The sequence below is a fragment of the Carcharodon carcharias genome, chromosome 17 (genome assembly GCF_017639515.1).
Source record: "Carcharodon carcharias isolate sCarCar2 chromosome 17, sCarCar2.pri, whole genome shotgun sequence".
Lineage (NCBI taxonomy): Eukaryota > Metazoa > Chordata > Chondrichthyes > Lamniformes > Lamnidae > Carcharodon > Carcharodon carcharias.
The window spans coordinates 29,832,059-29,892,210 of NC_054483.1; the positions used below are offsets into that span (position 1 = coordinate 29,832,059).

Consider the following 60,152-nt stretch of genomic DNA (forward strand, 5'->3'; position numbering starts at 1 on the left):
AGAGCCAGTTCCTGGCCTATAAAGAGGTGAAAAGCGGACCAACTGGGCATGTGCAGCTGTTTCCTGGCCGGAGCATGTGCAGAGGTCCCGGGGCCCCATCGGGAACTGGAGTTCCCCAATTGTGACTTCCGTTTAAACCTGAGGTGAGTGTTGGGAGTTTCATAACACACCTGGCCTGCCTTTTGTGCCACGTGCCCTCCCTTTGCTGATGTGCAGACGCACCGAGCCATTTTCCCAACCTGGAGAAGGTAAACTAAACGGACTGTGCGTGTGCGTGAGAGCGCGCGGGCGGCTCGAGGTCCAAGGTTTCTGTGCTTCTTCGGGCACAGGAATGCAGATAAGAGCCCAGGCTTTGGATCGGAAAGGCCAAATTTGTGAGGGGTTCGAACGAGGCTGGAAGATTTGTCCACCTTTAGCTAGCGAGAGAGAGAGAGAGAGAAGACTCCAGGAAAACTCACACCGTGAGAAACAGTTCCGGAGTTAAAAGTTCTCAGCTTGGGAAAGGACCTGTCAACTCGATTGGGGATCGTTCTGGGCTGATTCTGGAGGAACTGAGTGTCTGATTAAAGGACAGAGTAATGTATACCTGATCGTGAGCTATCTCACTTGTGTTAAAAGTTCTGTTCTGTAGCTTAAAGTATAAATTGCGTACAAAAATAGTGGTTAGTCAATAGTGCATTTAGTCTACTCCAGTAAACGCCTTAAAACCTGAAATCTTCTTGTGTCGCCCATTCAGATATTGACTGGAAGTCCAAATTTCTCTTTCTAAAGTTCAGTCTCTACAAGGATCATAACAGGAGTTTTAAACAGCACTCAGATCAGATATTCATATTTCAACTCTAAATTTGGAACTTAATAAAAACATTCAAATTGATTGTTGACTGTGATAAGTAAAAGTTAACTGAGGTATAAACCAGGAACAAATCCCATTTAGATAATAGCAAAATACTGCAGAAGCTGGAAATCTGAAATAAAAACAGAAAATACTGGAAAAACTCAGCAGTTCTAACAGCGTCTGTGGAGAGAGAAAGACAGGATTAACATTTCGAGTCCGTATGACTCTTCTTCAGAGCTAAAGAGAAGTGGAAATGTGTTGAAATTTATACTGTTTAAAGATCTTTGGCATCTTTGTCAATCTCTCCTTAGTTCCCACCTATCGCTGGCCTTCTATCCAGCTTCACCTGCTCCACCCCGCTCAAACAGTATAAATTTCACCACATTTTTACTTCTCTTTAACTCTGAAGAAGGCTCACACGGAGTCGAAACGTTAACTCTGTTTCTCTCTCCACAGATGCTGCCAGACCTGCTGAGCTCTTCCAGCATTTTCTAGACTTCGGTAATGCCTTTCACATAATAAAACATCCCAAAGTGCTTCGCAAAGGGTGTTATAAAACACAACTGGACACCAAGCCACACGAAGTGGCATTCGAGCCAAAAGTTTGGTCGAAAAGAGAGGCTTTAAGGAGAGTCCGAAAGAAGGAAAGAGGAATGAAGAGTCCGAGGTTTAGGGAGGGAATTCCAGAGCTGGGGTTCAGGCACCTGAAGGCACGGCTGCCAATTGTGGAGTGATTAAAATCAGAGATGCTGAAGACGTCAGACATGAAGGACCATGGATTTCTCAGGAGGTTGGTGGAGTTGCAGGAGATCACAGAGGTAGGGAGGAGCAAGGCCGTGGAGGGAGTTGAAAACAAGGATATGAATTCTATAGTTGAGGCATTTTTCCAGCCAGGAGCCAATGTAGGTCAGCGAGCACAGGGCTGATGGGTGAATTGGACTTGTGAGTTTGGACACACGCAGCGGCGTTTTGGAACTTCGAGCTCGCAAAGGAATGTGGGAGAGCGGACAGGAATGCACTGAGGTAGCGATGACTAAAGGTAACAAAAGGCCTGCACGAGGGCTTCAGCAGTAATTGAGCTGGGGCACGGGTGGAGATAAGGCATGTTATGAAGGTGGAAACAGGTCTTTTTTTTTTTTTTTTTTTTGTCCATTCTTGTGAGGTGGAGCATTGCTGGCAAGACCAGCCTTTAGTGTCCGTTCCTAGCTGCCCTTGGGTGTGCGTGGCTGAGCTGCCTGTATGAGCGGCTTGTTTGGCCATTTCAGAGGGCAGTTAAGAGTCAGCCACATTGCTGTGGGTCTGTGAGTCACAGGCAGGCCAGACCAGGTAAGGATGGCAGATTTCCATCCCTGAAGGACGTTGGTGAATCAGGTGGGCTTTTACGACAATCTTGAAGTCTTCCGAATGTTATTAATGAGACTAGCATTTTATTCCAGGTTTATTAAGCAAATTGAAATTTCTCAGGCACGGTGGGATTTGAACACATTTCTCTGGAGCATTAGCCCAGGCCTCTACGTTACTGTGGATTACTAGTCCAATAACATTACCACTATGCCACCATCCTGGGTCTGTGGTACATACCTGGAATCCTGCTTCTGGGAGGCTGAAGCTGCCTGATTGCTTAAGTTGGGAGCTTTGGGCGCTGTGCAATCGGCTGTCCTCACTCAAGGCTTAGTGACTGTGTGAATATGTGGTCAGAAGAATATCTTGGAGTCAAACGTGACAACAGGTTGCAAACAGTCTGGCTTCAGACAGTTGCCAGGAAGAAAGATGGTGTCGGTAGCTAGGGAATGGAGTTTGTAGCAGCGACTGAAGACAAATGGCTTTGGTATTTCCAACATTTAACTGGAGGAGATTTCTGCTCATCCAAGACTAGATATCGGATGAGCATTCTCATCATTTAGCAACAGCGGCGGAGTTGAGAGAGCTGGTGGTGAAGGTAGAATTGGGTGTCGTCACTGTACATGTGATAACGAACACTGTGCTTTTGGATAATGGTGCCAAGGGGCAACTTGCAGATGGGAAACAGGAGAGAGCCAAGGATGGATCCTTGAGGGACACCACAGATAACGTTGTGGGAGCAGGAAGAGAAACCATTGCAAGTAATTCTCTGGCTATGATTAGATAGCTCAGAATGGAACCAGGTGAGAGCAGTCCCACCCAGCTGGGCGACAGTGGAGAGGCATTGGAGGAGGACATGTCAAAGGCTGCAGACAGGTCGAGAAGGATGAGGAGGGAAGTATACCTTTGTTACAATGACACAGGACATTATTTGTGTCTTTGATAAGAGTTGTTCCAATACGCTGGCAAAAGTGGAAACCTGATTGGGGGGATTCAAACATGGAGTTCCCAGGAAGGTGATCAAGGATTTGGGAGGCAATAACATGTTCAGGAACGTTGCACAGGGAAATGGGGCAGTAGTTTGCAAAGGGTGAAGGACTGATTTTTTTGAGAGAACTGATGATGGCAGATTTGAAGGAGAGAGGGACAGTAACTGAAGAGAGAGTTAACGATATTGCCTGGCATGGAGACCAGAAGGGAACATTGGGTGGTCAACAGTTTAGTGGGAATAGAGTGAAGGGAGCAGGAGGTGGGTCTTATGGACAAGAAAGGCTCCACGAGGGCATGAGGGGAGACAGGAGAGGAGTTAGGGAAAGCTGCAAGTTCAGGGCTAGTGCAGGAGGGTGGGGCCGGAGGAAGATTAGCCCGGTAGACTGGGGCAGGGAAGGAAGCTTGGTCAAACGATCTCAATCCTCATGATAAAGAAGACCATGAGCTCCTCTCACTTTTTGGAGGTGAGGGTGTAGGAAACAGGGGAGAGAGGTTTAAGAAGACAGTTTGCAGCACAGAAATGAGCCAGGGATTACCTTTGTATCATGAGAAGCTTTAGCAGATGAAAGCTGGAACTGATGATGTTTTATATGTTCCAGCAGATCTCGAGATGAATGGAGGAACCAGTTGTCTGCCATAACTATTCAAGTCAACGTCCCTTGGGCTTAAGGGAACCGAGATGAGTGCTGTATTAGGGGAACAGCCAAGCTGAGAGAGTGTCATGGTTTTTGTGGGGATCTTGGCATCAAAGATGGAGGTGAGGGTGTGGATGAAACCTGATAAATGATCAAATCGTACAAAAATAAGAGGGTGACTGAGAATTTTCATTGACCTTGGAGAGTTTGGAAAAGAACTGTAAGAAGCTTCGGTTTCACCTGTTGGAAGATTGGAGTCCAAAGCCTTCAGTTTCTGGCTGGTTTTAATCAACAATGTCCGGCTGAGACTTGACGAAGGAAGATGGTCTGTTGGTGATGTGGTTCCTCTTTATTTCATGTCTGCTGGTGTCCCGTGCCACTGCTCCCACATTCTTCTTCCCTCCTGAAGTAGTTAAACCATGCCTTGCTCAGCTAACTTCCCCTCCTCCTGGTAATGTGGCCCAAATGGGCACACCCTCAGGGTCACTTAGAGCCTAATTGCCACGGGTAGGCATGAGGTCCACATGCTTGGCTGGACTTCTTGAGATATTTCTATTAGAAGTTTGATCTCATGTCCATTCCCCATGATGGTTGGTTGATGAAGTGAATCTGTGTTAAACCTGTGGCCTCCTCCAGGTCTAAATGGGCACATTCTGTCAGTTAGAGGCTAATTGCCATGAGGAGAGTGAAGCAATGCCAGCACTCGATGGGCTAGGCAGGTTGCCCCCCCTCCCCACCGCACCGCCCCCCCCCCAACCCCCCTTGTGCCCAGGGATTGAGGCCATGTGATGAGCCTTGTCTGCCATGTTCTAGGCAACTGCCTGCACCAGTGAGTGACCCATCCACAGAGGAAAGAAAGGACTCTGGAGGTATGTCTGAGCAGTGCCAGGGAGTCGCAGCAGCACTGGTACGGTCTGGGATTGGGTTGCCAACCCTCCAGGATTCCCCTGGACTCTCCAAGAACGATAGACAAATCAGGACACTCCTGCGAGCAACCCCCTAGGAAAAAAAATTATTGGGGGTGTTTAAAACATTGTGATTTTTAAATTTTTCTTGGGCAGGGAAAAACTTCAGGAATACCCCCGGCCAAAGCTGGCAACCCTAAACCTGCGGGAATGGGGCCAAGGAGGAAGCAGGAAAGGGATGGGTGGTTTCCAAATCCTGACAAATGAAATCTATGAACATCTGCAGTTTCTGTCCATTGAATCTATTGTTTTTTCCTGTGTGCGTTTTACTTTTGTCTCTCAACCCCTGACTTATTCCCAGGCCTCTGGGAACTGCTTGGCCTCCAAGTGGATGTCAGTCACTGTAGGTGGCAGAGTATTCATGGAGGAAATCCACCGTCCTACTTGATCCTGGCCTCACTTTCTGCCGAGCAGCAGAGGCTGCCCTCACTGACAGTCCTATACCACCAACTTTCCCTTCCCACAGGCAAACGACTCGTTTATCAACCCCTGAACCACCCTCTCACTGGACATTTCCACCAATGCTCCCCCATCCCCAACCCCTCTCTCTCTCTCTCTCCGATTCAGGAAATGCAGCCACCTTGTTACCTCTTGAAGGCTTCGAAAAACTTGTCCAAATCGGTAAAGTAAGGGGCACAGTTACATCGATATTTCTGATGGTGTAAGGTCCATGGAAAGAGGCTCCTCCCACGATGCTAATTGTGTGCAGACCAGGGGAGGTCATCACTGCAGTGGTCCTCAACCGTCAACCACACGTTGAGGAGGAAGGAGGTCACCTCGGTCAGAAGGTGAGAGGGTAGGAGCCAGGGAGTGGAGGCTGCCAGGAGCTGCAGGAATAGGATCTCCCAGGCACTGGCATATCGTGCAGAAAGCGAGAAGGTGCCACCATGCTGGTGGTGGAGGCTGTGAAGTCAGCGGTAAAGCAAGGGTGCCCAGCGGTGCAGGAGATGCCAGAAGAAGAAGAGCAGATCAAAGAGCAGCAGGCACAGGATTAGGTCAGTCACCAGCTGGGGTATGGATGGAGCCTGTGAGATCCGATGCTCCCATCTCATGCCTCAGCACAGCAAGGTGACTGGGGAGATGAAGGGTCTGTGATTGTAGCAGATCCTAGACAGGTGCCTCACCACAGTGTCCAGCCAAATGCTATATGGGATGGCTTCAACTTGTAACTGTGGAAGAATGGCCAGCAGCGTCTCATCATGCTCGGTGGTAGGTAAGGGGCAAAGGTGAGCAGGTTGGCAGTGAAAGAAAATACCACTGGGATGAATGGTGAGAATGCAGCTTGTCCCAAACGGGCTGAAGGAGCAGGTCCTCACCACATTGACAGCTCCCGTTCATAGTCCTTACACTCGGCACTATGATCAGCCTCTTATTATCCTTCCCCACTTTCCCAGGAGGACAATATAAATCTCAAACAACACTCCCCTCCAGACACAGAATCATGACAACTCACTGGTTGTTGACAACTGCAATTGAAATATCCTGAAAATGTACAAACACTTGGGGCCCTGAGTATTGCCAGTGGGGAACTGACAATTAAAAAGGCAGCCTCGCTATGAAAGACGAGAACAGAATTTGCATTTCTGTAAGAACCTCTCACCCCCAAAGCTGAAGTTCCCAGCAGATCAGGCACAGAAATTATTAACCACTTGTTAAGCTTGATTTATATCGTTTAAAGATAAAAAAAGTCAATTGTTATTCTGCCAATTGCGTTTACAGGGATTTGTTTATTTGTTTTTGAAATTATATAGTATGTGCACCTGAAACTAGTTCATTAATCTTTTTAATGTGCTCCTGTTTTGAGCATGCTCAGTGCATGGTGATGTCATATCTTGTGATCTGGTGTTGGTCTCTCTTTTACAAGGTCCTCTCAATATACAACAGATTTTGGTGATAAGATTGGGATTAATGTGCAAGATATTTGCACCAAGTGGCAGAGACTGTGCTGAACAAATAATCTCGTTCCCGGTAAACTAGCTGCTGGGGTGGTAAAGATTTTGGCTGGGTTTATTTATGCAGAACCTGAGCTTCAAACTGTCTGCTCAGGGAATGGGATGCTGAGTGATCCTATTGCCCATAATATTCAACTGCTGACCACATTGTCTTTGACAAACACATCACTCCAACCACCGCCCCCCCCCCCTCAGGATGGGTGCAACACTTCTATATAATGCCTTTCTCAACTTCAGGACATCACAAAACAATTTACAGCCAATTGTGGACTTAGTGCAGTCACTGTTGTAATGTAGGAAATACAGCAGCCAATTTGTGCACAGTAAGCTCCCACAAACAGCAAGGCAATAATGATTAGAGAATTGATTTTTTTAGTGATTGGTTGAGGAATAAATATCGGCTCCAGGATGCCAGGGGGAAAAAAAACTCCCCTGCTCTCTTTCAAATCACGCTGTAAGCTCTTTCACACACTGAAGAGAGCAGACGGAACCTTGTTTTAATGTCACATCCGAAAGATAACAGCTGAGATGGTGCAGCACTCCCTCAGCACTGGAGAGTTAATCTGGAGCAAAACCTCAACCCCAGAGGTGAGAGTCCAACCATTGAGCCATGATGGACATCTCAGAAAGTGCCAGGCCAGTTTGTGTTCAATCAGCCTTTGAGGGAATACCTACAGATCTGAGGTAAGTGCTGGAATTAGTATTCACTCATGAAAGATCTTTGACCCCATATCTGCTCTCACAACATCCAGAGTAAAATGAATAAATGAAGCAGTGAGTGAACTACCATGATTGGCCAGATTTCCTGAGAAGTAACTTCAAAAACTTGTCCATTTCCACCTACACCTCACAAAGCTGCTGCTGCATCCTACATCCATGCTTCTCTTAGCTCTAGACACAATGGCTGGAATCTTCCAACATCCTCGTGGCAGGTTCCTCTGCGATGGGGCCGGCAAGCCAATGAAATCTCTGTTCCCATCCTGTCTGCATGAGGGGCTGAAAAATTCCAGCCAATGTTTCAATGCTTCCCTAACCAGCCTCCCACTTTTCACTGTCTTCCAAAACACTGCTGCCCACATACAACTCACCCCAAGTCCCATTCATCTACCAAGCCTGTGCTCGCAGACCTATATTAACTTCAGTCCGGCAATGCCTCAATTGTAAAATCCTCAGCCTTGTTTTCAAATCCCCCCATGTCTTCACCCTTTCCTATCTCCGTAATCTTCACCAGCTCCACATTAACCCTGCAAGATCTTCTCTCCTCTAATTCCTTGTGTATCACCAGTTTTAATTACTCCACCATTGGTAGCTGTGTTTTCAGCAGCCAAGGCCCCAAGCTCTGAAATTCTCTCCCTGAATCTCTTCACCTCACTTACCTCCTTTAAAAACGCTCTTTAAAATTTACCTTGTTGTCCAAGCTTCTGGTCATCTGTCCTAATATCTCCTTATATGGTTTTGTGTCATACTTTTGTGTTCAATAATGATCCTGTGAAGCACCTTGCGACGGTCAAATATAAGTTGTTCTTGTACAAATCTTTGAGCTTGGGAAATGATATCAAAGGAGCCTCAGTGATTTGCTGCAGTGCTACATTGTAGCTTAATGTTAATTATATATTTTTGTCAAAGCTTTTCATCTTGCACTCATCAGGACAATTCGCAAGAAAATCCCAATGTCAGAGGAAACAACACCTTTGTACTGTGTGAGAAGAGAGTGCTGATTGGTTGGCAAGTGGACTCTGTTTGGTAGAGGTATTGCCATGGAGAATACACCAGTGGATGGTGATTGACAGTTAGCTGCCAAGTATTGTTTGAAATTTAAACCAGGCAGCTTGACCCTGATTGCCAAGACATTGCCCTGGGGAATGAGTCAGCAAATGGCTGTCACTTATTTTGTTTTGCAGAAACAGGCGCAATGTTCTTTCTGTCTGCAAAGAACAGGGCCCTTTGTGTTGATATATTTAGCTTCCAGTACACGCAAACATGTCACACTTTGAGCCTGACTGACAATCTTAATTGGTTGTCAGCGTAATTCTTAGCACACTGAAGATTATTTAGCAAATGTCGTCCAATCGTGGAATTCCATCTAATGTTGGAAATGTGTTTCGAGTTTTGCAAATGGGCTGTAGCTTGCCCATTGCAAACAGCGGCTGGGACATGAAGTGTGATATGATCTGCCAGACTTTGGGACGTATGGGCCTCTGTACTTAGCATCACACTGGCACTGAAAACACTGGCACTGAAATTCATATGCCACGTTACTCATTGGTGTGATAGGTAGAATGTCTTCTTGGCTTGACAGCAGCACCCTGTTAGTGACGAATACCACTCGTGTTGCTGCTGCATAGTAGCAGCGTGAAACAGCAAGCTTCACCTACATGAGGATTTTCCTGCAAATTGTCCTGATGAGTGCAAGACAAAAAGCTTCGACAAAAAGTCAGAAAAAGCTTGTGCAGAGGCTAGAAAGCTGATCAACCAGGCCCAAGGCCTATGTCTAGATAGAGAATTGCTGGGCCCATAACTAGATAGAATGGGGGCTGGGGAGTATGGAAGATACATGATTGAATGGAATTTTCCCCAGTTCCAGTTTTTTGGGGGAAATCCCGAGTATTTGGGTCATTCTCAGTGTAGAAGGGCCAAAGACGGCACCAGACAGGTGTAATGCGCAGTCGCCGCGTGGAATGGGTTACATCACCTATGCCAGGGAGTAAAGTCATTCTCAATGAAACTTGAAAACTGATGCTAAAATACCGTGTGTATTAAGTCTCACTTATGTTTAAATACCATAACTGCTACCAAGATGTGGGCAGCTTTGATTTATTGAACAGAGAGTCTAAAGGGGCTTTAAATTTATTGAGGAGTCAAGAGGTGATTCACTCGCCATAGAATACCCAACCTCTGACCTGCTCTTGTAGTATTTGTGTGGCTGCTCTAGTTCAGTTTTCCACCAATGGTCGACCTCCAGGATGTTGAAGGTGTGGAATTTGACTATGCCAATGCCTTTGAATGTCAAGGGTAGATGACTAGTGTCCATCCCCAAAGCCTAGTATGCAGGAACGGCAAGTAATTAGGAAAGCTACTAGAATGTTCTCGTTCATTGTGAGGGGAATTGAATAAAAAAACAGGGAGGTTATGCTTCAGTGGTACAGGGCACTGTTGAGACCACACTTGGAGTAGTGTGTACAGTATTGGTCACCTTATTTAAGGAAGCAGTTCAGGGAAGGTCTACTAGACTGATACCAGGGATGGGCGGTTTGTCTTATGAGGAAAGGTTGGACATGCTAGGCCTATGTCTGCTGGAGTTTAAAAGAATAAGAGGTAACTTGATTGAAATCTTTAAGATCCTGAGGGGTCTTGACAGGGTGGATGTGGAGAGGATGTTTCCTCTTGTGGGAGAATCTAGAACTAGGGGTCACTGCTTAAAAATAAGGGGCCGCTCTGTTCAGACAGAGCTGGGGAGAATTTTTTTCTCTCAGAGGGTTGTGAGTCTTTGGAACTCTCTTCCTCAAAAGGTGGTGGAAGCAGAGTCTTTGAATATTTTTAAGGCAGAGGTGGATAGATTCTTAATTAACAAGGGGATGAAAGTTTATCGGGGGTAGGTGGAAGATTACAATCAGATCTGCCATGATCTTACTGAATGGTGAAGCAAGCTTGAGGGGCCGAGTGGCCTACTCCTGCTCTTAATTCATATGTTCATGGACCTTACATCTGATCCGTTGGTTCTGGGATTGCTTAGCTCTGTCTATCACATGCTGCTTCCGCTGTTTGGCACACAACTTCACCAGGTTGACACCTCATTTTTAGGTGTGCCCGGTGCTGCTCCTGGTATGTGCTTCTGCACTCTTCATTGAACCAGAGTTAATCCCCTGGCTTGATGGTAATGGTAAAGTGGGGGAATATGCGGGGCCATGAGGTTACAGATTGTGTTCGAGTACAATTCTGCTGCTGCTGATGGCCCACAGCGCCTCATGGATGCCTAGTTTTGAGTTGCGAGGTCTGTTTGAAATCTATCCCATTTAGCACGGCGGTTGTGCTGCACAACACGATGGAGGGTATCCTCATGTGGAGACAGGACTTTGACTCCAATGGGGACTGTGCGGTGGTCACTCCTACCGATACTGTCATGGACAGATGCATCTGCAGCAGGCAGGTTGGTAAGGATGACGTTAAGTAGGTTTTTCCCTCTTGTTGGTTCCCTCACCACCTGCCGCAGACCCAGTCTAGCAGCTATGTCTTTTCGGACTCAGCCAGCTCGGTCAGCAATGGTGCTACCGAGCCACTCTTGGTGATGGACATTGAAATCCACCACCCAGAGTACATTCTGCGCCCTTGGCACCCTTTAGTGCTTCCTCCAAGTGATGTTCAACATGGAGGAGCACTGATTCATCAGGTGAGAGAAGGCGGTACGTGGTAACCAGCAGGAGGTTTCCTTGTCCATGTTTGACCTGATGCCTTGAGACTTAATGGGGTCCGGAGTCTATGTTGAGAACTCCCAGGGCAACTCCGTCCTGACTGTATACAACTGTGTCAGCACCTCTGCTGGATCTGTCCTCTTGGTGGGACAGGACATAGTCAGAGATGGTGATGGTGGTGTCTGGGACATTGTCTGTAAGGTATGATTCCGTGAGTATAATAATGTCAGGCTGTTGCTTGACTAGTCTGTGAGACAGTTTTCCCAACTGTGGTACAAACACCCAGATGTTAGTAAGGAGGACTTTGCAGGGTCGACAGGGCTGGGTGTACAGTTGTCATTTCCGGTGCCTAGATCGATGCTGGATGGTCCATCTAGTTTCATTCCTTTTCAACTTCAATAGTGGTTTGATAGAGCTGAGTGGCTTGCTCGGCCATTTCAGAGGGTATTTACGAGTCAACCACATTGCTGTGGGTCACATCTAAGCCAGACCAGGTAAGGACGGCAGATTTCCTTCCCTAAGGAAATTAGTGAACCAGATGGGATTTTACAACAATTGACAATAGTTTTACGGTCACCATTAGGCTAGTTTTTAATTCCAGATTTATTGAGTACAAATTCCTCCAGCAGCCATGCTGGGATTTGAATCAGTATGCCCAGCGTATTAGCCTGGACCCCTGGATTACTAGTCCAGTGACATTACCACTACACTACCACATTGAAGATCATTACAAACACGTCAGCCTTGTCTTTTACATTCATATGCTGAGTTGTGCCATTATTGAGGATGGGAATGTTCAAGGAGCATCCTCCATTAAGTATTAGTTGCTTAATTGAGCACCATCATTCATGACTACAGGACTTTGGCCTGATCTGATGGTTGTGGAATCTTTTAGCTCCTGCCATTTAGCATGCATGTCGTTCCACCAGGTTGGCACCTCATTTTTTTAGTTATGCCTGGTGCTGCTCCTTGCATCCTGTCCTACGCTCCTCAGTGAAAAGAGTTTGTTGTCTGGATGATAATAATGGTCGAATGAGGATACGTTGAGCCATGAAGTTTCGGATTGTGGTAGAATATAATTCTGCTACTCTCAGTTTTGTGTGGCTCATCTGTTCTTAATGTTTCCCATTATCACAATGCTATTGCCACAGAACACGAAGGGATGTGTCCTCAAAAGTGAAGAGAGGACATGGTCTCCAAAGAAACATTACCCTGGTCACTCATAACAAAAATGTTACGGATAGTTGTGACTGCAACAGGTAGATTGGTGAGAAGTGGGTTATTACCTCATGTTGGTTCTCTACCATCTGCATCTTCAGAACCCAGCCAGCTCGACGAGTAGTGGTACTACCAAGGCACTCCTGGTGATGGGCATTGATGTCCTCCCCCAAGAGTACATTGTGTACGCCTGCTCCCCTCAGGTATTCACTCTTAAAGTAAAAAACAAGTATAAATTTCTTAGCACTGAGGAAACAGAACAAACAGCACTCAGAACCAGAAAATGAATCATCTCATTAAACGGATCTTGAAAATTATAATAGAAAGAAATAACATATTTGAAACAGAAATTGGTGAAAATCAGTCTGGATTTAGACCTGGAGTAGGAACGAGAGGGAACATTTAACCTTAGAACAATCTTCGATAAATATGTGGAAGTAAACAAGAATATGCTTCATAGACTATGCAAAACTGTTCAATTGTGTTTATCACCAAAAGACGTGCTGCTGAAATGTGACATTGACAGCAAAGATATGAGGTTTATCCAGAGCCAAAATTAGTCAAAATAGTGAGCATCAGGACAGAAGAGGGACAGTCAGGCATTTCAAGTGAAGAGAAGATTACAAAAGGCTGTGTACTGTCGCCAGAATTATTCAATCTGTACACAGAACAAATATTCAGAGAGTTAGATGTCCTTCCAGGGGTAAATATTGGAGGCAAGAACATAACCTGCGGTACGCTGACAATACAGCACAACTTACAGAATCAGAAGAGGCCCTACAAAATATCGTAGATCAAATAAAATCTACAAGTTTAGAATATGGATTGAGTATGAACACCAAAAAGACAAACACAATGGTTGTCAGAAGAAATGCATTGAAAGAAACTAGAGTGAAGGTTGAAGTGGACGATGTCCCACTGGAACAAGTGGATAAGTTTGTCTATTTAGGACAGATGATAACAGAAGATGGTAGATGCGATGTCAAAATTAGAAGAAGGATAGAGAGAGCCAGAAGTAATTTTGTGAAGATGATGGATGTGTTAACAACAAAAAAAATTCAAGACTGTAACAAGGAAAAAATTGCTACATTCCATCCACTTTCCTGTTTGCCTCAGAAACCGGACAATAAGTAAAAATTTGTGGAAGGTAGTCGGGGTCTTTACAATGTGGATGCTAAGACATCCACTAACAATTCCATAGACAGACCAGAAGGCAAATGAAGAGGTGCTTAAAATTACAAGAACAAAAAGAACTCTTAAAAAGTGATACCCAGGGAAGAAGATGTCAGTGTTTCAGCCATTTGATCGAGCTGAAAAGCTACAGAGGGCTCTTCTAGAGGACAAGGTTGAGGGCAGCATAACTTCCCACATACCACAGGATGTACATTCCACTCGGCTGATCTGGCCTGCCACCCCATAACTTTAAAAACTATTTATTACAATTAGAGTAAGTAGAATAACTTAGCAGTTACTCACCAAACAGCTTCTTCCCCTGTGCCAAAGTAAGAGCCAACAACTGGAAGCTGAAAAAGGTGGAAAAAGAAAGCAGCACCTCCCTCACCAAGCTCCCAGCTTGACACACTGTGCACTCAAAGCAGCACTCAGTGCAGACCTAGCAGCACTAGCAAACAATTCCTACCAATGTCTGCTGCCCTTCCTGTTTCTCAGCTCCACCCAAACAGATTCTACATTTTGTTTTTGCGATTGGAGATCCTCCCTTACTAATGTATGGATCCTATCCCTTAGTATCAGCGCAACACCACCTCCTTTTCCTTTTTGCCTGTCCTTCCTAAATGTCAAATATCCTTAAATATTCAGTTCCCAGTCTTGGTCACCCTGCAGCCATGTTTCCATAATGGCAATTAGATCATACCCGTTTACCTCTATTTGTGCCTTCTTGTTGCGAATGCTGCGTGCATTCAGGTAGAGTGCCCTTATTCCGCGTTCTAAGCCTAACTAATGCTTGCCTTCATTTCACCCGCCTTCTCATTTCGCTTGCCACTTTTCTACGTCCCATTGCCAGTTTTACTTCCTTCCAATTTGAGCTACCCCTCAGGTTCCCACCCACCCACCCAGCCGCCCCCACACCCCCACCCACCCCGACAAGCTAGTCTAAACCCTCCCTAACAGCACTAGTAAATCTCCCCTTTTAAAAAAAGGGAGAATAAAATATGAATGTAAACTAGCAAAAAGCATAACAGACTGGAAAAGCTTCTATAGGTATGTAAAAAGGAAAATTTTGGCTCAGGCAAATGTAGGCCCATTACAGGCAAAGTCAGGAGAATTTATAATGGGAATAGAGAAATGGCAGAGAATTACTTTGTGCCTGCCTTCACTGAGGAAGGTAGAAGAAATCTCCCAGAATTAGAGATCCAAGGGGTAAGGGAGAAGGAAATAAGTATTAGTAAGCAGGTTATACTGGTGAAATTAATAGGATGGAAGGTTGACTAGCATGGATTAAGGATTGGTTAACAGGTGGAAAACAGAGAGTAGGAATAAACAGGTCATTCTCACACTGGCTGGCAGTGACTAGTGGGGTACCATATGGATCAGTACTTGGGGCCCCAGCTTTTCACAATATATATCAATGATTTGGATGTGGGGACCAAATGTAATATTTCCAAATTAGTGAATGACACAAAGTTAGGCGGGAATGTGTGTTGTGCGGAAGATACAAAGCAGTTTCAAGGGGATTTTGACAGGCTTAGTGAGTGGGCAAGAACATGGCAGATGGAATATAATGAGGAAAAATGTGAGGTTATCCACTTTGGTAGGAGGAATGGATGTGCAGCGCATTTCTTAAATGGTAAGAGATTAGAAAGTGTAGATATACAAAGGGACCTGGGTGTCCCTGTCAAAATGGACAAGGACAGCAGACAGATGGGAACACCACCACCTCGAAGTTCCCTTCCAAGCCACTCACCATCCTGACTTGGAAATATATCACCGTTCCTTCACTGTCACTGGGTCAAAATCTTGGAACGTCCTCTCTAACAGCACAGTGGGTGCACCTACACTATAGCGATTGCAGCGGTTCAAGAAGGCAGCTCACCACCACCTTCTGAAGGGTAATTAGGGATGGGTGTCATGAAGAGATTAATGTCTACAATGTTATTGGAAATTATTTTTTAAAATAGAGTTTAGTGGTTAATGTGTCTATATGTGTGTGTGTCTTAATTGGATTAAAGCCAGCTAGTCTGAGTGCTTTGATGTATAGAAAGGAGGTTTAAAATGGTAATTAGATAAACATGGGAAAGTTTAGAAACATAGGTGTCAAGGGGGCAATTTGCATTTTTTAAATAAAGCATTCAAAAGAATGGGTGAAATCTTGCACCTAGCTAGAAGGCGCCAAGCAATGTGTTTATTTTTATCTTACTAATAAAATTGGTGGAATCAAAGGATGTTATTGTTAGAAGGAATAAAAATTAAAAATCTAGCTATACAATGAGAAATTTACATTCAAAGGACAAGCCAGGCATAAACAGAGTTTGTGTGTGTAAGGCAGGGGCATTTAAGATCTAACCAGCCTGTACGCCTGCAACTGTGTCTGCAAGGAACCTCATTTTGCATTTGTAAGGTCAAATGTACTTTGCCTGGGATCTTTTTAAAATCTATGAGGTTTTACTGTTGCCTTAAAGAGGGTGTAACTGAGAGGGATTTTTGTAGTTATTATCGTAGTAATTTTGTAGATATGTGTATGTGCTTACATTTTTTCTTGTATTAATAAATGTTTAATTTAGTTTTATAAAAAACCTCGAGACTTGGTGGTCTTATTGCTACTGAATACAACGCCTGCATCTCAATACAAATTGCAAAAATGGGTTATGACAGTTGTTTCAAGTTTCCCCCTGGGATTTGAACAGCTCAGCCTTTACCATCGGTTGTGTCATAATAATGGGCAATAAATGGTGGCCTAGCCAGTGACACCCACATTCCATAAATAAATTAAGTCACTGAGGACAGGTGCAGCAAGCAATTAGGAAGGCTAATGTTATGTTAGCCTTTATCGGGAGCGGTTTTGAGTACAGGAGTAGCAAAGTCGTGTTTCAATTGTATAGAACGTTGGTTAGGCCGCACCTTGAGTACTGGGTGCAGTTTTGGTCCCCTTACCTTAGGAAGGGTATTATGGCCATAGAGGGAGTGCAAGCAAGGTTCACCAGATTTGTTCTCAGATGGCGGGACTGTCCTATGAAGAGAAATTGGGGAAACTGGGCCTGTATTCTCTAGCGTTTCGAAGAATGAGATATGATCTCATTGAAACTTACAAAATACTTAAAGGGGCAGACAGGCTAGATGCAGGTAAGATGTTTCCCCTAGTTGGGGAGTCTAGGACCAGGGGACACAACTTCAAAATGAGAAGTCACTTAGAACTGAGATGAGAAAAAAGTTTATTTTTACTCAGAGAGTGTGAATCTTTGAAATTTTCTACTCCAGAGGGCAGTGCAAGCTCAAGTTATTGAGTATGTTTAGAGACTGACAGATTTCTAAATGCAAATGACTTAAAGGGATGTGGGGATAGCGTGGCAAAAAAGCATTGAAGTGGATGATCAGCATGATAGTATTCAATGCACGGGGCAGGCTTAATGGGCCAAATGGCCAAATCCTGCCCTTATCTTCCTAACATGGAACAGTGTTAATCCATCAGCTGAGAGGGGGCAGTAGGTATGAATCAGCAGGAGGTTTCCTTGCCCATGTTTGACCTGAAGCCATGAGACTTGATGGGTCCAGAGTGAAGGTTGAGACTTCCTTGAGCCATTCTGTCCCACTGTGACAACACCTCTGTTGGGGGTGACCTGCCTGTGAGCAATAGTATGTCAATTTTCTGTTTGGCTAGTCTGTGGGACACTCCTCACAGCTTTGACTTCACATGTTGGTGAGGAGAACTTTGCATCATCAACTAGGCTGTGTGCCTGCCTCATGTGACACTCATTCTTAGCAGGAACAGGCGGTGATGAAAAATGATGAGTGGCTAGCTTGGCAACTTCAGAGGGCTGCCATCACAAAAAAGTGCAATCAGATTCAACTTTTCTACATAGACCATGAGGTCCTTCAATACAATCCTTGGACATTGCAGACTGTTGATCATATTGATGTGGGACTGAGGGTGCAATCAAACTCAGACTAGGTAAAGACAGCAGGTTTCCTTCCCAAAAGGACATGAAGGAACCACATTTAATGCAGCATAGATTCACTGGGAGGCTGCCTGGTTCGAGGAAATGGAAATATGAAGAGACTCGGAAGTCTGGGGCTATTTTCATGTGAACAGATATTAACGGGTACCTGTGTGTGTGAAATCGTGAAGGAAAGGTAGGTAGGAACAGCTGGTATTCAGTGATTGAGGTGTCAAGAACAACAGAACAATAGATATTTACTTAAATCTGAGAGATTTAGGAGAGAGAACAAGAGGAAGAGCTTTGAAATGAAGATTTTCCACATTGTTCCCTCCATATTCTGTCTGCTGGGCACAGCCAGCTTGTTGCGCTGCACAGTTCCTCTAAGACTGATGTGCGGCCATGCAAGGGGGCATCATAAAGGAAACATTGAATGTGGGCAGCCTGTTTGTTCCCTGCTAGGCACATTGTTGATTGCTACATGGTTGCGCACCAGCACAGTTCAGAGAGAACATTGGTCGTGAGGCTGTGGAATTCACTTCCTGAGTTAGTGATTAAACGCGAGACCCCAGGGCAACACTTAAGAGCAGGTTAGATAGGTGGCTGAAGGATATGGGGCCTGGGTGGGTATACAGGGTTAGAATACTGTGTTTTTGGGAATAGGATAAACAACAACGCATATTGGATGGAGCAAAGGACCTGTTTCTGTGTTGTAATTATTGTGTAATTCAACACTCCACAGCTCCCACGAACTAGAGCTATTTCTCTTAGCTTTTCCTTTGACTGAATCCTTCTGAAACCAATGCAGCTTTCTAACCACTGAAAAGCAAGGACCAGTCCCTGAAATGATGAAAAGATTTGTTCATTTCATAAAGGAGAAAAGGCCAACACAGTGAGTCAGAGCAGTATTCATTGTCTTATCTGGAATTCCCCAAGGTTCTCACCTGTATTATGAAGCATCCAGAAGTCACGAAAGACACCGTCTAGAACGCAAGTTCTTTTTTTATGTCATCATTTTATCTGTAAGGCGCTTTCTTATTTTAATGACAGACAAATCCCCAGACACTGTAATGCCAAAGCAAACTTGAGATGTTTGCTAGGGTGAATGCCAAAACAGTCACTGTTATAATATAGCAAAACACAACAGCTAATATGCACACAGCAAACTCCCACAAAGAGCAATGAAGCAAATGAACAGAGGACCTGTTTTTCCTTCAGTGCTAGAAGGAGGATAAATATTGGTTAGAACATCGGGAATAACTCTCTGCCCTTCTTCAAAAGATATCCATCCAAGGGGTTTTAGTTTGATGTCTGACCTGAAACACAGCACCTGAGTCTCTGGAAAGGGGCTTGAACTCACAACCTTCTGACTCACGAGGCAAGTCATGATCAACACCCCCAAGCAAGGTTCCAAACTTCTCCTTTTGAAGTCCACATGTATTTGGAAAAAATAACCTCCAGCAGAATCACACAATTGTTACAGCACAAGGGGGCTTTTGGGAGGCAGTGTGAGAGGAAACAGCCTCTTCTTAGTACTTAATTTACATTTTAAAGGATATTCCCCTGGAGAATGCCAGTCGGGTGCGTTTCAAAAGAGAGATAGTTATTGTATATTAAACTCCGTACAAAAACCGGCTGGGTGATGGACGCACCCTGGCTGCAGTGTGTCGTATTCACAAGATGCACTGCAGCAACTTACCAAGGCTTCTTCAAAAGCACCTCAAAAACCAGTGACCCCGACCATGGAGAAGGACAAGGGCTGGGAACACCACACCTCAGCCACATTCCTTGCCGATTTGAAAAGTTATCAGCAGCTGCTGAACAGCAGCATCAGTACCTTCACCACACAGACAGCAGCAGTTCACGTCGGCAGCTCACCACCGCTCCCTCAAGAGGCATCTAGGGAAGGTCCATAAATGTCCGCCTTGCCACATTCCAATCGTTACTTGTCTCTTCTTTAAAAGTTTTGTGTCTTAACATCTTTGTCTGTGATTTCAGCCAGAGAGACTGTTAAAGAGCTTCATTCTCAGCCGAGAAACAAAGAATCATCTTTTAATCTAGGCAATTAGAATCTTTTAATCTAGGCAATTAGAGCACTTGGGAGGTAGGTCACAGTGAAGAAAACAGCCTGGGGTCTTTTTTCTGGAAAAATATCAGCTGGGGGAGGATTTTATTGAGGTTTTGAAAATTAGTCCACTTCAGTCCAAGATCAAAATGAGGGACTATACATCTAGGCTAGTCACTAATAAATCCAATTGGGATTCAGGAGAAGCTTCTTCACGCAGAGAATGTGGTACTCAATCCCACACAGAGCAACATAGAAACACCGTTCCTTCACCGTCGCTGAGTCAAAATCCTGGAACTCCCTTCCTAACAGCACGGTGGGTGCACCTACACCACAGGAAATGCAGCGGTTCAAGAAGGCAGCTCACCACCACCTTCTCAAGGGGCAACTAGGGATGGGCAATAAATGTTGCCCTCACCGATGATGCCCACATCCGGTAAAAGATTCAAGTAGGAACTAGATGATCACATGATGAAAAAAAGAAGAGAAGGCTCAGTACCTTTGGGACATCGATGTAGTGGAAAAGCGAATTTTGGGGATGGGGAGGACTAGAAAAAAACCATCAGTGCGACAACCCAGTGAAATAGAATACAGGCTTCACTCAGTGGGGGGGGGGGGGGGGGGGGGGGGTGGAGGAGTGCCCACCAATCAGACCCCAAAGCCTGAAGTCAATTCCCCTTGCATATCCCGGAGATAAATTTGCTCACTCACAAGCATCAACACATCGACTGTTTTATTGTAAGGTACCAGGACACTGAAAAATCAACAGATCAGGTTTCATGAAAAAAAATTCCCAAAAGAATTCAACATTTCAAATGCAAAGAAGGAACAGTCAAGAAACAAAATTACAGTTGGAATGAAACGGGACAAGACCACCACCTGGAAAGAATTTCAATCATTCAAAATTCAGACACACATCTCGGATTGCGTTCAATCATCTTCTCAGAGCAAGTAACCACGAAGCTCCAAAAATCACACCCTCCTGCAATTAACTCATCTACCCGTCCTGCTCAAAGAATCATCCACAACGTCATGATCTGGTTTTCTTTGTGTGGGGGGGGGGGGGGGGGGGGGTGAAAAAGAAACTGAATTAGGAAAATGACATCCAGTCAGGCTTTTGTGAATTTCAATCCCAATGCTTGTTCACCCAGAGGTTGATAAGCAGCAGCACCATAAAGTGGGATTAATTTTTGCGCAACGGCCGCCACTCTGAAATAGAGGGGACAGCATTAGGTTCCCACTCCCTCATCCCATAGGCAGTCCCCCCAGAGCAGCGCTCGTCGGTGGGCTGTAACCTTGCAGGCTAACAGAAATGCAAGTCAGCTTCACTTAGCATTCCGTGGTCATCTTGAATCAAGTTGAGAGACAACCCGATTATTATATATTATTATAGATTATATTTTAATTATTAGATTATAATTAAGCTTTATTACAGTACTCACACCGATAGAGTTTCTCCCCTGTGTGAACCCTTGACGCCAGTGAGATTCTTGGCAATCTCCAAATGAACCAGGGGATTCAAACGAAGCAGTGTTAGTGGGGTTGGGGTGGTGTGGGAGGGAAAATAACTGACTGAAGACATGCAGACAGAAAATAAGCCCTGTTTTAACATGAAATTACTTCTTCAGATTTCCATTATAGGTTCTTATATCCACATTTATAATAGAAACAACCTATGTAAACAAGTCACTGTATAATTTCAATGTGACGTGTTTACATAGGAAGTTCCCATTATGATGATGGATGTGGGCATTTTAAAGCAGGAAGTGCATACAGGATTTGAATCCAGTTCGATTACATTATAAAAAAATTGATTCAATATTTCCTGATGAGGGAGAATAGCTGTCATTCCAAAGATTCTATTCATATTTCTGGTTTAGATATTGAGCTAAGTCATCAGTTCGACAAACCCAATGATTACAGTGACTAGCTTCATATCCTGATGGTCACAGCCCAAAGTGCTGCAAGTGCCTCTGAACTGTTTGTTCTTCACGCTCTGCAAACACAAAGGTAACTAGCTTCATATTCATCTGCAAAACAGGGGAATGTTTCTGAAAAATGTCTTCAACTACAGTCAGTAGCAGAGCAATTTTGTGGTTGCCTTGACCTGCTTTGAACGTTGTGCTAAGTTGGTGCGGTTCATCTTTCAGCCAAACTGTGTGGATTGATTCTGGCTAGTGTGGGCCTGCGAGTAGATGTTCCGCCCTCCTATTTTTACTGCAATAACTGCACGGCTGTTGATACACCAACAATGAAAACTGTCAACATAACTGGGCCGTGCAAGGCAAAGAAAAGGAAGGGAACGGAAGGCAGGAGAGGGAGGGTGGGGATGGAAGTTGGCCTGGCCAAATGCTAGGTGGTGCAATATGACATGCACAGTCCAGAGAAAGAACAACTGCATTCTCACTATTACTAAACTGTTGGGGCCAGTAAAAGTTAAAGAGTGTTTTCAAAGGGAATCATCACAGGTTGGATCACACAACTGTAAAGGTATCATTCAGAGGGATTTGACCCTTCTTGATTCAGCCTGGAAATAATGGCTACATTTAGTGAGACTTCTGTTCCCGAGGAATCTGAACAGCAATCTCACCTCAGTGATTCTTATAGGAGACTTGCAGCAAAGCAGTCACACAACAGGCGACACAGCCAAATGCACAAGAGCCAGTGAGTACTGAGGGAAATGTGCTAGCTTCAGTTCCTTCATTGCCACAGCAAATTCTTGTGTAAATGATTTACATACACAATCTGTACTAGGGTAAAATCCATGGCTGAAGTTGCTCCCTTGTGTGGATGTTCCGCTTGCATTAACCTTGAAATTGGAACCAGGATGCTGTAGGGTCTTGAACCTGACAACTGAGTGGTCTCTTGCTTTTTGGCTAGCAGTGACCCAAATCACAAAGAGACAGGCTACAGCAGCTAAACCCATTTACCTCCCTCTCAAAACTTGCCTGTGGGCAGACTGACTGCAGAGTGCAGCCCAGAGCTGGGAGAGACCCTGCAAAGGCCATTGTCGTATCATTCAATCCTCTCATTCCCCTTGCCACAAAATTCAATCCACATTACCAAAAGCAATGTGTGAATCAGAGAAGGCACTTGAAAGAAATGGATCTTCTGCAATTTACTCCTTTTCCCGTCATGAGGGTTGAAGGACAGCACAGACTTGCACCCAAGTTCAGCAACATCGATGGTGCGTCTTATAGGGAAATGCTATGCCCTATACTGCTCAGTATATTGGATCTGAAGTCAAATTATTACTGCAAAAGCAAGCCGTGTCAACCTGCTTTGCAAGACAGATGGTCGCAGCTTCCTAGAATCGAAATATATTTGTGTTTATATCGGGTCTTATCACATCTCAGAAGGTTTCACATGATTACCCACTGCTGCAAATGGAAAGGAAGCAGTCAGGTCAGCTGATTCAATCAAAAAGGGAGCCAAGAGCTGGACCAACTCACTTGTGGCAAGAAGCAGCCAATAGTTGATGCTGGCTGGATAAACAGATGAGTGAAACAAATCTCCACCCAATTTACTGGGCCCTTTTGAAATCAATGCATTGTTGGTCCAAGTCATCTGCTGCAAGGTGGACAAGGAAAGCGATTGGGTCGTGAAGCTGTCCAATATTTAGTGTTTGTTAAGATAGCAGGAGAATATTCACAAATTCAGTGCACACTGGTATTCGAAGACCCAGAGCTTGGGCCCCTATATCAAAACCTACTGACGGATGCAAGTCCTTTAAATGGACCGAGCAGTTTTAGTAAATAATCTCAGGCGACGACTTTAATATGACAGAACAAATTTCTTCATCTGACTAGGTTACAATGCCATCAGCATATTTTCAGGATATGTTACTCAGTTCTTTCTCCCTCACTCTTCCATATAACCTCTCTCACATACACAGGCACACAGGAGCAAACTCAAGTTTCCAAAGCCACTAATTCAACCTGAGACAGGAGAGACTTTTTTTCACAGCTTTGGCTGCAGCCTTAGTCTGCAGTTATACTGCACACAGTATAAGATGCACTCCTGGAGGGACTTCAGTGGGTTCTGTAATCTGAGGAGTTATGTTGCCAGTCTCGGTGTTCATTCCAAACAGCAGGAGCGCAAGTGGCAGTATAATTGCAGTTAAAGGAAGCAAAGGAGCTCAGCTGAAGTGACAAATTGAGCTGAGGAGAAAACAAAGAATGTGGGCGATGTCCTTTTTGAAACACCTCAGTTCTATTAGAGCTAGTTCACAGTGGTTTCTACCAGGCTGTACCCACCGGTCCATTCACATCATTATAGCTTGCCCTCAAACTCCTACAGGCTGTTTTCAACCTCAGGCGATGAGTTTGCTTCCCCTGATGTTTTGCCCACTGCGCCAGGTGTCATGGTGCTCAAGTCCAGGAACATCTTGGGGATATCCTTCCCGAAGTAGATTTTGCTGTTGGAGGCGATCGCTCGGTACCTCAGCAACTGCAAATACTCTGGGCTCAACTTCAACTGCAGGTGGACAAAAAGGGAGATGAGGCTTCATCAGCAAACGGAAATGTAAACATTTAAAGACCATGAATTCCTTTAGCACCTTTCACATTCACAGCACATTCCTGCCAATGAAGTATTTTTGAGAAGAAGTCTACAATTCTGGCAGAAGGGTTTTGCAGCTATTGAGAGAATACAGTGGACAGCAACCAGAACGGGGTCTGGAAGTATTAAAACACAGATGGTTGTGTAAACTGGGCATGTTCTCATTACAAGAAAGGAGGTAGAGAGGTGACATGATTGCTGGTTTGAATTTCTAGACAATGTCAGCCATGGCGAGCTGTCTTACCTTGTCCAGAACAGCAGAACCAGAGAACATGGCACGTACCTGAGAAATAAATTCCAAGCTAATTTGTAGAAACACGGTTTCAGTGGTCAGTCTATGGAACCTGATCCGTATTCAAATGGACATTCAATTTCTTTTCGAAAAATGCACAGAGTAATTTCAGATGTGATGTGTGGCTTGGGAAGACTAGGTGATTTGGATCCATGGTTCTGAAAGCTGTCCATTACTGGGGGGTTTCCTTACCTCATGTAGGGGTCTGTTTTAAACTCAATGCTGTGATTGGTCAATGACTCTATTATTGTCGTATTATCCATCAAACAGAATGGTTAAAGGTCAACTCGATGGAACTAATTTTTCTCTGAACATGCCCATGATTAAATCGGATAAAGTAATTATTCCTCTTGTTGTCCAGCCTGGTCTTTGTCATATTGGAGTTGAAAGAATCTCTCACCCGGTTAGCTTCGGCCACCCGTTGTGCTGTATAAAAGTCTGCATCTGCTCGAGCTTTCTCCCTCGCAACAAACACACCATCTTTAGGAAAGTGAGAGAGGAGGACAGAGAGTTAATTCCAATGGTGCTACAGTTAGCTTTTAAAAATGCACACGTCAGTTTGTCCCTACTCCCTCTGCTGGTTTTGATCACTTGTGACACCAGCACTTGGCAATCTCCCTGAAGCTTAGCCATTCTCTGCCAAGCCCTGTTCCATGGCTCCATAGGAGTTGGGGGGGGCGGGTGTTGGAGGGGGCAGGGGAATGAGGAAATCAGCCACAGCTCCAATAAACTAACAAGGGAACTTCGTGCAATCTGGCTATCAGGTAATGTGATGCCTCCACAGGAAAATATCTGCTCAATATTATCCAGGCTGTAACTAAGAACTTATAGGAAAGCACAGCAGAAATATTGATGTACCTTCAATCTCAGAAATCTTCTTTTCTGTTTCCTTCTCCATGATCATCTGTGCAAATTTAATCTCGGCCACTTGTGCAACTTTTGCTGCCTCTGCAATATTCCGATAAAAGGTCCACATTACAAACCCAAAACTAGCTTGTGACGGCAACATTCAAACCTGCACATCTGCACTAACATCGAGAACATTTCATGTGGAACACACTGATTTAGGTAAATGGCATGCATACAGCTGAAGCAGGTTATTACTTCAAATCAAGTTAGGACAGTGGCAACAAGGGATATTATAGCTTGGCACTGAAGTCAGAAATAATGTCCTTCCAGAGCAAGTTTGGAAAAACTGAACAAATCACAATGAGACAAACACATCAGAGATATACATGAAACAGATATAACAGCTGGGAAGGTTAGAGAACGAGACAAACGGGTTTTGATGGGAAGGTTAGGGGACTAGAGGGATGGATTTTGATGGGAAGGTTAGAGGACTAGAGGAATGGGTTTTGATGGGAAGGTTAGAGGACTAGGGGAATGGGTTTTGATAGGAAGGTTAGAGGACAGGGGAATGGGTCTTGATGGGAAGATTAAGGGACTAGGGGAATGGGTTTTGATGGGATGGTTAAGGGACTAGGAGAATGGGTTTTGATGGGAAGGTTATGGGACTAGGGGAATGGGTTTTGATGGGAAGGTTAAGGGACTAGAGGAATGGGTTTTGATGGGAAGGTTAGAGGACTAGAGGAATGGGATTTGATGGGAAGGTTAGAGGATTAGAGGAATGGAATTTGATGGGAAGGTTAGAGGATTAGGGGAATGGGTTTTGATGGGAAGGTTAGAGGATTAGGGAAATGGAATTTGATGGGAAGGTTAGAGGATTAGGGGAATGGGTTTTGATGGTAAGGTTAGAGGACTAGAGGAATGGAATTTGATGGGAAGGTTAGAGGATTAGAGGAATGGAATTTGATGGGAAGGTTAGAGGATTAGAGGAATGGAATTTGATGGGAACGTTAGAGGACTAGAGGAATGGGATTTGATGGGAAGGTTAGAGGACTAGAGGAATGGGGTTTGATGGGAAGGTTAAGGGACTAGAGGAATGGGGGTTGATGGGAAGGTTAATGGACTAGAGGAATGGGTTTTGATGGGAAGGTTAGAGGACTAGAGGAATGGAATTTGATGGGAAGGTTAGAGGATTAGGGGAATGGGGTTTGATGGGAAGGTTAGAGGACTAGGGGAATAGACTTTGATGGGAAGGTTAGAGGACTAGGGGAATAGACTTTGATGGGAAGGTTAAGGGACTAGAGGAATGGAGTTTGATGGGAAGGTTAGAGGACTAGAGGAATGGGGTTTGATGGGAAGGTTAGAGGACTAGAGGAATGGGTTTTGATGGGAAGGTTAGGGGGCTAGAGGAATGGGTTTTGATGACAGAATTAGGGATGTGGGGGAAGGATTTTGATGGGAGATTTAGGGGATAGAGGAATGGGTTTTTATGGGAAGGTTAAGGGAATAGAGGCAAGAGTAATGAGATGATGGGCTGCTTTTCTCATTAGAAACAGAATTCGCACAATTCAGCAGTCAGGAAAAACAGTGGAGTGAAAAAAAATATACAAGTCACGATGATATGGTCAGTCGTCAACCAAAAGGATAGGGAAGAACACCACGTCAGCACTTTGCTGCAGCTTAATGCCTTGACCAGGCAGCTATAATGCAAGACAGTGCTGCAAATCCAGAAATATTGCAGAACTATTCAGTGAGTGAAGTTGCCCTCAGAAACAGAGTCCGTGCTTTGGACTGAGGATGCAGGTTCCTAAGCACAAGCCATGATCTTTATTTCGTGCTGCACACAGCAGCTGCAAATTTCCCTCCCTGAAAAGCACAGCCAGATCCAGACAGGAATGTGACTCATATTCCAAGGAAAGAACAGAAACTGCGCACAGGTTCCAACAATTCATTGGGTGCCAGAAACTAGCAGACAGTTCGAGTGAAACAATGAAAAATAACTGGAGGAAACAAGGGATTTGCTGTCATTGTGCTGTTTTCATTGTTTTGAAAAGTTTTGCAGGCCTTGGGATCTGTGAGCCTGAAATCTCCAGAATTGGCAGTCCAGGAAGTCCCAAACACATCCAATCACTGCACAGGCTAATTGTTCAGTGATAGTGAGTTACCATAGCCAGGTTGTTACTTAATATACTGCCAAGCATTTTTCAATTTTGTACCCCAGTCCTAAGCTGCAGACATGTCTGATGAGACTTGTGTTGGCACAGGAAGTGAGGGGGAGGAGGAAACAGGAAATACTAAACTGAACAATAAACTGGCTAGATCATGAAAGAAATGGATAGCAAGAGGATGTTCAAGTGCATTTTTAAAATTTATTCGTTCATGGGGCATGGGGGTCGCTGGCTACGCCAGTATTTATTGCCCATCCCTAATTGCCCTCGAGAAGGTGGTGGTGAGCTGCAATCTTGAGCTGTCCAGTCCGTGTCCTGTAAGTACATCCACACTGCTGTTAGGGAGAATGTGATCACAGAATGATGCAGCAGATAAAGGTGGGCTGTTCAGTTCATTGTGGCTCTGGAAATAAGAATATCTAAGGCATTCTTCCACGGGCATGTGGTTTTCACTGAGTTCAGACAAGTAGTTTGTGTGAAATTGTCACCCATGGGAACACGCACCTTAAAGTGATGTCCATTCCATCCCCCCTCAAAGCTTTGGACACTAATTCAGGGGCCAAAAGATGAGAAGTCATGTTCCACAGGGATCAGTGCTGTTTAGCATTTTTATGTATTCATTCATGGAATGTTGGCATTCCTGATGAAGTCAGCATTTTCTGCCCATCCCTAGTTGCCCTTGAGAAGGTGGTGGTGAGCTGCTTTCTTGAACCGCTGCAGTCCATGTGGCGTAGATACATTCACAGTGCTGTTAGGGAGGGAGTTCCAGGATTTTGACCCAGCAACAGTGAAGGAACGGCGATATATTTCCAAGTCAGGATGGTGAGTGACTTGGAGGGGAACTTCCAGGTGGTGGTGTTCCCATGGGTCTGCTGCCCTTGTCCTAGGTGGCTGCGGTCATGAGATTGGAAGGTCAGGAGGTGAGTTAATAGCTGCAGGATTCCTAGCCTCTGACTTGCTCTCGTAGCCACAGTATTTATATGGCTGGTCAACTTCAGATTCTGGTCAATGGTAACTCCCAGATTGCTGATAGTGGGGGATTCAGCAATGGTAATGCAGTTGGATGTCATGGGGCGAGGGTTAGATTCTCTCTTGTTGGAGATGGTCATTGCCTGGCACTTATGTGGCGCCAATGTTACTTTGTCAATTTGTTGCAACAAGAGCTACTATGAAACAGGGGGAATCTTGCAGCATCAATCAGCAGGTGTAGCTGCTCTGGGATCTGTGCTTTGGACTGGGTGACGTTTTTAAACACGAGTCATGATCTTAGGTTGGTGCTGCAAATCCCAGCCTTGGAGTCAACAACCTTAACCCTTCTTCAAAACCTCACAGGCCCAGCTTAATCCTCGACCCCTCACACAAGGTAACCCTCGACCCCGCTTGCCTGTGGTAACCCTCAATCCCGCTTGCACACAGTAACCCTCAACTCCACCCATGTTACCCTTCAACTCCTCAACCATAGCAACCCTCTACCCCACTCACACACAATAACCCTCGACTCCACCCATGTTAACCCTCAACCTCTCAACTGTGGCAACCCTCTACCCCACTCACACACACTAACCGTTAACTTCTCAACCAAGGCAACACTCTACCCCACTCACAAATGGTAACCCTCGACTCTTCGCACATGTGGCTACCCTCGACCCCACTCACACACGCCAACCCTCGACCCCACTCACACACGCCAACCCTCGACCCCACTCACACATGCCAACCCTCGACCCCACTCACACATGCCAACCCTCGATCCCACTCACACACACCAACCCTCGATCCCACTCACACACGCCAACCCTTGACCCCACTCACACACGCCAACCCTCAACCCCACTCACACACGCCAACCCTCGACCCCACTCACACACGCCAACCCTCGACCCCACTCACACACGCCAACCCTCGACCCCACTCACACACGCCAACCCTCGAGCCCACTCACACACGCCAACCCTCGAGCCCACTCACACACGCCAACCCTCGACCCCACTCTCACACGCCAACCCTCGACCCCACTCACACGCTTACTCTCGACCCCATTTATCAAGGTAATCCTTGATCTCACTAATCGTTCTACCAATCGTCTACAGATTGAGTTTGATTTTAAACACATAATTTAGATATTACTATTCTCTATTTGCAACAATGTGCTGGGGAAATCACCCTTTTATCTGAAGTCACTAGTTGTCAAGACTCTTTTTAAATAGACTCTGTAGACTGCTGTGATGTGCTGTTTAAATAGATTGTTTGCTGTAGTTCGCTGTTTAAATAGGCGCTGCACATTGCTGTGGCTAGCTGTTTAAATACACTCTATTTGCTGTGACTTGCTGTTTAAATAGACTATGTTTGCTGTAGTTTACTGTTTAAATAGACACTCTACATTGTTTGCTGTGATGTTTAAACCCACTTTAAGGCCCATTAGGTTTCCAACTCAATGGGCTGACATAGTGGTGGCAAAAGGCGTTCCTCTGTTTTAACCCATTCCCTCCCTGATATCTGACCCCTACTACGCAGTGAACAAGTTACTCGAGGTCCTTCACACATTTGAAAACTTCAAAAGTTCCACAAAGCCAAGGAGCAAAGTTCCTTCCTACGTATCAGATTCCCAAGAGCCGGTAACAGGTGAGAAATGAATTGTATCACGGAGCTGTTATGACACAGAAGGGCATCATTCGGGCCATCAAGCAAAGTCTAGACTGTAATTAAAAGGCAGTGGAATTAAATTTAAAAAGGTACTTGCGACAGATTGACTGATTGTTAAGACTGAGAACTGACCGATGAGTGCTTTCTTCCGCTCGGTCTCCGCTTCCTTCTCCACCACCTTCTGTCTCTGCGCTGCAATTAGTAATTTTGTCTTTTCACTCTCCCTGTGGGAGGAACAAAGTAGAAGCTACAATCACGAACTGCACGCTCTACCAACAGAACTTAACTTCAAAGGGGCATCACACTGCAAGGAACACTGCAAAGATTTCACAGGAGTTGCTTCGTGTTATCGTAATCACCCATTATAATAATAATTAATTTAATAAACAATTATATTAATACTACAAATATCTGTATACAATATACATTATGTGTAATTAGTATAATTATAATACTTATATAAGATTGAAGGCTGAGCTGATCAAGATGTCTAAAATGATCAAGAGGTTCAAGCTAGAAAAATTACTTCCTCTGCTCTGAGTGTCAAGAACAAGAGGGCATAAACTTATGGGGGACTGTAGCAGAGTAATGTTCCTGGACAAGTAATGCAGAGGCTGGGATGAATGTTCCTGAAACATTAGCTTAAACCCCATCATGTGTGGAGGTATTCAATTCAATTCGTTAATAATGCTGGAGTAAATTTCTAGCCTCAATAGTAATGATCGTCAGACTACCAGATTGTGAACCAGATGGGTTTTTACAACAGTGCCCTTTAGGGACAGAAATCTGCCGTCCTTACCAGGTCTGGCCTACACGTGACTCCAGACCCACAGCAGTGTGGTTGACTCTTAACTGCCCTCTGAAATAGCCAAGCATGTTCCTCAGCAAGAGGCAACTCAGCACCATCTACTCAAGGCCAACTAGGGATGGGCAATAAATGCTGGCCTTGCCAGCGACGCCCCACATCCCAAGGACGTGTGAATAAAGTAGAGCTAGGTCCTTCAGAGGTGATGTCAGACAGCACTTCTCCGAGTCGTGGCTATCTGGAATTCTCTTCCACAAGCTGTTAAGGCTGAGGGTCCATTTGAAAATTTCTCCTCTTGACTATTGCAGGCTGCAGAAAGAAATTCTCACCACCGGGAAATGCTGCAGAGAAGTCAGCAGGCTTGTAGCCGAACACAGATCCAAAATGACTGGAGTACGTCAGCGAGTCCGTGCCTCTGTTCCTGGAGATGCCTCACTGGGCAGCAATCAGCTCTCAGCTGGAAAATCACGGGTTCAAGTCCCAGTCCTGAGACTCGACAGTGTAACTGAGGCTGACACTGCCAGTCTGGTACTAAGGGAATGCTGCAGTGTCGGAAGTGCTGTCTTTCACATGAGACAATAAACCAAGGCCCCAACTGCCCTTTGATGCAGGCATGAAATATTCCACTGCACTATTGTGAAGAAGAGTAGGAAAATTCTCCCTAGTGTCCCAGGCCATAAATGTTTATCCCTTGATCAACATTTAACCCATTATCTGATCAGTTATCACACTGCTCTTTGTGAGATCTTGCTGCCGTAGTTGGTCTCGAATAGATAGCCTGCAGCTGAGTGGCTTGCACGGCCACTACAGAGGGCAGTTAAAAGTCACTCACATCGCTGTGGGTCGGGAGTCACAAGTAGAGCAGACCAGGTAAGCTCGGCAGATTTCCTTCCTGAAGGACACTGATGAACCAGACTTCTGCTGAAGGGTGATGAGGACTCGAAACGTCAACTCTTTTCTTCTCCGCCGATGCTGCCAGACCTGCTGAGTTTGTCCAGGTAATTCTGTTTTTGTTTCAGACAATCTGATAGTCTGACGATCACTACTAGTGAGGCTAGCATTTTATTCCACGTTTATTAAATAATTGAAATTGCTCCAAGCCTGATGGGATTTGAGCTCCTGTCTCAGGAGCATTAGCAGTTGGCTGCTACATTTCCTGCATTACAACTGTGACTACATTTCAAAAGTAGTTCATTGGCTGCAAACACCCAGTCTCCATTAAGGTCCCATGCATAGCTAGTTGGACATCTGGAACCTCTTGGTTATAGGACCAAGCGAAGCTTATAGAAAATTCAGATCCATTCTCTGAATTACACCAATGAGTAAAGTCAAAACAAATTTCTAAGTTTGTGTGGAGCTCCAAACTCACATCAATTCATAGTTTCTCCGGATGGTTTCTGGAATGTTGGGCTTGGTTACACGCACTGCCTGTGGAGGAACAGGAAATGGGAGTCAGGAAAGTACCAGAGGCTTCCAGTAGCATGGATGGTATTGCTGACAGCAGTAGGGGTGTGATATCGAGTTATACTATCAGCTGTGCACTGGTCTCAAAAGCAGATGGAAACCGTGAGACTGTGTGGTTTTTTTTTAAGCACCGACACCGAGCCCAAACCAGTCCTCGCATCCATTCTGGAGTTCCCGATTTAACATGGGGTACAGGGGCCATTTCGGTGAAGGTTCCTGGCACAAGCCGTAGTCTCTGATTTCCTCTAACGCTGATCTGCACTCTATACGCTGCCAGAGCAGTGAGAGTCAATCAAAGCAGGATTCAACAGTGACAAGAAACTTACATGGATAATCAGTCCAGGAGCCATGGCTGTTAAATCTTGTTGTAGTGCCAACTTAAGGTCTTCGTCTATCCGATCTGACAAGACAAGAAAGCAGTCTCACCAGCAGCAATAACTATATCTGGTGCTGGCCCTCAGCACCAATTCCTTCAACATATTCCTCCTTCAACAACAGCCTACATCTCTTACCAAACAGTTCAATGTAGACCTCCTGCAGAGTGTGCACACTACAGAACTGGTTCAGCTCGTGGTGGATCTTGTTGAAGATCAATGTCTTGTCATAGTCTGCAGTGTAGTTCCTCACAATGTCATACACTGAGGACAACAATTTAAACAGATATGAGTTGATGAGATCTCAATAAAATGCATCCATCATTCTCACACGTATATAACAGACAGATTCAGGCTCTGGAGTGGACGCAAGGACCATCTACAAGGATGATCCCACAGGAAAGGAAGCTGATCAAAAGCTTGGTCAAACACAGTTACAGAGTTCAGTGAATGCCTTAACAGGAGGAGAAGTGGAGAGGCAGAGAGGGTTAGGGAGGGAATTACAAAACTTAAAGCCAAGACTGCCAACGATGGGCCTGTGAAAATTTGGAGATAGGCAGATATCTCAGACGATTGTAGGGCTCGAGGAGATGACAGAGATCGGGTTGGGGGGGGGGGGGGGGGGGGGGTGAATTCTTGGAGAAATTTGAGAACAAGGATGAGAAGTATTTAAGAAGGCTACTGGAATGCTATCTTTTATTACGAAAGGAATTAAGCATTAAAGTAAATATGTTATGCTTCAGTTACACAGTGCATTGGTGAGACTACATCTTGAATACTGTGTACAGTGTTGGTCTCCTTAATTAAAGAGGATGCAAACGCGTTGGAGGAGGTTTACTAGATTGATACCTGGAATGAGTGGGTTGTCTTATGAGGAAAGGTTCGACAGACTGGGCTTGTTTCCACTGGAGTTTAGAAGAGTGAGGGCGGATTTGATTAAATTATACAAGATCCTAAACGACCTTGACAAGGTGGACGTGGAAAGGATGTTTCCTCTTGTAGGTGAGTCCAGAACTAGGGGGCACTGTTTTAAAATTAGGGGTCGTCCTTTTAGGACAGAGATGAGGAGAAATTTTTTTCTCTCAGAGGGTTGTGCGACTTTGGAATTCTCTGCCTCAGAAGGCAATGGAGGTGGGGTCATTGAATATTTTTCAGGCAGAGGTAAATAGATTCTTGTTAGGCAAGGAATCAAAGGTTATCAGGGTTAGATGGGAATGTGGAATTCCAAACCAAACAGATCAGCCATGATCTTATTGAATGGTGGAGCAAGCTTGAGGGGCTGAATAAGAACACACGAATATAAGAAATAGAAGCAGGGGTAGGCCATTAGGCCCATCAAGCCTGCTGCACCATTCAATATGATCATGGTTGATTAACCCTAGGCCTCAACTTCTCTTTCATGCCAGCTCCTAATAGTCCTCAACTCCCCGATATTTCAAAAATCTATCCACCTCCTCTTCAAATACTTTCAGTGATTTAGCCTCCACAACTCTCTAGGCTAGAGACTTCCAGACATTCTCTATCCTCTGAGAGAAGAAATTCTTTCATGTCTCAGTTCTAAATGAGTGTCTCCTTATTCTGTAACTATCTCCCCTAGTTCGAGATTCCCCCACTAGCGGAAACATCTCAACATCTACCCTGTCAAGCCTCGTCAGAATCTTGTACGTTTCAATAAGATCACCCCTCATTCTTCTAAATTTTAATGAGTAGAGGCCTAACCTGTTTAGCCGTTCTTGATAAGTCAACCCCTTCATTCCAGGAATCAGTCCAGTGAATCTCTTTTCAACTGCCTCCAAGGCCAGTATATCCTTCCTTAAATAGGGGGACCAAAACTGTACACAGTACTCCAGGTGCGGCCTCACCAACACTCTGTACAGTTGTAACAAGACTTCCCTATTTTTAAACTATAACTCCCTGGCAATACAGGCCAAAATTCCATTTGCCTTCTTAATTCCTAGCTGCACCTGCATGCTAACATTTTGTGTTTCATGCACAAGAACAGCCAGATCCCTCTGTGCTGCACTTTTTTGGAGTCTCTCTCCATTAAATAATAGTCTGCCTTTTGATTCTTCCTAACAAAGTGCATGACCACACACTTTCCTACATTAAACTCCATCTGCCAAACTTTTGCCCACTCGCTCAACCTGTCTATATCCCCTTGCAGATTCCTTATGTCCACATCACAACATGCCTTCCCATCTACTTTTGTATCGTCAGCAAATCTAGATACATTACACTCTGCCCCCTCCTGCAAGTCTTTAATATCGATAGTAAATAATTGAGGCTGTAGGACTGATCCTTGTGGCACTCCACTAGTTGCACCTTTCTAACCTGAAAAAGACACATTAATCCCAACTCTGTCTTCTGTGTGTTAACCAATCTTCAATCAATGCTGATGCATTACCCCCAATACCGTGAGCTCCTATCTTGTGCAATAATTTTTCATGTGGCACCTTATCAAATGCCTTTCACAAAACCATGTTGACTCTGTTTGATTGCGTTAAGCTTTTCTAAATGTCTTGCTATTTCTTCTTTAATAACAGACTCTAGCATTTTCCCAACGACAGATGTTAGACTGACTGGCCTATAGTTTCCTGCTTTTTGTCTCCCTCCCTTCTTGAACAGGGGAGTCACATAAGCGGTTTTCCAATCCACTGGGACCCTCCTGGAACCTAGTGAGTTCTGGAATATATCGACCAATGCCTCCATTATCTCTGCAGCCACTTCCTTTAAAACCCTTGGATGTAGGTCATCAGGTGCTGGTGACTTGTCTGCCTTTAGTCCCATTAGTTTAGCAAATACTTTGTCCCTTGTGATAGAGACTGTTACAAGATCTTTCCTCCCATTAGCTCCTTACTTTTGTGATATCTTTGGGGTGTTTATAGTGTCCTCCACCGTGAAAATCAATGCAAAATATTGGTTTAAATTATCTGCCATTTCCCTGTTATCAAGTCTCCAGTCGCATCCTCCAAGGGTCCCACGCTCACTTTAGCTACTCTCTTTTTATATACCCGTAGAAGCTCTTGCTGTTTGTATTTCTTGCCAATTTACTTTCATAATCAATTTTCTCCCTCTTTATTAGTTTTTTAGTCACCCGCTGCTGGTTCCTAAAAAATTCCCAATCCTCTGGCTTACCACTAGTTTTCGCCACTTTGTATGCCTTAGTTTTTGATTGGATATTCTCCTTGGCCACCTTTGTTAATCACGGGTGGTTCATCCTTCTCATCGAGTCCTTCTTTTTGATGGATAAATTTTTGCTGAGCGTTATGAAATATCTGCTTAAATGTCTGCCACTGCTCTTCCGCTGACCTTCCGCTTAGACTATTTTCCCAGCCTGCTTTAGACAACTCTTTCTTCTTTATACCTCTGTAATTGTCCTTATTTAAGTTGAGGACACTGGTTTGAGACCTGAGTTGCTCGCCCTCTGAATCTAAAATTCTACCATGTGTGATCACTACTCCCTAGAGGATCCTTAACTACGATATCTGTTATTAATCCCACCTCATTACACACTACTAGTCTAAAATAGCCTGTTCCTGGGTAGGATCTACGACGTATTGCTCTAGGAAACAATCCCTGATGCACTCTACAAATTCGTCTTCCATATTATCCCTGCCAATCTGAGCTGTCCAGTCAATATGCAGATTAAAATCACCCATGACAATTGTAGCACCCTTCTTACACGCCTCCATTATTTCTTGATTTATACTTTGTCCTACAGTGAGGCAAATCTTCGGGGGCCTATAGACAACTCCCAGCTGTGACTTCTTCCCCATGCTATTCCTTATTTCCACCCAAAATGATATCATGATCTACTGCACCTATATCAATACTCACCACCGCACTGATACATTCCTTCATTAACAAAGCTACCCCACCTCCTTTTCCTTTTTGCCTATTTTTCTGCAAGATCAAATACCCTTGAATATTGAGTTCCCAGTCTTGGTCACCCTGCAACCACATCTCTGTAATAGCTATCAAGTCATATTCATTTATTTCTATTTGTGCCGTCAACTCATCTATCTTGTTACAAATGCTATGTGCATTCAGATAAAGAGCCTTAAGCGTTGACTTTTTACCATTATTACTCATTCTGGTTCTAATTTCTGCTGCATTCTTCTGCTTATATTTTCTGCCCCTTGCTGTCACACTTTGATTATCATTCACCTCTTCACTACCATGCACTTCTGCTCTCTCCTTTCTTTTTGATTTTTTAAACTTCCCTTCAATTGAACCCTCACCTCCACTAATTAGTTTAAAGTCCTATCTACAACCCTAGTTACACAATTCGTCAGGACAATGATCCCAGCATAGTTCAAATGAAGCCCGTCCCAACAGAACAGCTCTCTCCTTCCCCAATGCCCTATTAATTGGAACCCATTTCTCCCACACCAATCTTTCAGCCACGCATTCACCCCTCTAATCTTACTTACCCTATGCCAATTTGCACGTGGCTCAGGTAGTAATCCGGAGGTTCTTTGTGGTTCTGCTTTTTAATTTAGCCCCGGGCTAGTCCCTCAGCAGAACCTCTTTCCCAGTCCTACCTATGTCATTGTGGACCACGACAAATGGATCCTTCCCCTCCTACTCCAAGTCCCTCTCCAGCCCAGAAGGGATGTCCTTAACCTTGACACCAGGTAGGCAACACAACCTTAGGGGCTCTCTGTCTTTGCTGCACAGAACAATATCAATTCCCCTAACTATGCAATCCCCGATTACTACTACATTTCTCTTTTCTCTCCCAACTTAAATGGCACTCAGTACCATGGTGCTGTGGCCAGTTTGCTTATTCTCCCTGCAGTCTGTGCCCTTGTCCACACTGGTAGCAAGAACCTCGTATCTAATGGACAAGGGCACTGGCTGAGGCTCCTCCAAAGCTAAATTCTGGATCCCAATACCTGTCTTACTGATAGTCACACCCTCCTGTCCCTGATCATGGTCCAAATTTGATGTAATTAATCCAAGGGGTGTGACTGTCTCCTGAAACATAGTGTCCAGGTAACTCTCCCCCTCTCTGATGTGTCACAGAGTCCGCAGCTCGGACTCCAGCTCATCAACTCTGAGCTGAAGTTCCTCGAGCAGCCAACATTTGCTGCCGATGTGGTCACCGTGGATCACACCAGCATCCACCAGCTCCCACATAATGCAGCTGCAACACATTATCTGCCCAGCCATCTCTATTGTATTTGCTTAATTAATTTGGATGTTAAATGTTTTAAAAGTGAATTTCTTAACTGTACTCTTCAGCTGTAAAGCATTCCCTGATTTAAACCACTTGGCCAATCAAAAGAAACATGGAAGAGATACCCACTAATCACCCACCTGTTTTCCTTCAATATCACACTTTGGCTCTGACAGGTAGAAACAGGTTGAAGGGTCTCGCTGCCGCTGGTTTTATCTCTCACCGCCGTTGCCCTTCTCACGCAGGTCCGTTCTCTGTGTGCTGGGCCTCTCTCTCTGCCACCAGTTTTTATATCCCACTGCCACTGCCCTTCTCATGCAGGTCTGCTGTCTGTGCGTTGAACTCGTGGCTCTCCTCTCTGTTTTAAACTGAACTCCCGCGCTCTCCTCTCTGTTTTAAACTGAACTCCTGCGCTCTCCTCTGTTTTAAACTGAACTCCCGCGCTCTGTTTTAAACTGAACTCCCGTGCTCTCCTCTCTGTTTTACACTGAACTCCCGCGCTCTCCTCTGTTTTAAACTGAACTCTCGCGCTCTCCTCTCTGTTTTAAACTGAACTCCTGCGCTCTCCTCTCTGTTTTAAACTGAACTCCTGCGCTCTCCTCTCTGTTTTAAACTGAACTCCTGCACTCTCCTCTCTTTTTTAAACGGAACTCCTGTGCTCTCCTGTTTTAAACTGAACTCCTGCGCTCACCTCTCTTTTTTAAACTGAACTCCTGTGCTGTCCTCTCTGTTTTAAACTGAACTCCCGTGCTCTCCTCTCTGTTTTAAACTGAAATTCCCGCGCTCTCCTCTGTTTTAAACTGAATTCCCGCGCTCTCCTCTCTGTTTTAAACTGAACTCCCATGCTCTCCTCGCTGTTTTAAACTGAAACTCCCACGCTCTCCTCGCTGTTTTAAACTGAAACTCCCGCACTCTCCTCGCTGTTTTAAATTGAAACTCCCACGCTCTCCTCTGTTTTAAACTGAAACTCCCGCGCTCTCCTCTGTTTTAAACTGAAACTCCCGCGCTCTCCTGTTTTAAACTGAAACTCCCGCGCTCTCCTGTTTTAAACTGAACTCCCGCGCTCTCCTCTGTTTTAAAATGAACTCCCGCGCTCTCCTCTCTGTTTTAAACTGAACTCCCACGCTCTGCTCTGTTTTAAACTGAACTCCCGCGCTCTCCTCTCTGTTTTAAACTGAACTCCCGCGCTCTCCTCTGTTTTAAACTGAAACTCCCGCGCTCTCCTGTTTTAAACTGAACTCCTGCGCTCTCCTTGCTGTTTTAAACTGAAACTTCCGCACTCTCCTCGCTGTTTTAAACTGAAACTCCCACGCTCTCCTCTCTGTTTTAAACTGAACGCCTGCACTCTCCTCACTGTTTTAAACTGAAACTCCTGCGCACTCCTCATTATTTTAATCTGAAACTCCTGGCTCTCCTCGCTGTTTTAAACTGATTTTCTGCACTCTGCTCACTGTTTTAAACCGAAACTCCCGCGCTCTCCTCTCTGTTTTAAACTGAACTCCCGCGCTCTCCTCTCTGTTTTAAACTGAACTCCCACGCTCTCCTCTCTGTTTTAAACTGAACTCCCGCACTCTCCTCTCTGTTTTAAACTGAAACTCCCGCGCCCTCCTCTGTTTTAAACTGAAACTCCCGCGCTCTCCTCTGTTTTAAACTGAAACTCCCGCGCTCTCCTCTGTTTTAAACTGAAACTCCCGCGCTCTCCTCTCTGTTTTAAACTGAAACTCCCGCGCTCTCCTCGCTGTTTTAACTGAAACTTCCGCGCTCTCCTCGCTGTTTTAAACTGAAACTCCCATGCTCTCCTCTCTGTTTTAAACTGAATTCCCGCGCTCTCCTCTGTTTTAAACTGAATTCTCGTGCTCTCCTCTCTGTTTTAAACTGAACTCCTGCGCTCTCCTCTCTGTTTTAAACTGAACTCCTGCGCTCTCCTCTCTGTTTTAAACTGAATTCCCGCGCTCTCCTCTGTTTTAAACTGAATTCTCGTGCTCTCCTCTCTGTTTTAAACTGAACTCCTGCTCTCCTCTCTGTTTTAAACTGAACTCCTGCGCTCTCCTCTCTGTTTTAAACTGAACTCCTGCGCTCTCCTCTCTGTTTTAAACTGAACTCCTGCGCTCTCCTCTCTGTTTTAAACTGAACTCCTGCGCTCTCCTCTCTGTTTTAAACTGAACTCCTGCGCTCTCCTCTCTGTTTTAAACTGAACTCCCGCGCTCTCCTCGCTGTTTTAAACTGAAACTTCCGCGCTCTCCTCACTGTTTTAAACTGAAACTCCTGGCTCTCTTTGCTGTTTTAAACAGAAACTCCCACTCTCTCCTCGCTGTTTTGAAAAAAATGGCCTAGTTCTTACATTCATAATTTTGAAATTTTTGGTGTTGTTGGACTGCAAGCCAGCGAACACGGGAGTGATGGGTGGACGGGACTTGGTGTGGGTTAGGGGACAGGCATCAGATTTATGGATGAGCTCAAGTTTATGGATGGTAGAATTTGGGAGTCTGGCCAGCAGAGCATTGGAATAGTTGTATGTGGAGATAACAAAGACATGGGATAAGGGTTTCTGCAGCATGTGGGCTGCAGCTTGGGAGGAGTGAAGCATTGTGGTGCTGGTACAGCCGCTGCAAACTTCTTACCTGCGCTTGGAATGAGGAAATTCACCACTTCAATTCTATCAAAGTAGATCATTACACCACCACTGGCAAGGAAAAAAGAGGAAAGGAAAAGATTAATTTCACCGCAATTTTAGCATCTTCCAGTTTATGACCTGATCCTGATTTCTGACTCTGTAGGTAGCAGCCCTCTTTATTATGGAGCTTGGAGTTCAGGGTCAGAGTTCGAACAGCAGCTATGATCTTTCGGCCTTTGACAGAAGATGAGATCGCTGAGAAATAACAGGATGAAAGGTCAGAGCGTTGAGGGCAACTCTGCATTGCAACTTTCAGCAACATAAATCAGAGCGACATCAGACTCTGCAGACAAGGGAACAAGAACCTCTGTTCCCCAGTGGTCTCCTGTGGTTTGGGGTTGACTCCACATGGAGCATAACTACAAAAGTGTCGGACCAGGTTTAAAAAATGTTCAGAGGAAAACCACCTGGAACTAATTTCATGTTCAATGCAGAGAAAAGCAACTTCCCTAAGAAGACAGAGGTTCCCAAGAACTGAAACCTAGGTTCTTATATGTGACCTTACTGAGACAGACTGCCACGTTAATCACAATTACCTCTAAACAATGGAATGGAGCATTGGGAACAGCAAGAAGCTCAACACCTTATTACAAGAGCCTGCAAAAAACACATTAAGATCACCGCACTCAGGCTGAAATAAATAAATCGGATTTATTCACATTTTGGATGATTACACAAAAGCAGCAATACCTTGATGGCATTTAGCAAACAATAAAGATGCAACCAGGATCCTGTGGACTGAAAGTGCTCCCTCTCGTTTCCCTAAGTAGTAGTGTCAAGTAGGAGATATATCAAGTGCACACCACACACTTACCTTGTGCCACAAGGAACATTCTTTACTTCGTCCGTTTGCACGGTATTCTGAAAGACAAAGGGTGAAATTAAAACTCATATCACCTTAGAAAAAGGAGAGAGAGAGAGAGAGAGACAGACAGCTCATCACTGGATACATAGGCATGAAATGACCATTATGTCTTTTCCCCGGACAATCCCTGCCAGGGTGCTGAGAAACTAAACATGCTCAACCAGCTTTCAAGAGGGTACAACGGAGATTTATCAGAATGCCACTCAAGTTGAGGGACTTCAATTACATGGATCTCCTTGGAGCAGAGAGATGAAGGGAAGATTGAACTGAGATGTTAAAATAGTGAAGGGTTTTGACCGAGTAAACCATAGAACCATAGAAAAGCTACAGCACAGAAGGAGGCCATTTGGCCCACCTTGTCCATACCAGCCCGAGGACACCCAGGTGGCCTTTCTAATCCCACCTTCCTGCACCCGGCTCATAGCCCTGCAGCTTACAGCACTTTAGGTGCAGATCCAGGTACTTTTTAAAAAAAGTTTAAAGTTTCTGCCTCTACCACCAACTTGGGCAGCGAATTCCAGACACCCACTACCTTCTGCATAAAAAGGTTCTTCCTCATGTCCTCCCTACACCTTCTGCCACTTATCTTGAATCGACGTCCCCTGGTTCTAGAATTCTCCACCAAAGGAAACAATTTTATCTTGACCACTCTATCTATTCCCCTCATAATTTTGTACACCTCAATCAAGTCACCTCTCAGCCTTCTTTGTTCTAAGGAAAATAACCCCAACCTATCCAATCTCTCCTCATAGTTACACTTTTCTAACCCTGGCAACATTCTTGTAAACCTCCTCTGCACTCTCTCCAGAGCTATTACGTCCTTCCTGTAATGTGGTGACAAGAACTACACACAATACTCCAGTTGTGACCTCACCAGTGTTTTATACAATTCCAACATTATATTCTTACTTTTATATTCTATACCTCTGCCAATGAAGGAGAGTATTCCATATGCCTTCTTTACAAACTTGACTACTTGAACTGCTGCCTTCAGGGACCTGTGTACTTGTACACCAAGATCTCTCACTTCATCTACCCCTCTTAGTATATTCCCATTTATTTTGTAATCCCTGTAACTGTTTGACCTCCCTAAATGTATGACCTCACACTTCTCTACGTTAAAATCCATCTGCCACTTTACCACCCACTCCACCAACCCATCTATATTGTTTTGGAGATTATGGCTATCCTCTACACTATCCACTACTCAGACAATCTTTGTGTCATCTGCAAATTTCCCAATCATGCCCCCCACATTCACATCCAAATCGTTAATATATAACACAAACAGCAAGGGTCCCAACACCGAGTCCTGTGGAACACCACTTGAGACAACTTTCCATTCGCAAGGGCATCCATCAAACCGTTACCCTTTGTTTCCTGTTACAAAGCCAACCTTTTATCCAGTTTGCCACATTACCCTGAATCCCATGGGCTTTTACTTTCCTGATTAATCTGCCATGTGGGACCTTGTCAAATGCCTTGCTAAAATCCATGTACACAACATCCACTGCACTACTTTCATCAACCCTTCTTGTCACTTCCTCAAAGAATTCAATCAAATTTGTGAGGCAAGACCTTCTTTTAACAAATCCATGCTGACCATCCCTGACTAGTCCATGCCTTTCCACAAGACAGTTAATCCTCTCTCTCAGGATTGATTCTACTAATTTGCTCACCACCGATGTAAGACTAACTGGCCTATAATTGTTTGCCATTTCCTTTGATCCCTTTTTAAACAATGGAATTACCTTTGCATTTCTCCAGTCCTCCGGCACCTCTCCTGTATCTAGTGAAGATTGGAAAATCATCCTCAGAGCATCTGCTTTCTCCTCCCTGACTTCCTTCAACAGCCTCGGAAACAATCCATCTGGCCCTGGTGACTTATCAACTTTCAAGGATTTCAACCCTTCGAGTACTTCCTCTCTCTTTATGACTATCCCATCCAATATCTCGCAGTGTTCCTCCCGGACTACTACATCTACATCCTCCCTTTCCTTTGTAAACACGGAGACAAAATATTCATTCAAAACCCTTCCCACAGCCTCTGCATCTACACACAAGTTTCCACCTTCATCTCTGATAGGTCCCACTTTTTCCTTAACTAACCTTTTAGCATTAATGTATTGGTAAAACATCTTTGGGTTATCTTTAAATTTACTTGCTAATCTTTTTTCATGCCCTCTCTTTGATTTCCTTCTTTCCTTTTACTTCGTCCCTGCACTTCCTATATTCATCTAGGCTATCTGCAGTGCTTAGTTCTTTGTGCCTATCGTACGCTTTTTCTGTTTGATCTTCCCCTGTATTCCTCTAGAAAACCAGGGTGGTCTAGATTTGGCAGTACCACTCTTATTTTTTTGTAGGGGACATGTCTACTTTGTACAATTAGGATCTCGGTTTTTAGTAAGTCCCTTCTCATTTCTGCAAAACTTGCCTTCCCCCAGTTCAAGACTTTTACTCCTGCCTTATCTCTGTCCTTTTCCATGGTAATGCTAAAACTAACTGAATTGTGATCACTGTCCCCGATATGGTCGCCAACTGTCACTTCACCCACTTGCCCTTCTTTGTTCCCCAAGACTAGGTCTAGAATTGCATCTCCTCTCGTTGGATTTGTCACTAATTGGTTGATAAAATTTTCCTGGACACACTGCAAGAATTTTTCTCCCTCAGTGCCCCTCAGGAGAAACTGTTCCCATTGGCGGGAAGGTCCACAACCTGAGGACACAGATTTAAGAAAATTAGGAAAACTGTAGGTGGGATGAAGAGAATTTTATTCACACAGCGAGTTGTGAACTGGAATGTGTTGTCTGAAGCAGATTCAAAGGTAATTTTCAAAAGAGCATTGGACAACTACCTGAAAAGGAAACATCTGCAGCAAGAAGGGGAAAGTGTGTGTGTTGTTATGACACAGCAGTTGGTAAAGGCCGAGTTATTTAAAATACCAGGGGGAAACTTTAAACAACTGTCATAACCTATATTTTCAATTGGTATGTTTGAGATGCAACTCTGAATTCAGAAATGAAACCACTTAGCCTCCAGAGCTTTTATATATATATATATATATATATATATCAAATTAAACATTTATTAAATTTACAAGGTATTAAACACATCCCCAAATTACTATCAAAATAACTATTAAACAAATCCCCAAATTATTTACTCCCAGGTAAATCTTCACCAAGGCAACAGTAACCCATAGACTTTAAACAGACACCAGGCAAAGCACATTTTATCTTATAAATTCAAAATGAGGTTCCTTCCAATTTAGTTCCTTTGCAGACAGTTGTCGGCTTACAGGCAGTTTAGGTCTCACATGCCTCTGACTTCCACACACAAAACGCTTCTGTATATATCTAGCCCTCCCTTTGAATGTAAATTCTCATTGTATCACCAGGCCCTTTGAACTCCACCTCTTCTAACTATAAAACCCCTTTCATAGTACCAATTTTATTAGTAATATTATATATTGCTTAATGTCTCCTAGCTAGGTGCAAGAATTCACCCCCAGTCTTTGAATGCTTTATTTAACAAAATGCAAATACACCCTCTGCCTTATTGTTTAACATCTCAAAACACCATGACTAGCTGGCTTGAATCCAATTAACACACACACACACACACTCACAGACCCTACAAGTCCAATTTAAAATAATTTCCAATAACATTATATACATTATTATCTCTTCATGACAGCGTGTAGGTCAAAGTGATTCTATCAAGCATGAAACACAGTTAAACAATTTAATTTTAGCCAGGAGACGATGGGGTAGCTGATAATTTTGATGCGTGCTACCCAGTGAGTTCTAAAATTGTGCATCTGTAACATACACAAAGGACCCACCTGTACTGCTTTGAAGGTAGTGATAAAGGGGAGCATCAGATGGAATCCTGGACCACTTGTTGCCTTTAGTAATGCACCACCCCTAAGAAGCAATTCAAAGGACAATGAGAGCTGAATGGTAAGCAGTGTAATTCTGTAGAATCCAGACAAAAATACTGGTGAAGAACTATTTTTCAAAACTCAAGAACAGTCTCAATGCCTCAGTGCAGGTCTCGCTTCTTACATTAACCTCATCGACATCACTGAAGCAATTGGAATCCAGTCCTCCCAATGAGATCAGGGAGGTTTCCTATTTTACACTCAGTCTGATTTTAACCCTCTCTGACTTGTTCTGACTATTGTGACTAAGTAATTCGATATCCTATTGATTTAAAAATAGAAAGTGCTGGAAATACCCAGCAGGTCAGACAGCATCTGTGGAGAGAGAAATGGAGTTCAGGTTTCAGGTTGATGACCTTTTATCAGAATGAGATACATGTATAGAGGTAACTGGTTTTCAGAAAGTTCTGATGCAGAGAAAGGGGGAAAAGAAAATAGAGGAGGTCTGTGATAGCACCAAGCGCAGGAAAGATTAAATGACAAAAGGGGTGATAGGACAAGTAAAGAAACAAAAGATGAGTCTTGAAATGTAAATGGAAAAAGTGGAATCATCACCATTTGAAAAAAGGTCAGAGTGGGAGGAGGATGGAGCATTCAGATGATAGGTGACTGGAAGCTTGGTTAACCCGAGTTTGGACACTGAACGGACGAGTACTCAGTCTGAGTTTGGTCTCCCCAGTGTTTAGAAGAGCACATTGTGAGCAGTGAATTGACAATTAAATCACCGTTTCACTTGAAAGACGTGTTTGGGATCCTAGACAGTAAGGGGGGCGGGGGGCAGGTGCAGCATCTCCTGCACTTGTAATGGGAAGCTGCCAATGGGAAAGGGAGGGCTGATTAAGGAATGGATCAGGGTGCCATGGAGGGCATGGCCCCTTCAGAATGCTGAAAGGGGAGGGAAGGTGTGTTCGGTGATTGGTTGGGGGGGGGGGCGGTGTGTGTGGGTGTGGGTGTGTGTGTGTGTGTGTGGCAGAAATGATCCATTGAACGTGGAGGATGGTCGGGGAAAAATGAGGACAGGGGAAGCCTATCATTGTTCTGGGGAGGGGGGGCGGGGGGAGGAAGGGATGATAGCAGAAAGGGAGGAAATGAAATGGACACACTCGAGCAAACTGTCCACCATGTTGTGAGGGAATCCTTGGCTGAGGAAAAAGAAGGAAAAGTGACCTTCCTTCCATCATAAGGTCAGAAGTAGGGATGTTCGCTGATGATTGCACAATGTTCAGCACCATTCGCGACTCCTCAGATACTGAAGCAGTCCATGTCCAAATGCAGCAGGAGCTGGACTAACATTTGGGCTTCGGCTGATAAGTGGCAAATAACATTCACATCACACAAGTGCCAGGCAATGACCATCTCCAACAAGAGAGAATCCAACCATCATCACCCCTTGATGTTCAATAGCATAACCATCACTGAATCCCCCACTATCAACATCCTGGGGGTTACCATTGTTCAGAAACTGAACTGGACTAGTCATATAAATACTGTGGCTACAAGAGCAGGTCAGAGGCTAGGAATCCTGTGGCGAGTAGCTCACCTCCTGATTCTGCAAAGCCTATTTACCATCTACAAGGCACAAGTCAGGAGTCTGACAGAACACTCCCCACTTGCCTAGATGAGTGCAGCTCCCACAACACTCAAGAAGCTTAACATCATCCAGGACAAAGCAATCCATTTGACCCCATCCACCACCTTAAACATTCACTGTCTCCACCACCAAAATACAGTGGCAGCATTGTGTACCATCTACAAGATGCACTGCAGGAATTTACCAAGGCTCCTTAGACAGCATCTACTAAGCCTGCAACCTCTACCACCTAGGACAAGGGCAGCAGATGCATGGGAACACCACCACCTACAATCTCCCTCTAAGTCACTCTCCATCCTGAGTGGAAATATATCATTGTTCCTTCACTGTCGCTGGGTCACAATCCTGGAACTTCCTCCCTAACAGCACTGTGGGTGTACCTACACCACATGGACTGCAGCAGTTCAGGAAGGAAGTTCACCACTACCTTCTCAAGGGCAATAAATGCTGGCCTAGCCAGTGACGTCCACATCCCATGAAACAACAATAAAAAGCCATCTCGGAAGCACTAGTATGGAAGATGGCAGATATACCCTGCAAGGCCAAGGGAAGGGTGAAAGTTCAAAGCAAAACTCATGGAATGTTCCAGTTTGGGAGAAGAGAAAGGGCAGAGGCAGACATTGTTGTACCAGAGAAAGTTGGGAGGAAGGTGATTGGAATTGGACTGGAACAAAGAGTATTCCATGTATCACACAAAAAGACAAGCATAGCTGGAACCCAAATGGACTTCCGGAGCAACACCTTTCATGTGGAGGAAATGAGTGAAGTTAAAGATGATTTTCTTCAAGGTCATTTTTTACTGCTCTGCATTCGTTGTGCAGGTTCAGTCCAGAAAGACTCCTTGTTCTTTTCGATGACCCTCCTTTGCTCCTTCAGCCCCAGTCATGGAGTCTCTGTGGGGATCATTTCTCCCCCATTTTGTGTTTATCTTTCACTTGCCAAAGCGCTGCACGCTTCCTCTACTTTTGTCCATCTCAATCTGTGACTCAACACACCCTATCAGGTCTGGCTGTGGAGAACAAAAAGGAGTGAGCGAGTGTTCAGTCTGTAACTGGGGGAACAGATCGAGCCTCACCTGTAGTAAACAGCGATGTGACCCTCTTCGACTTTGTGCACAGAGGAGAAGATCATGGCAGCAAGGATGGCGGCAGCAACCGCCACGACCGAGCTGAGCTGTGCCATCTCCAGCAATCTGCAGAATAGCAGAGGACAGAATTACAGTGAGTCTACAGCACAGGAACAGACCAACTGGTCAGTGCCAGTCTTTATCTACCTCATAAGCCTCATCCCAGCCAACGGGTATATCCTTCTGTTCCTTTCTCTCTTGTGTTTATCTAACTTCCCCTTAAGGGCAGCTATACTGTTCACCTCAGCTACTCTGATGGAGCGAGTCCCACATTCTCACCACCCTCTGCAGAGAGAGAAGCTTCTCCAGGATTCCTTGTCGGATTTATGAATATCGACCTTATGTTTACGTCCTGACTAGCAAAAGTTTCAACTGTATGTCAACCTTGTCAAACCCCTTCACAATTTTAAAGACTCCTCAACCTTCTGTTTTGAAGGGGGTAATGCAGCAGCCAGAGTCTGCACAGCAAGATCCCAGGAGGAGCAGCAGCTGCTCAGGTGATGCTGACTGAGATCAAACTTGTCCCTGCAGCAGGGGGGAGAGTCTCTCCCACATTCCCATCCCCGGATCCGGCCTGCCTTCCTCCCTCCCCCCCCACCCCCCGGGCCAAGCCTCTGCCTCGGCCTCTCCCGCTCCGAGACCCTCTCACCAGCTCAGCGGCGCCGGCTGATGGCGTCAAACCCAACGCGACCGCAAGAGCAGCCACTCCAGCAACTGCGGCACCACCTGGACAGGAGAGAACATTACAGCTCAGCTCAGAGAGAGAGAGAGAGAGAGAGAGAATTGGGGGGGGGGGGGGAGAGAGAGAATTGGGAGGGGGGAGATTGGGGGGGTGGGGGGAGGGAGAGAGAGAGAATAGTGGGGAGAGAGAGAGAATAGGAGGGGGGAGAGAGAGAATAGGAGGGGGGAGGGAGAGAGAGAGAATGGGGGGAGGGAGAGAGAGAGAATGGGGGGGGAGGGAGAGAGAATAGGGGAGAGAGAGAATAAGGAGAGAGAGAGAATGGGGGGGAGAGAGAGAGAGAGAGAATAGGAGGGGGGAGAGAGAGAGAATAGGAGGGGGGGAGAGAGAGAATAGCAGGGGGGAGGGAGAGAGAGAATAGGAGGAGGGGAGAGAGAGAGAGAATGGGGGGGGAGGGAGAGAGAGAGAATGGGGGGGGGAGGGAGAGAGAGAGAATGGGGGGGGAGGGAGAGAGAGAATAGTGGGGAGAGAGAGAGAATAGGGGAGAGAGAGAATAAGGAGAGAGAGAGAATAGGGGGAGAGAGAGAGAGAGAGAGAATAGGAGGGGGAGAGAGAGAGAGAGAGAATAGGAGGGGGGAGAGAGAGAGAATAGGAGGGGGGAGAGAGAGAGAGAGAGAATAGGAGGGGGAGAGAGAGAGAATGGGGGGGAGAGAAAGAATAGGAGGGGGGAGGGAGAGAGAGAGAATAGGAGAGGGGGATAGAGAGAGAATGGGGGGGAGGGAGAGAGAGAGAATGGGGGGGAGGGAGAGAGAGAAAATAGTGGGGAGAGAGAGAATAAGGAGAGAGAGAGAATAGGGGGAGAGAGAGAGAATAGGGGAGAGAGAGAATGAGAGAGAGAGAATAGGGGAGAGAGGGAATAAGGAGAGAGAGAGAATAGTGGGGAGAGAGAGAGAATAGGGGAGAGAGAGAATAAGGAGAGAGAATAGGGGGAGAGAGAGAGAGAATGGGGGGGTAGAGAGAACAGAGAGGAGAGAGAGAGAATAGGGAGAGAGAGAGTAGGTGGAGAGAGAGATTGGGAGGGAGAGAGAGAGAATAGGGGGAGAGAAGGAATAGGGGAGAGAGAGAATAGGGGGGAGAGAAAGAGAGAATAGAAGGAGAGAATACGGTGGGAGAGAGAGAATGGGGAGAGAGAGAGAATAGCGGGGAGAGAGAGAATAGGAGGGAGAGAGAGAGAAAGGGGGAGAGAGAGAATGGGGGGGAGAGAGAACAGGGGAGAGAGAGAGAATGGGGGAGAGAATGGGGGGGAGAGAGAGAATAGGGGAGAGAGAGAGAGAGACCATAGGGGGAGAGAGAGAGAGAGAATAGGGGAGAGAGAGAATGGGGGAAAGAGAGAGAGAATGGGGGAAGAGAGAACAGGGGGAAAGAGAGAGAATGGGGGAGAGAGAATGGGGGGGAGAGGGAATGGGGGGAGAGAGAATAGGGGGAGAGAGAGAATAGGGGGAGAGAGAGAGAGAGAGAGAATAGGAGGTGGAGAGAGAGAGAATGGGGGGGGAGAGAAAGAATAGGAGGGGGGAGGGAGAGAGAGAGAATAGGAGAGGGGGAGAGAGAGAGAATGGGGGGGAGGGAGAGAGAGAGAATGGGGGGGAGGGAGAGAGAGAAAATAGTGGGGAGAGAGAGAATAAGGAGAGAGAGAGAATAGGGGGAGAGGGAGAGAATAGGGGAGAGAGAGAATAAGGAGAGAGAGAGAATAGGGGAGAGAGAGAATGGGGGAAAGAGAGAGAGAATGGAGGGAGAGAGAACAGGGGGAAAGAGAGAGAATGGGGGAGAGAGAATGGGGGGAGAGGGAATGGGGGGAGAGAGAATAGGGGGAGAGAGAGAATAGGGGGAGAGAGAGAGAGAGAGAGAATAGGAGGTGGAGAGAGAGAGAATGGGGGGGGGAGAGAAAGAATAGGAGGGGGGAGGGAGAGAGAGAGAGAATAGGAGAGGGGGAGAGAGAGAGAATGGGGGGGAGGGAGAGAGAGAGAATGGGGGGGAGGGAGAGAGAGAAAATAGTGGGGAGAGAGAGAATAAGGAGAGAGAGAGAATAGGGGGAGAGGGAGAGAATAGGGGAGAGAGAGAATAAGGAGAGAGAGAGAATAGGGGAGAGAGGGAATAAGGAGAGAGAGAGAATAGTGGGGAGAGAGAGAGAATAGGGGAGAGAGAGAATAAGGAGAGAGAATAGGGGGAGAGAGAGAGAGAATGGGGGGTTAGAGAGAACAGAGGGGAGAGAGAGAATAGGGAGAGAGAGAGTAGGTGGAGAGAGAGATTGGGAGGGAGAGAGAGAGAATAGGGGAGAGAAGGAATAGGGGAGAGAGAGAATAGGGGGGAGAGAAAGAGAGAATAGAGGGAGAGAATACGGTGGGAGAGAGAGAATGGGGAGAGAGAGAGAATAGTGGGGAGAGAGAGAATAGGAGGGAGAGAGAGAGAGAGAAGGGGGAGAGAGAGAATGGGGGGGAGAGAGAACAGGGGAGAGAGAGAGAATGGGGGAGAGAATGGGGGGGAGAGAGAGAATAGGGGAGAGAGAGAGAGAGACCATAGGGGGAGAGAGAGAGAGAGAATAGGGGAGAGAGAGAATGGGGGAAAGAGAGAGAGAATGGGGGGAGAGAGAACAGGGGGAAAGAGAGAGAATGGGGGAGAGAGAATGGGGGGGAGAGGGAATGGGGGGAGAGAGAATAGGGGGAGAGAGAGAATAGGGGGAGAGAGAGAGAGAGAGACCATAGGGAGAGAGAGAGAGAAGAGAATAGGGGAGAGAGAAAATGGGGGAAAGAGAGAGAGAATGAGGGGGAGAGAGAACAGGGGGAGAGAGAGAGAATAGGAGAGAGAGAGAGAATAGGAGGGAGAGAGAGAGAATAGGGGGGAGAGAAGGAATAGGGGAGAGAGAGAATGGGGAGGAGAGAGAGGGAATAGGGGGGAGAGAAAGAGAGAATAGAGGGAGAGAATACGGTGGGAGAGAGAGAATGGGGAGAGAGAGAGAATAGTGGGGAGAGAGAGAATGGGGGGGAGAGAGAACAGGGGAGAGAGAGAGAATGGGGGAGAGAATGGGGGGGAGAGAGAGAGAGAGACCATAGGGGGAGAGAGAGAGAGAATAGGGGAGAGAGAGAATGGGGGAAAGAGAGAGAGAATGGGGGGAGAGAGAACAGGGGGAAAGAGAGAGAATGGGGGAGAGAGAATGGGGGGAGAGAGAATAGGGGGAGAGAGAGAATAGGGGGAGAGAGAGAGAGCGAGACCATAGGGAGAGAGAGAGAGAAGAGAATAGGGGAGAGAGAAAATGGGGGAAAGAGAGAGAGAATGAGGGGGAGAGAGAACAGGGGGAGAGAGAGAGAGAATAGGAGAGAGAGAGAATAGGAGGGAGAGAGAGAGAATAGGGGGGAGAGAAGGAATAGGGGAGAGAGAGAATGGGGAGGAGAGAGAGAGAATAGGGGGGAGAGAGAATAGGGGGAGAGAAAGAGAATAGAGGGAGAGAATAGGGCAGGAGAGAGAGAATGGGGGGAGAGAGAGAATAGGGGGGAGAGAGAGAGAATAGGAGGGAGAGAGAGAGAATTGGGGGAGAGAGAGAGAATAGGGGAGAGAGAGAATAGGGGAGAGAGAGAGAATAGGGAGAGAGAGAATGGGGAGAGAGAGAATGGGGGAAAGAGAGAGAGAATGGGGGGAGAGAGAACAGGGGGAAAGAGAGAGAATGGGGGAGAGAGAATGGGGGGGAGAGGGAATGGGGGGGAGAGAGAATAGGGGGAGAGAGAGAATAGGGGGAGAGAGAGAGAGAGAGACCATAGGGAGAGAGAGAGAAGAGAATAGGGGAGAGAGAGAATGGGGGAAAGAGAGAGAGAATGGGGGGGAGAGAGAACAGGGGGAGAGAGAGAGAGAATAGGAGAGAGAGAGAGAAAAGGAGGGAGAGAGAGAGAATAGGGGGAGAGAAGGAATAGGGGAGAGAGAGAATGGGGAGGAGAGAGAGAGAATAGCGGGGAGAGAGAGAATAGGAGGGAGAGAGAGAGAGAGAAGGGGGAGAGAGAGAATGGGGGGAAGAGAGAACAGGGGAGAGAGAGAGAATGGGGGAGAGAATGGGGGGGAGAGAGAGAATAGGGGGGAGAGAGAGAGAGAGACCATAGGGGGAGAGAGAGAGAGAGAATAGGGGAGAGAGAGAATGGGGGAAAGAGAGAGAGAATGGGGGGAGAGAGAACAGGGGGGAAGAGAGAGAATGGGGGAGAGAGAATGGGGGGGGAGAGGGAATGGGGGGAGAGAGAATAGGGGGAGAGAGAGAATAGGGGGAGAGAGAGAGAGAGACCATAGGGAGAGAGAGAGAAGAGAATAGGGGAGAGAGAGAATGGGGGAAAGAGAGAGAGAATGGGGGGGAGAGAGAACAGGGGGAGAGAGAGAGAGAATAGGAGAGAGAGAGAGAATAGGAGGGAGAGAGAGAGAATAGGGGGGAGAGAAGGAATAGGGGAGAGAGAGTGGGGAGGAGAGAGAGAGAATAGGGGGGAGAGAGAATAGGGGGAGAGAAAGAGAATAGAGGGAGAGAATAGGGCGGGAGAGAGAGAATGGGGGGAGAGAGAGAATAGGGGGGAGAGAGAGAGAATAGGAGGGAGAGAGAGAGAATTGGGGGAGAGAGAGAGAATAGGGGAGAGAGAGAATAGGGGAGAGAGAGAGAATAGGGAGAGAGAGAATGGGGAGAGAGAGAATGGGGGAAAGAGAGAGAGAATGGGGGGAGAGAGAACAGGGGGAAAGAGAAAGAATGGGGAGAGAGAAGGGGGGGAGAGGGAATGGGGGGGAGAGAGAATAGGGGGAGAGAGAATAGGGGGGGAGAGAGAGAGAGAGAGACCATAGGGAGAGAGAGAGAAGAGAATAGGGGAGAGAGAGAATGGGGGAAAGAGAGAGAGAATGGGGGGGAGAGAGAACAGGGGGAGAGAGAGAGAGAATAGGAGAGAGAGAGAGAATAGGAGGGAGAGAGAGAGAATAGGGGGGAGAGAAGGAATAGGGGAGAGAGAGAATGGGGAGAAGAGAGAGAGAATAGGGGGGAGAGAGAATAGGGGGAGAGAAAGAGAATAGAGGGAGAGAATAGGGCGGGAGAGAGAGAATGGGGGAGAGAGAGAATGGGGGGAGAGAGAGAGAATAGGAGGGAGAGAGAGAGAATTGGGGGAGAGAGAGAGAGAATAGGGGAGAGAGAGAGAATAGGGAGAGAGAGAATGGGGAGAGAGAGAGAATGGGGGAGAGAATAGGGGGAAGAGAGAGAGAATAGAGGGAGAAGATAGAGAATAGGGGTAGAGAGAGAGAGAATAGGAGGAGAGAGAGAGAATAGGGTGAGAGAGAGAGAGAAAATGGGGGGGAGTGAGAGAGAATAGGGGAGAGAGAGAGAGAATAGGGGGGAGAGAGAGCGAATAGGGGGGAGAGAGAGAATTGGGGGAGAGAGAGAGAATAGGGGAGCGAGAGAATTGGGGTCAGAGAGAGAGAGAGAATAGGGGAGAGAGAGAGAGATTAGAGAGAGAGAGAGAATGGGAGGAGAGAGAGAGAATGGGGGGAGAGAGAATGGGGAAGAGAGAGAGATAATAGGGGGAAGAGAGAGAGAGAATGGGGGAGAGAGAGAGAATATGGGAGAGAGAGAAAATAGGGGAGAGAGAAAGAAGAGAGAGAATAGGGGGGAGAGAGAGAGAATAGGGGAGATAGAGAGAGAATAGGGGAGATAGAGAGAATAGGGGAGAGAAACAGAGTGAGAATAGGGGAGAGAGACAGAGAGAGATTAGGGGGAGAGAGAGAACAAGGGGAGAGAGAGAATAGGGGGAGAGAGAGAGAGAATGGGGGAGAGAGAGAGAATAGGGGAGAGAGAGAAAATAGGAGAGAGAGAAAGAAGAGAGAGAATGGGGGGAGAGCGATAGAATAAGGGAGAGAGAGAGAGAGAATAGGGGAGAGAGAGAGAGAATAGGGGAGATAGAGAGACAGAGAGAGAATAGGGGAGAGAGACAGAGAGATTAGGGGGAGAGAGAGAATAAGGGGAGAGAGAGAATAGGGGGAGAGAGAGAGAGAGAGAGAATTGGGGGAGAGAGAGAGAATAGGGGGAGAGAGATAATAGGGGGAAGAGAGAGAGAAAATGGGAAGAGAGATAAATTGGGGAAGAGAGCGAGAGAGAATAGGGGAGAGAAAGAGAAAATAGGGGAAGAGAGAGAGAGAAAATAGGGGAGAGAGAGAGAAAATGGGGGGAAGAGAGAAAAAATAGGGGAAGAGAGGGCGAGAAAATAGGGGGAAAAGAGAGAGAGCAAATAAGGGGGAAAGATTGAGAGAGAAAATAGGGGAAAGAGAGAGAGAGAATAGGGGAAAGAGAGAGAGAGAGAAAATAGGGGAAAGAGAGAGAGAAAATAGGGGAAAGAGAGAGAGAGAAAATAAGGGAGAGAGAATAGGGGAAAGAGAGAGAGAAAAAATATGGGAAAGAGAGAGAAAATAGGGGAATGAGAGAGAGAATAGGGGAAAGAGAGAGAGAGAGAAAATAGGGGAAAGAGAGAGAGAAAATAGGGGAAAGAGAGAGAGAGAATAGGGGAAAGAGAGAGAGAGAGAAAATAGGGGAAAGAGAGAGAAAATAGGGGAAAGAGAGAGAGAGAAAATAAGGGAGAGAGAATAGGGGAAAGAGAGAGAGAAAAAATATGGGAAAGAGAGAGAAAATAGGGGAATGAGAGAGAGAGACAAAATAGGGGAAAGAGACAGAGAGAGAAAATAGGGGAAATAGAGAGAGAAAATAGGGGAAAGAGAGAGAGAGAAAATAGGGGAAAGCGAGAGAGAAAATAGGGGAAAGAGAGAGAATAGGGGAAAGAGAGAGAGAGAGAAAATAGGGGAAAGAGAGAGAGAGAAAATTGAAGAGAGAGAGAAAAAATAGGGGAGAGAGAATAGGGAAGAAAGAGAGAGAAAATAGGGGGAAGAGAGAGACAAAATAGGAAGAGAGAGAGAAAATAGGTGAAAGAGAGAGAGAGAAGATAGGGGAAAAAGAGAGAATATATGGGGGAGAAAGAAAATAGGGGAAGAAGTGAGAGAAAATAGGGGAGAGAGAAGAAGGAGAGCGTGAAAATCGGAGGCAAGAGGGAGAGAGACAATAGGCGAAAGAGAGAGGGAAGAAATAGCGGAAAGAGAGCAAAAGAAAATTGGGAAAAGATAGAAAGAAAATAGGGAAGAGAGGGAGAAAATATGGGAATGATAGAAACAACGGGCAGAATTGTCCTAGATTTGCAATTTGCAGAAGCAGGTGGGAAAAATAATGTTTTGCCTACTGAGCACAATGGCAGATTTTCACACTATACCTTCCCAAACCTGCCTGAGTAATCAGGCATTCCTGGGAAACACGCTGTTTTGATGGCGGGCGGGCTCCCATTCACCCACTTGCTTAGGCTTGGCACCATATTTAAAGTGCAGCCCCACACACGCCTCTCAGTGCTTCCAGCCCAGGGCTGCTGTACAGAAGACACGGCCCCGAAAGGCAAGAAGCCTGCAGCCCCCCCCACCCCCGATTCAGTGACACATCCCTGGGACGCCTTCTGGACACTGTTGGAGCCCGCCACGATGTCCTCTACCCCCACTCTGGCTGCAGGAGGTCTATCAGTGTCAACACTCGGGCTTGTGAGGCAGTGACAGTGGTGGTCAGTGCCAATGCTGCGCGCAAGAGGTCGGTCATCCAGTGCAGAAAGAGGATGAATGATCTCATCCATCACTCCAAACTCACAAGCCCATCACACATTCACCAGCATCTCACTCACTGCCAGCTCAAGGGACGTCACCTCACACTCACTCTCACTCACACCTTCACGTGTCCATCTGGCCTCATCTCCTCTGGAGGCTGCCTCCTTAACCCTCACCATCTTGAGGTTACTTGCACAGATCAACATGTGCCGCACACACACCCTTCCCCAGTACAGCCCTCGCCCTGCAACCTCTTCCCCTGCCTGGGGCCACTTCTCCCCCTTCCCCAAGCAAACCCTAGCCCTGCAACCGTTGAAAAGCCACCCCCACCTCATGATTGGTCTGGTAGGTAGAGACCTGCCCGTGAGCCCTCCTAACAGTGATGAGGTGCTGTCTCTGAAGCCTGGCGCTGAGACCCCGAGTGCTGCTCGAAGCAAGGTCGGCAAACAAACATCGAAGTCCCGAGTGAAGTGCAGCTCGCCAGGTGCACGTAGCTTATGTACAGTTGTGGAGCACATTGGAGTGTGCAGGTGGTAGGGGAGGGGGGATGTTCTGGTGAACTGGGCTTGTCATAATATGCAGAAGTATTACAATGAGGTTTCTGACATCCGACGCAAAGCCCAGCATTGATGGGCAGAGCGGACGATTGCAAACTGGTTTCATGGGATTTTTGGCCTTGCTGCCATATTGTCCACTGATGCCCAACGCTGGTGGGCATAACAAGCTCCACCCAAAATAGGGGAAAGAGAGAAAAGGGGAAAGGCAGAGAGGGAAAATAGGAGAAAGAAAAATAGGGGAAAAAGATAAAATAGGAGAAAGATAGAGAAAATGGGGAGAGAGAGAAAATGGGGTAACGATCGAAAAAATAGGGGTGAAAGAGAGAAAAGGGGGAAGATGGAGATAGAAAATAGGGGAAAGAGAGAGAAATGGGGGTAAGGGTGAGAGAAAATGGGGGAAGATAGAAAGAGAAAATAGAATGGGAAAATAGAATGGGGGGGGAATATGAAGAGAGAGCATTGGAAAAGACAGAGAGAATGGGGAAAGAAAGGAACTGACGAAAGAGAGGGAATGGATCGGGAATTGGAAGCGGCTGGGATGCAGAGCAGGTATCAGGCAGACTGGAGAGAGAATAGGGTAGAAATTGGGATAAAGAGAAGGATGGAGATCGTGTTTTGGTTAAAAGTCTGAGCAGGGATTATCGATTGGAAGGCTGGCAGGTGGGGAAATGGAGGTTGTGAAAGCAACAGGTTAAGGACTGAGAAAGTTCTGGATTTGGACTCGACTAGGAGAGGTACTGAAGATTAAAGCTGCAGAAAAGGGACCTCATGCCTCCGTCGTACTCAACATGTTGAAGACCTTTTGAATCTGAGAGAAAAGCCAAAAGCTGTGGGTGCTGTCAATCTGAAATATGAACATGCTGGAAAAAACTCAGCAGGTCAGGCAGCATTTGTGGAGAGAGAAACAGAGTTAACGTTTCACATTGATGATTACTTCTGATGCAAGGTCCATATTTGAACCTGTGACAGCACTTAATTGGGATAGTTCAAACAGACATTCCCCTCTTGACCCTGATTGCTGCAACCCTACCTGCTACCTCCTGGTTGCACTGTGTCAGGCCAAATGCAGGTGGTATACAGCATTCAATACTCTGCTTACATAGACCTGTTGGGCCGAATGGGCTGTTTCTGAGATGTGAAGTTCTCTGTAGTGACTGACGAATGTGAGGAAGAGCTCCTGATAGTGAGGCAGTAGGGAGTCTCCAACACGCGTAGAAGTGCAGCCCACACCGGGAGTCAGTGCTGTCGGGAGAGGTGAGGGGGGTGTGGGTGGAAAATCACATTGCAAGATGAAACCTATGTTTAAAGGAGGAAGTTGTTTTTATTCAATAGAATTATCAAACAGGCCACAAGGGGGAGTGAGTTGTGCTTCTTCCCTCAAACTCCAGCCTCTATTTCCATTGATTGTGTGTGGAAAAAGCAAAGCAATGTTTCCATTTTCGGTGGCCGGCTCTTCACCTTACAGCTATTGGTTTATTTAGAAATTTCAGCACGGGTGGGATAACAGCTGTTCATGCACAAATTGGCCAAAATGTTGCACTGGCGTCATTTTGTCTTCCACCTTTCATTAACTTGAGTTCATGCAGCTGTTCATATCCCGACTCACAACAAATCCTATTCGCCCTGTGGTCATTGACCTACACTGGCTCCCAGACCAACAACACCTCCTTTTTAAAATTCTCATTCCTCCTTTCAAATGACTCCATGGCCTTGTCCCCTCCCTTGCTCTGTAACCTCCTGACAGATCTGCTCCAATTAATGACATTAAGATCTGAGACGTACAGACAACAATAAGACATTAAGTTAATATATGAAGCATTTAAATTAACCTGCCTGTAAAGCAAATAGACGTCAGCAGCACAAGGGAAGGAACTAACTCTGGCCTCAGCTGGAGTATTGTATCTAATTCTGGCTGGGCACCACACTTTAGGAAGCATGTGAAGATACGAGAGTGTAGGGTTGCAGTTTATCTGGTTTCCTTCCCCGGACTTCAGCTGGTCTGGCCCTGCCCAGTACCGGTTGCCTTTGTCTGGTTATTTTGGTGTTACTAACAATGCAAATGGTAATTGGCTTGAATAGGATCGCCCCTGTTCCTTACACTGACCCACTCTGGCACAGTCAATCACCAGCAGGGGCCCATGCTCATCCTGTCCAGGCCCAGCCGACCTTACTAGGCCCCAGATGGATGTGGCCTAAGCGAGAGTTTGGGTCCAAGAGCAGGAGGAACGGATGGAGAAGAGGTCGTCGGAGCAGAGACAGAGAGCGACTGGAGGCCAGGGGGGGAGGGAGTGTCCTCTGACATCCCAAAAGTGGGAAGCTGGGCAGGAGGGGCTGGAGATTGATGATGCATGGTTATTGGGGAATCCCCCATCTCCTCGTGAGATAGGGTGGCCATTCTTCCAGCTCAATACCGGACAGCCCGGTTTTCAGCCAGTTTGGCGTCTGGTGTCCTTGAGCTCCATCAATGGATATCCTGCTAGACAGCAATGCCGAAAAGATGTATAACATTGATTCCGGGGATGAGGGACTTCAGTTATGTAGATAGATTGGAGAAGTTGGGACTGTTGTCCATCGAGAAGAGAAGGTTGAGAGGAGATTTGACAGAGAAATTCAAAATCATGAGGGGGCTGGACACAGTAGATGGAAAGAAACTGTTCTCATTGACAGAAGGATCAAGAACGAGATGACACAGATTTAAAGTGATTGGCAAAAGAAGCAATGAGAAGAAAGCTTTTTTCACAGAGTGAGTGGTTAGGGTCTGGAACACACTGCCTAAGAGTGTGGTAGTGGCAGGTTAAATTTCAAAAGGGAATTTGATAAGAAGCTGAAGAGACAAAATGTGCAGAGTTAAGGGGAGAGAGTGGTGATTGGGACAAGCTAAGTGACTCTTGTGGAGATCCAGTAATGGACCAAATCGCCTCCCTCCGTGTTGTAACCATCCCTGTGATTCAAACGTTCCGGCCTCTTGAGCATCTCCAATTTTACGCTATTGACAGCCTGGGATTTAAGGTCTGAATTCCCTCTCTAAACCTTGTTTCCTCCTTTTAAATCACTCCTTAAAACCCAGCACCTTGATCAAATATTTGCTAATATAGCTTTAACTTAAAGCACGACTGACAAAAACTGCCAAAGGCTCAGCCTGAAGCATCGGCAGACAATGAGCCGAGGACCTGGCT

General features: G+C 45.8%; 1 protein-coding gene across 3 annotated transcripts; it reads right to left on the reverse strand.

Moving 5' to 3' along the window:
* Window positions 1–20,239: 20,239 nt before the first annotated feature.
* LOC121289890 (erlin-2-like) lies at window positions 20,240–48,742 on the reverse strand. Of its 3 annotated transcripts, none has more exons than XM_041209836.1 (12): window positions 48,704–48,742; window positions 48,004–48,120; window positions 45,239–45,320; window positions 41,344–41,390; window positions 40,477–40,538; window positions 32,812–32,937; window positions 32,626–32,699; window positions 32,205–32,263; window positions 30,163–30,254; window positions 25,232–25,321; window positions 24,774–24,853; window positions 20,240–23,997 (listed from the first exon to the last, which is right to left on the reverse strand). In XM_041209836.1, the coding sequence occupies exons 2-12, from the start codon at window positions 48,108–48,110 to the stop codon at window positions 23,815–23,817; spliced, it is 1,002 nt and encodes a 333-aa protein (XP_041065770.1). In that variant the 5' UTR covers window positions 48,111–48,120; window positions 48,704–48,742; the 3' UTR covers window positions 20,240–23,814. The 3 variants fall into 3 exon arrangements, with proteins under 3 accessions (XP_041065770.1, XP_041065771.1, XP_041065769.1); XM_041209837.1 differs by lacking the exon at window positions 48,704–48,742 and adding an exon at window positions 48,477–48,631; XM_041209835.1 differs by lacking the exon at window positions 48,704–48,742 and adding an exon at window positions 48,202–48,470.
* Window positions 48,743–60,152: the final 11,410 nt, after the last annotated feature.

Excerpts from the sequence above, each read along its gene's own strand:
- LOC121289890 (XM_041209835.1), bottom strand. Across the intron at positions 41,391-45,238 it reads CTACCTTCAAAGCAGTACAG|AATACCGTGCAAACGGACGA; the intron begins GTGGGTCCTTTG and ends TTTGTCTTTCAG. Across the intron at positions 32,700-32,811 it reads GGTCTACATTGAACTGTTTG|ATCGGATAGACGAAGACCTT; the intron begins GTAAGAGATGTA and ends TTGTCTTGTCAG.